At 39.0% G+C, this 71,667-nt stretch overlaps 4 protein-coding genes across 5 annotated transcripts in view; 1 reads left to right on the top strand and 3 right to left on the bottom strand.

Moving 5' to 3' along the window:
* LOC136686349 (butyrophilin subfamily 3 member A3-like) overlaps positions 1-10,705 on the bottom strand; it is an 11,068-nt gene extending 363 nt beyond the window's left edge. The window contains exons 1-13 of one of the 2 annotated variants that reach the window (XM_066660061.1): positions 10,510-10,705; positions 9,922-9,959; positions 9,178-9,225; positions 6,621-6,965; positions 6,027-6,179; positions 3,475-3,624; positions 2,920-3,003; positions 2,793-2,831; positions 2,559-2,591; positions 1,156-1,212; positions 791-823; positions 679-705; positions 1-482 (exon numbers count right to left, since the gene is read on the bottom strand). The exon at positions 1-482 is cut by the window's left edge and continues 363 nt beyond it. In XM_066660061.1, the coding sequence (XP_066516158.1) occupies positions 1-482; positions 679-705; positions 791-823; positions 1,156-1,212; positions 2,559-2,591; positions 2,793-2,831; positions 2,920-3,003; positions 3,475-3,624; positions 6,027-6,179; positions 6,621-6,965; positions 9,178-9,225; positions 9,922-9,931 (1,461 nt within the window). In that variant the 5' untranslated portion in view covers positions 9,932-9,959; positions 10,510-10,705. The remainder of the gene's footprint in view (positions 483-678; positions 706-790; positions 824-1,155; positions 1,213-2,558; positions 2,592-2,792; positions 2,832-2,919; positions 3,004-3,474; positions 3,625-6,026; positions 6,180-6,620; positions 6,966-9,177; positions 9,226-9,921; positions 9,960-10,509) is intronic. The other variant, XM_066660062.1, reaches the window with a different exon arrangement.
* Positions 10,706-15,681: 4,976 nt separating this feature from the next.
* LOC136686350 (butyrophilin subfamily 2 member A2-like) lies at positions 15,682-25,039 on the bottom strand. The gene is made up of 10 exons (XM_066660063.1): positions 24,968-25,039; positions 24,354-24,401; positions 22,699-23,046; positions 22,346-22,498; positions 19,584-19,709; positions 18,755-18,844; positions 18,625-18,669; positions 18,424-18,468; positions 17,038-17,118; positions 15,682-16,952 (listed from the first exon to the last, which is right to left on the bottom strand). Exons 2-10 carry the CDS (start codon positions 24,397-24,399, stop codon positions 16,456-16,458), a joined length of 1,431 nt encoding a protein of 476 aa, XP_066516160.1. The 5' UTR covers positions 24,400-24,401; positions 24,968-25,039; the 3' UTR covers positions 15,682-16,455.
* Positions 25,040-26,821: 1,782 nt separating this feature from the next.
* LOC136687571 (butyrophilin subfamily 1 member A1-like) lies at positions 26,822-32,899 on the bottom strand. Its single transcript, XM_066662062.1, has 10 exons — positions 32,802-32,899; positions 31,755-31,802; positions 31,331-31,672; positions 31,084-31,236; positions 30,863-30,988; positions 29,879-29,965; positions 29,726-29,785; positions 29,382-29,426; positions 27,643-27,723; positions 26,822-27,553 (listed from the first exon to the last, which is right to left on the bottom strand). The coding sequence occupies exons 2-10, from the start codon at positions 31,798-31,800 to the stop codon at positions 27,060-27,062; spliced, it is 1,434 nt and encodes a 477-aa protein (XP_066518159.1). The 5' UTR covers positions 31,801-31,802; positions 32,802-32,899; the 3' UTR covers positions 26,822-27,059.
* A 1,100-nt stretch (positions 32,900-33,999) lies between these two features.
* Positions 34,000-44,697, top strand: asah1b (N-acylsphingosine amidohydrolase (acid ceramidase) 1b). The gene is made up of 14 exons (XM_066659009.1): positions 34,000-34,123; positions 34,498-34,544; positions 35,137-35,227; positions 35,555-35,641; positions 36,306-36,384; positions 36,747-36,821; positions 36,989-37,034; positions 37,237-37,381; positions 38,437-38,491; positions 39,482-39,563; positions 39,748-39,879; positions 40,590-40,713; positions 42,857-42,913; positions 43,010-44,697. Exons 1-14 carry the CDS (start codon positions 34,055-34,057, stop codon positions 43,097-43,099), a joined length of 1,179 nt encoding a protein of 392 aa, XP_066515106.1. The 5' UTR covers positions 34,000-34,054; the 3' UTR covers positions 43,100-44,697.
* The last annotated feature ends 26,970 nt before the right edge of the window (positions 44,698-71,667 follow it).

Raw genomic sequence — 71,667 nt, 5'->3', positions numbered from 1 at the left:
TGGAATCAGTGGCTGTGTTGACTCCAGGTTATAGAAAGTGTAGAGATGCGATTTTTCAGTACAGTTGTAAAAAGACAGTTTGTGTTTGTCACAGTCTAAAAACACTCCCAGCTTTGAAAAGCATTCTCTCTCTAGAACAGGAGTCAGACAGGGGTCATTAACAAAGTAACCTTTCTCTTTCTCGTAGTGAAGAACCCAGTAGCCGTTCCCTGGAGTTAAAGCAACTTTTCCCTTCTCTGCTGTTTTATTGGTTACTCCGACATACCAGGATGTCGGACATAAATATTTTTTGTTTTTTGTATTACTTTTTGGTGGTTCTGTCAGTGCTGTGATCTCCCAGTAATACTGTCCTGAGCGGATTCTCTCTTTACACAGAACATGAGCAGGTTCATTATCATCAGCATTTGATTTACATGTTATTTTTGACCCTTTCTTTTCAAATTCCACAAAACGTGTTGTTGATTCATCTGGCATGATGGCCACTGGGGGGAAAGAAAAGCAACAGAAAAACACAATGTTTCAAATGGATATCAACTAATATTTATATATTATTATATTATCTTTATTATTATTCATGCCCTTATTAATTTCCTGTCTTTATATTTATTTTTCTTAATATTTTTTTAGAATTATTAGAGACAGTAAGCAGAACTTGGAGCTGTTACAGTAGTGTTTTACCTTTGTGTGTTAGCATCATTCCCCAATCTTAAAAAAGAAAGAAACTGAATTTGAACAAACACACTTTCTCTACAACCAATGTGTTCTATTAACAAAACAGTTGGAGATTTACCTGCAAATTCTGTATTTGTTGCTTTTTCTGAGGCTGTTTAAAGAAAAAATGTGTTAGTGTTTTCTTATCTCCCCACACTGAAAGACACTCAAAAGAAAAACAAATATATATAGTGCACACTAAAACCTCATAAATGATTTAACACACTGTGAGAAGAGAAGAATTTGTTTAAGAAATTGAATTATTATGTTATTATTCATTGAGGGCATTTTCATTTGAATTAGTCTACAATTATTTCTGAATGTAATTCAAATATTATTTTTAATTATGAATAACCATTCAATTTAGAATCATTACATAGGGAACAATTTTGCAGATCTTAGTTCTGACTACCGTGAAACACTAATGTAGTTTGGTGATTTTACCTGAAGTAGGAGTGAATTTATCAGCTGTGCTCAAATTCGTCTGAGCAGAAACTTGTCCTGATGGAAAAATTTAAATTAAAATGTTGGGTCTTGTTTTCTTTCTTACTGTGCACACACACACACACACACACACTTTTGTGAGTACACCCCTCACATTTTTGTAAATATTTTAGTATTTATTATATTTTGATACAATATAATCAGTCTACAGCTTGTTTAACAGTGTAAATTTGCTGTGCCCTCAAAATAACACACAGCCATTAATGTCTAAAACGCTGGCAACTAAAGTGAATACTAAGTTGGAGAAATACTTAGACAGTCCATCACCTTTACTTTCATTCATCTAGGAGGTGTTTTGGAGTCGTTATGTTGGAAAACTGCCATGCGCTCATATTTCCAAAGGGAGTGGGTCATGCTCAGCTCCAGAATGTCACAGTATGTGTTGGAATTCATGTTTCCTCTCAATTAACCACAACTCTAGAGTGTCGGCAGCACTCATGCAGCCCCAGACCATGATTCTACCACCACCGTGCTTGACTGTAGGCAAGACACATTTTGTCTTTGTACTACTCATCTGGTTGTCACCATACACGCTTGATACCATCTGAACCAAATACGTTTATCTTGGTCTCATCAGACCACAGGACATGGTTCCAGTAATCCACCAACACTAACAAGTCACATGATACCAGGGAGGGAGACTGGCTAATTGGGCACCATTTGGCCATTTTCACTTAGGGGTGTACTCACTTTACTTGATAGCAGTTTAGACATTTAATTTTAGACAAGTTATTTTAAGGGCACAGCAAATTTACATAGTTATACAAGCTGTAGACTGACTACTTTAAATTGCATCGAAGTGTCATATCTTCAGTGTTATCCCATGAAAAGGTATAATAACATATTTACAAAAATATGAGGGGTGTACTCAATTTTGTGAGATACTGTTTGTGACAGAAAATACACTACATTCTGCTTTATAAGTAGTCTATAAGTAGTTGTCTCTGCTTTAGCGATCTTGCATCTCAAAGAGCTGCTACATTTCTTTAGGTTACTCAGCCCTTTTCTGTAATGGCTTTCAAGATGCTGACTGAGATAATGAGGGAATGATGCCAACTCTACAAACATGAGTTCACCGCAAAGACCTCCATGATGGTATGTGTAATAACATCATTTTTTCTCTGTCTTGTTTGTGACAATTTTGTCAACATAGTGTTATCTGAAGATTTGCACTTATTTTATTCCTAGTTTTAATATTCCATGTATCATTCAGAAAATATTTTTTCCTGTTCCAATGGCAGTGACTCTTAGAAAATCTCCCCAAAAAGTTCAGTCATGCTACAAATTAAACTAATATATGAACACAAAGCATGTGTAATTATTTGCTTTTTAATTCTTCTCACCTATAAGAGGAGCTGCTAAGAGAGAGTGGTGTCCTAAGAGAGAAGATAAAACACTGTTTAAACCTAAAATGATCAGACAAAACTTGCTAGATCCATTAAAAACATTCATCTTGCATTAAATGCTTGATATGTTACTTTAAATACAGAAAAAAATCAAAAGTTTGTAAACATTGGAAAACACGGAAATCACATTGGAAATTACATTGGAACTCATAACAAGATAATGAATCGTACCTTGTTCTGCAAACGTTGGACCTTTAGGGGAAATTGTGCCTATATTGAAGACATTAAAAATATATATTTTTTAATGTGATCAAACTCAAACTTAATTTAAATTTAGTAATAAAAGAATATTTCCCACCTCTGATTTTAAAGATGATGAAGATTCCTAATATAGTGAAAACCAGTAAAGTGATTACCAGTAAGACGATGAAGGCTTTCCATCCTGAAAATAACAAACAAATATATAGATTCCTAATTTATGTATGAGCATTTTCAAGTATTAGTGTTTTTATTGCATTCATTGTTTTGTGTAACATAAAAATGTAATTAAGTCCAAACATTTTCCCGCTCTTTTTTCATTTAATGGTAACTGTTGTGTAGTATTAAAAATGATAAATGTCATTTTATTAAACAGAATTAACCCAAAAATGGAGTAATGTGAATGTGACAAGTGAAGAATTTATTGGGCACTGCATTTGTTATGAGCTCAATCAGGAAAAAGCAGTTAGGCAATTCGAAGTTGGTGATTTTGATGTTAGTGATTGTATATAAATGGAGATTCTTTTTTCTTTAATGAAATAACAAGTGTTATTTTTAATACAGCAAAACAGTTACCATTAAATGACAAAAGAGCAGGGGAATGTTTAATTATAATTTTATGTGTTGCAAAATCACATTTGATTATGGAACTTACCACTTTCAGGTGTTGTGCAGGACGTTTTGAGTGTTAATATTCTTCCCTCTTTTATTTCTTTATCAGATAAACCAACAGAACAGGAGACCCACTCTGAGTTGGAGGGGGAGGAAACCAGCCAAGAACTCACACTCACCAACCCTTCAGAGTCTGAGAGAGAGAATTAAGAACATCACATAGATCGTCAGTGAAGGCATACCTTTTAATTCTGATGTCTTACAGTGATATTTGTTTATTTCTTTCATTAGTGTGACCAGACGTCTTTTTTTTGCCGGAAATGTCCTTTTTTCAGGACCTAAAATATGCATCCGGTTGGGATTCCAAAACTGTTCTTCGTATTTGGAAGTGATTCTGTGTCACAAGAGCCTTTCACTTTCTGCTCAATATTTTACAAAACTGAAAGTCATCACTTCTGTCCCTATAACAACACAAATACATGGAAACATCTGACCGTTACTGTCTTTCTGACAAGTTAATCTGCGCAGGTAACATTAACAGTTAAAAAGTAAACTCGTCAGTTTCTGTGATGATCATGAGTTTTCTGGTGTAAACAAGTCGCTTTAATACAGGGCTTCAATTTTGAAGTTTGGTATGAACAGAAAATATCAGCTTTCAATGGTAATAGACTGTCAAAAATGACAAAAATATTATTTTATTATTTTTGCTTAGGGCCAAATGTCGAATGGAAAGGAATCTGTCCAAAAAGGCATTTTTTTTTTTTATCTTGTTAACGAGTATCTGTTTATGTATTAGGGCGGCATGGATTTGTCACAGTGTCAACAAATCCCAAATAAGTTGGAACAAGTAGCAATAAGTGGCTGGAAAACGGAAATTGAGCATATAACGAACAGCTGGAAGACCAATTAACACTAATTAGGTCAATTGACAACATGATTGGGTACAAAAAGAGCTTCTCAGAGTGTCAGTGTCTCTCTGAAGCCAAGATGGTAAGAGGATCACCAATTCCACCATTGTTGTGCAGAAAGATAGTGCAGCAATACCAGAATGGTGTTACCCAGCGTAAAATAGCAAAGACTTTTAAGTTATCATCATCAACCGTGCATAACATCATCAAAAGATTCAGAGAATCTGGAACAATTGCTGTGCGTAAAGGTCAAGGCCGTAAAACTCTACTGGATGCTCGTGAACTCCGGGCCCTTAAACATCACTGCACCTCAAACAGGAATGCCACTGTCAAGGAAATAACAGAATGGGCTCAGGAATACTTCCAGAAAGCATTGTCAGTGAACACAATCCACCTTGACATCCACCGTTGCCAGCTGAAACTCTACAGTGCAAAGAGGAAGCCATTTCTAAGCAAGCTCCACAAGCTCAGACATTTGCACTGGGCCAGGGGTCTTTTAAAATGGAGTGTGGCAAAATGGAAGACTGTTCTGTGGTCAGATGAGTCACGATTTGAAGCTCTTTATGGAACACTGGGACGCCATGTCATCCGGACCAGAGAGGACAAGGATAACCCAAGTTGTTATCAACGCTCCGTTCAGTGCTTGTGGCATGGGCAGCTTGCATGTCTGGAAAGGCACCATTTATGCAGAGAACTATGTTCAGGTTCTAGAACAACATATGCTCCCATCTAGACGTCATCTCTTTCAGGGAAGACCCTGCATTTTTCAACAAGATAATGCCAGACCACATTCTGCAGCAATCACAACATCATGGCTACGTAGGAGAAGGATCCGGGTACTGAAATGGCCAGCCTGCAGTCCAGATCTTTCACCTATAGAGAACATTTGGCGCATCATAAAGAGGAAGGTGCGACAAAGAAGGCCCAAGACGATTGAACAGTTAGAGGCCTGTATTAGACATGAATGGGAGAGCATTCCTATTTCTAAACTTGAGAAACTGGTCTCCTCTGTCCCCAGACGTCTGTTGAGTGTTGTAAGAAGAAGGGGGGATGCCACACAGTGGTAAAAAGTGGCCTTGTCCCAACTTTTTTGGGATTTGTTGACGCCATGAAATTTTGAAACAACATATTTTTCCCTTAAATTGATACATTCACTCAGTTTAAACTTTTGATCTGTGATTTGAGTTTTATTCTGAATAAAATATTAGATGTTAGTTGTTTAGTGTCCCAACTTTTTTGGAATCCAGTTTGTATTTTCTTGTTTGTTTTTAAGACAATCTCGCTTTTAATTGTGTTTTTTACAGTGATATTTGTTCATATCTTAAATACTGAGGCATAACTGAAATTCATAACTTGGTTTCATTCGGCAGCATGTATAATTCCTGCCATACACAATATGCTATAAACTACAGAGCTGTTTTTGGATCAAATAATACATTATATATTATTCCACCTTCACTTCATGAAATTGGAATTCCCATGTAGCAAAATTTAAACTTAGAAACACTGTAGATGATTAGCAATAGACTAATGCCAAATCAAATGCTGAACCCTTCTGTAGAAATGCAGTCTAACTGGCTTTACAAGCCTATAACTTTAATCCCATACAAAGTTTCTGTTGTTCTATGAAAAAAAACCTAAGAATTGAAAAATAATTGCAGATTTTAACTGTGTTTCGTTTACAAACCTGTTCTATAGTAATCAACACTGTTTTCAAGTTGTTTTCCTTCTTTGTTTCTCCAGGTGAGGGTGGGCTGTGGTGACCATCCAGCTGATCTGCAGCTAACATTAAACTTATCTCCAGCTGCAGCCAATGAGAGAAGAAGAGGAGATCCTACCACTAGAATAAAGGTTACAGTATAAAATGAGGTGGGTATCATTATGTTGATTACAACAATTGAGAATAGTCTACATCAGTAGATATATTTTTTTATTGTATTTTACCAGTTACTTTATTAGGTACACCTACCTTGTTTATACGATCATTGTCAATTTTATCAGTTTCACTTACCATATAGCAGCTCTAAGAATGATCTACCATTCAAACCATACCTGTGGAGGTCCTGACCATTGAGGAATAGAGTGAAATGGGGCTAAAAAGTATGCAGAGCAACAGATGGATTGCAGCCTTTAATTATCGAACTACAGAGTGTTCCTGTGTATTAAATGGAACTGATAAAACGGACAATGAGTGTAGACACATGGCAGGTGTTCCTAATAAGTGACTATGTGTGTATGTTTATTATTATAGAAGTTTTTAATAACTTAATTTATCGCTAACCTGTTATGGTCAGGGTCACCTTAGCTGTATCATACCAATCCTCACTCTTAACATAGCACACATACTCTCCGCTGTCTTTGAGTGTGAGGTTCTCCAGTTTCAGAGAGGCGTTCCCTTTCTGCAGTTCTCCAATTAGAGATGCTCTTCCTCTGTACTGAGGGTCTCCAGCGTCCTCCTGTACCTGTTGGCCTTTGTACAGCAGAACTGTTTTCTCATCTTTCATTTTTTGATACCAGCGTATTTCATAGGTCCCAATGTCCAAAGCTTTGGAGCTCTCACAGGGCAGGAGAACAGAGGATCCTACTTTAGCAGAGATAACTCCAACAGGAACCCTCAAAGTGAACTCTGAAAGAGACTTATTTTTATTCTGTATGAATGTGAAATGTAAATATGTCTGTGTAATGTTAGAACTGTAAAGTATGGAGAGGAATTAGTGCCAAAATGAAAAGCAAAACCGCTATTACATTGTTTTCACATCACTTAAACTCTTTACTTAAAAACAATACACGAGGATATGCATTATACAAGTTAAATGTTGAATTAGTCCAAATATCAAATACAGTCCACCTTGAAATGTAATCACTGCACACTTCAAATTGTGTTGTACTTCAAAAATAAACGTTTCACTAACACATGCGGACATGAGGAGAACACACTAAACTCCTCACAGACAGTCACCTGGAGCATGGCTTGAACCCACAACCCCAGGACCCTGGAGCTGGGTGACTGTGACACTACCTGCTGCGGTTGTTGTTGTTATATATATTATTAATATCAGTAGGTCGATAGACCCAGTGCTGGTATTGCATGGTCTATGCTGGTATTGCATGGTCAAATCTAATATGAAAAAGCTAATTAGGAAAAGAATATTCAAATACCACTTTGGCTTTGCTTTTTCTTCATGAACTGGATTAAAGACTCAGAATTAAACTGAAAATAAAAATTGTATTTAGCTTTTACCTATAGGGAAACGAAAAACATGTGAAACTCCTTAATCCAGGTTCCTACACTGAAGTTCTCACGGACTACTAACTATTATCACCAGTAGATTGACCAGAGGAGGATGGGTCACCCCTTGTGAGCCTTGGTTCCTCCCAAGGTTTCTTCCTCAGCTGGGGGAGTTTTTCCTTGCCACTGTCGCCCCTGGCTTGCTCACTTGAGGGTTTTACATTTTGTTTTTACATTTCATGTCAAATCTTGTCTTACTGGAATCACATCAGTTGTGAAAAGCGTTATATAAATAAATTTGATTTGATTTGATTTGAGTCCTGTCTGTCAAATGCGGCGATTCACTCGAAAGAACCAAGGTTCCAAGAATCAGGAACGGAACCGGTTCAAGAACCAGAATTATTTTGGTGGAAAAGCACTATGGATGACAGCAACAAATCAATGTTCCGATTGGTTAAACAAACCTCGCAATGTGATTGGTCAAGCTAAAGCTTTCCTAATGGTCCATCAATTGGCCGTCAAAACAGGGTCTTAAATCCACAACTACAAAAAGAGATTCACACACGCAGCAGAGAAGGTGAATGTAATGGATTTTTTCCACCTCATTCAAAAACTCTCACTGTCACATTTGGAACCTTAAAAAGATCTGCTCTTGCACATTTTAAGCCGTTTGAGAAGGTACTGATTCACACATTCACGACATTTGATTTACAAATGCAAGTCTTTTTTTCATATTTGTGAATTGTAATTATTACTATTGTTGTTGTTTACATTTGTGGATTTTGGTTTTACGTGTATGTAATTAACGCAGTTACAAAGTCCGTTACATTTATGAGTATTGTTTTACAAACTCAAAATATTTTTGAAGTCTGGGGCCAGAACTTTCGGCCCATTCTACGGCCATACATCACAGCCGAGACAATGCAGACTCCGCGTGCCGGCATTGGGCCGAGTGTTTTTGTTCTGGTGTATGTGATTCGCTGATACAATTTTGCCAGCTGGGTTTGTTCCGTATTTTTGAGGTTACACTGTTAAAATAGATTATTAGTTTGAGAAACACTTCTCTCCCTCAGTTGGAGGGAGGGTCAGGTTCTTCACAGCTCCCAAACAGAGAGTGCTTCTTATTGGTTGTTGGTCATTACACATTTCTAGTTATTGATGTCAGTCACTTTTATTAAGCCTATGAGCAGCCATAGTTACCTGTCTATCATTCAGTGTGGCAGCCAATGGAGGCACAGTCCCTCCTAAAGGGGGTTGTTTTGCAGCAGGTCAGAGCTGAAACACTGGGAATTTACAGCTCTGCTTTCAGATAGAACTAATGTTAGCACCATGTTCTGGTATGCTTATTTCTCCAAAATTGTATATGTTCTCATATATGTATAACCTTTAGATGATGTTTTAAAATCTCATATGTTGTTTTTCATTAAAGAGGTCAAGGGACATAAAAAAATGTGATAGCTGTATATGCGATAGGCTTTTCATTTGCAAAAAGCAAAGACTTGTGTTGAGTGCATTTCACACTGTCCTATTGTGTCCCAGTGATTACTTTTAAATTTGGCACTAATTCCTCTCCATAGTAGAGTGTGTGGTGGTGCTGAAAATGATTTACCTCCATATGAGCACCTGAGAATGTCAAACATCAATAGAGCAAGCGTAACTGTTAACAGAAACAAGATTGATATTAATATCAAGTATATTTGTCTTGTGTTTTCTAAAACTATCACTGATCCTATAAAATACATTTTGAAGGACAGACTAAAACAAACTACTGAATACACTCCAGTGTTGTAAAATTATCCTAAGCATGTGTCCCCTATGTAGATTCAACATTCATTCATTCATTCATTATCTGTAACCACTTTTCCAGTTCAGGGTCGCGGTGGGTCCAGAGACTACCTGGAATCATTGGGCACAAGACGGGAATACACCATGGAGGGGGCGCCAGACCGTCACAGGGCAACACACACACACACTCACACCTACAGACACTTTTGAATCACCAATCCACCTACCAACTCCTCACAGACAGTCACCCAGAGTTGGATTGGAACCCACACCCTCCAGGTCCCTTGAGCCATCGTGCCGCCCAGCTTCAACATTTAAAAAATATTAATATAGGACTGTGGCTGTTGGTAAATCTGTGGTAAAATCCCCTCCTAATCCTTCATATTAATGGCAACTTTCTGGTTTCATTCATTACAACTGTGAGCAGTTCTATTAATTCTCATTTGGCAAGTTTCTCTAGAGTAGAGTAAAACCACTCTCAGAATATCTTCATCTGAAGCATAACTGTAATTCTCTTTCAAACTTTGAACTCATACTGAAGCCAAAGAATTGTAGCTGTAGCACTCACCTGTTTTCATGGTGCTTGTTACTGCAGGGCTCTTTTCACTGGAAATTAAATGAAAAACAGTCCCATTGTATCTAATTACCATTAGAAGTACAACCAAACCATTAGAAGTAACAATGCACATTTCCACACAAACATGAGCACTGAGTCAAAAGTCATAAGTTTGGGCAGCATGTATTATAGATTTAAAGTGAAAAATATACGTATTGTTTTTTGCTTGATTTTGTATGCTGGGGTGGAAAATGTGGATTCAGCAAAGTTTATGGGACTTTTAATGTCCTTTTTCATTTTTTTTTAAATATGATAAATTCAGTAACTAAAGTGTGTTAACATATGTTCATCTCAATCAACAAAGCCTGCCATTTGAACAGTGGTGGTATTGTACACATTCCAAACAATGCAGTTCATACTTTTGACTTTTGACTCACTGAATCAGTTCCACATTGTAATCTAAAAAAATAAAAACAACAAAAAACTGAAAATATAAAAAAATGTAATCCAAAACAATAAAATATGAATTTTGCTTTCTGCCTAGAAGACTTAGCATTAGAAAACCTTAGACAGCATCCATAGATTAAACACTTAGCCTACCTTAGCTTAGACTTATCCTGTAGAGCCAGTGAGAATAACCTTAGGGGAAAAATTATATTTAAGCCAGTCAGGATGAGTCTAAATCACCTGATCACTCAGCACCATTAACAGCTGTTGAAATATGGAGTTGGAGTGTAATTTTAAGCAGGAGATCCAAAGCTGTGGTGTCCTGTTTTTTAGCCGCTGTCACAACTGGAACAGCCAAGGTATAGAATGGAGATTCGGGTGAGTGAAGTGTTTCAGCTTCCTGTACCCTGCTGACACCTGAACAGACCAGTCAGGGCACAAAACCAGTCATGGCACATGAAAATCTAGAAAACCTCAAAGGAAAAGTGAAACATTAAAACATGCTCTTCATTTGTTTAACAGTGAAGCTTTAACTGAGGAAAATATAATTATCCTGGATATCTTATGCCAAAAAGTTATGTTGTTTTTCTACGTTAAACTTAGTGAACACTTCTAAAGAGAAGTGAATATTTCCATTACTTTCATACAACCTTATTTTTTATATATTTTCAATAAAAATGTATTAAGCTGTGTGTGTGTGTGTGTGTGTGTGTGTGTGTGTGTGTGTGTGTGTGTGTACACAAAGGAAACCTTGATCACTTTTAGGACACAAAATAAAAAGTCTTGCTGCTATTCCATAAACACTGAGATGTTTTAACAAGACTGGAATATAAAGGAAAGAATTTGGAGCTGAAGGGAATGTGTGGGGGGAATGCTGCAGAGCTGGTTTAACTGTTGAACTCGGTATGTTAGAGATTGTTGTCTCATTAACGAAAGAAAAAAATACAGAGAAATTGTTGGAACTGAAACTGTGTATAAGTGTGAAGGTAATTATGATGTATGCAAGTTATTACAATATAAGAGCAAATTAAGGAAACCCAAACTATGAAAATAAGGCTGTAGGGCTCTGTTTGGGCACCTCTCGTCTGAATTCTAGATGAGATACAGTTGGACATGGAGTTGTACAGGTTTTGTAGGGCATCCTGCAGCACATTTCCAAATGTTGTTCCAAATGCATGTTATATTTTCAACTGATATTCGTGTTCAGGTAGTCTTCTGTTTAAACAAAACATGGCGAATAACAATGTGGGACACATGACGTTCAACCAAAAACAGGCAGTGTCTCGTCCCAATTATACTCGAAAAGAAATTAGTAATATATCAGAGCTATCAGTAGTGTGCACAAGCATGGTGCTCTGAGCAGGCGCCGTCCAAATCAGGCAGCGACGCAAATCGAGTAGCGACGGAAGGTTCTGGCAACATGTTAGCAATGGCAGGAAGTGCGACATCTCATCAGTCAGCTCTCACCAGAAGAGGTACAGAAGTATTTTTCTCAAAGGCATGGAAATTTGTTGGTAAATATGTATGAACCCTAAAAATTTGTCTCATGTCTGCAATCACGTTCTTCCTGTCATTATCCGAAGCTTGTGATCATAGGAGAGGGTAGGGACATAGATTGATCAGTAAATTAAGAGCTCTGCTTCATGGCTCAGCTCCTACTTTACCACGATGGTAAGCGTTGAAGCAAACTGGAGTCTGTGCAATTGGAATCCAAGATTTTTTTTCATTTTCTCAGAGTTTATTAAACAAAAACCTGACCTAAATATACATACATTAGTCGTTAACAAGATCTAGAGACACTTGAACTCCTTCGCTTGGGGCAGGTTCTCAAGCCCTACCTGAAGGAAGCATGATTTAATGAGTGAAATATACAGATTTCATCCAGCACTTGCTTTCACACGAAATATTTCAGTGTGAACTTTCATCATGTAATCTGTCCAGAGGTTTATTTTTACTACTTTCAGTGGTTTGTATTACTGGCAGAATGCTGGAGACACTTGTGCAGGTGAGTATAGACACAGGAGTTAGGGCTACAATATTTGAGATGAATTCACAAACTGTTGACTTTCTGAATCAAAAAAGCACCACTGAAAAGTGCGCTGGACCTCTTTAGTTACCAGTATGTAATAATCGTCTGACGTACGCAATTCCTAAACTGTACAGCGTAAGAATTTAGCATAATGAAGTGATGGTTTAAAAAAACAAAAAAACAAAACAAACAAACAGTAAAACAAAGGCTCGTTTGAGATTATATTGGGTGTACAAATGAGATTAAATGAGATTTAAAGCATTTTTGTGTAACGTGAAATTCAAAATCCAAACTTTCTCCTGCTCTTTTGTCATTTTATGGTGACAGTTGCGTAGTATTAAAAATGACATTTGTCTTTTTTAGATATATTTAAAAAAAAACAAAACTTAAAATATGACATATTTGTAAGCTAGTTCCGCCATCGCAAACATCGAAATCACCATTAGTTGTTGTGCTTTTCATTAGTTTTCCATGCTCCTTTGTGTGTTAACTCTCCCCCTTCTAGGTTCTCCCTCCCATGGATCCCCCAGAACGAATCAGGAACATGAAATGTCAGTCCTTCATCTCAAACTGCGGCATGTTAGACATCCATACATACATATATAGTGTTCCAATCTTTAGTGTGCTGTCCTCCTCCCTAGTGGGAATGCTTAAACATAGATTACCTGGGAAGCATTCGTTTGCGGTGCCATAGTGCTACACATCACCACGGTTTTAGGACACCGGTTCTGAACCAGCAGTTGTCGAACATTCGCTATTTGAGTTTTGCAGCCAAATTGATGTCTGCAGTTTGTAATTGCGCGACGTGTTCCGACACCACTACTCACCCTAATACTAACCCAGCTACTAACCCCAACACTAACAGTAGACGACAACTCACTGTCCTGAAACTGTTGTTCCAGAGCTGTTGGACTGTTCTTAACTTGTGGTGATGTATGGTGCTGAAAATGTATGATATTGTATTACTGAACCAACGAACTCACTCGCTGGTACCCAGTCGGCAGCTGTACTGTTGGAGTTTGTAATTTGAGAGATTATAAAAGACAGAGACAACATGTCACAGTGAGAGCATGGAACAAGGCATGGGATTAAGTGCAGAGATGCCAGACTTTATTTAAAAGAAAAAAAAACATAGATAGATGGTGATCTAACCAGGAACAAATACACCATGAGCAATGACCGACAAACACTCAATGACTCAATGTTTCCATAGTTTTTAGGGCCAAGGGGAAGGATCAGCCCCCTGTAGAGATCCATCTGAATTTAGGGATAGAAAGAAGGCCAGCATCAGACGGCCTAAGTATACAGGGAGTTCTGGCTGAGGTTTTAAGGGTCATATGGACAGATTTAGAAGCAAGGGAAGCATTAATAAGGTGACAGATAGGAGAAGATAGCAGAAGAACACTTCTTTAGGAGAGACGTGGGAGCAGGATCAAGCAGGCAGGTATTGAATAACTGGATTTAGTAATTAACTCAGAAATTAGAGAGGGCTGAGTGAGAGAGAAAACAGAAAGCTATTCAGCAGGTGGGGGAAAAAATAGGTGTCACAGATCAGGTGTATGGAGAGCAAAGGGAAAGTGTTGATCGTTTTTGCTAATTTTATCTTTAAAAACTAAGAAAATGTCACACTGTTCCACATTGCTATAGGAGGGGCAGTCAATGGGGCTGAAGAAGTCTGTTAATAGTTTTGAGTTTGGGTTTGTGTCCAGAATCACTGATGACAGAAGGAATATACTGTGCTCGTGCAGCATTTAGAGCTCTCCTATAATTACACATGTATTCTGAGTATGCTTCTGCATGTACAATAAGACCAGTTTCCTTATGAAGGTGCTCAAGCCACTGACCTGTGGCGTTCATAGCATGCAACTCTGGAGTAAACCATGGCGATGAATGGAACAAGGGAACCAGTCTAGTCATTTTTGCAAAAGTACCAGAGATGGAATCATAAAAAAGACAGAATGTCGCCAGGGCAAGAACGTTTGGAAATGGACAACAAGACGATCAGTGAAATTGAGATTATCAACAGCTTTGATATTACAAAAAGAGATGAGAGATTTTATGTGTTGCTGAGATTCTAGCAGTAGCTTGAATGCACTTGTGACCAGAAATACCAACTAGAAATCCAGAGACAGAGGTGATATCTAGAGCAGATTAGATCCAATGTGTGGCCATGTGAGTGAGTGGTGAAAATTTACATTCTGCTTCAGAACAAAAAAAAAAAAAGAAAAGAAAAGAAAGAAAAAAAAGCCTCAGCAGTTAATGAACCGTCAGTATTAACATGGATACTAAAGTCTCCTAGCACAAGCATTGCTGGACATACAGAATAAGCCAGAGTGAGAAGTTCTGACAAAAGGAAATCTGAGGAAGTGTTGGGTAGTCCCAGAAAATTCAAGTCTCCCGGAAGCGCCAGGAGTCTCCCGCATATTAATTCAGCTCCCTGATTGCCGCAAGTCAGATTAAATCTCTCGGAATCTAGAACGAGTGGCTAAGACCGCACACATGCAGGTATGGCATGCATTTGGGGCCAAAATTGTCTTAACGTCTGTACACGGAAAAAATATACCTCAGCAGACAAAAAAACATGCCATCTGTCTCAATACATCAAAACATGTATACTTAACAGGGGCTAGAATTAAGACGATTTTGGCCTTAAATGCATGCCATACGCAGGCTACAAATGAGAGAAAGTCCGTACTTGCTGTGTCAGCTCCCCTCGTGTGCACAGTCATGAAGTGCATGCAAAACAGGGAGGGTCATGGTTGGCCTGTCCTCTGCAAAGAGTCTGTCAGTCAGCCAATCTGTTTTTAGTGTGGGCGGTTCACTGAGTGAGAGTAAAACCTTGATATGCACAGTCCTGTACCAAAAAGTATGATTGTTTTTTTTTTTTTTGTGGTGGTGCTGGTGGTAGTGGTGTCTTGGAGGATTGTATTCGAGGTCCGGGTCCGGGGGTACCTCCCTGAAATGAGTTTTTGCACTTGGAATGTTTTTAATCGATAAATCAACATAAACATTAGTGGCATGGGACTAGCCAGTTTTAGTGCCAAATATTCAAATGAAGTTACATCATGACACATGCAGAGACTAATATTAAAAGTATTTTTATATACAATAGACCACCATCTTTCCCCTTGGCCTGGGCTTTGCCACATAATTATAACCACCAGGTTTCATTAAGTTGATATGGAAGTAGTCCCCAGGTAGCTGCCAAGTTTCTGTAAGAAAAACATGCTAAAATTGTTCTGACAATGATGTCGTTACATATAGAGACTTTATTCATGAGAGAGCCAAACAAGGCAGTGGGTGAAAAACATCCCAAAGTTAATTGGTCAGGTACAGGAGAATGGGGCGATCTGATGAAACCGGCCATTTGTCCAGATGACTGGGATAGCAGTGAAACTTTTAATTAATTTCCCATATTTTCTCACCACATACAGTCCAATTTTCACAAAAGGAAGTATATTGCATTACACAGATGTGGTCACAGGGTGGCGGCAAATAAAGCCAAATCATTTGTGAAGGACAATTGGGGGATGTGCACGTAAGTCAAGACACTGGTATTTAATATTTAAGATACTATTCCAAGAAAAAAAACACATATCACTGAAAAGAACATGGTTTAGCTGGAATGTGAAAGTAAACCTTTACTTTTGGTCAGAATAACAAACCTTACCGGAGTAAGACCAGCAATATCAATAGTAATGGCGAGTTTAAAATAAAGCAAAAGTACAGAGTGTATATTCACAGTGGTCAGTGAGGTATATTATTCTATTACACTTTTATTACATTCTAAATTTAGCTTTCCATATTAGTACTACACCTACAGAATGAAGTGTGGAGTGGAGCCATCCCGCTGCTTCTGTTTTGTGTGTCTTCACTGCCCATAGTGTTTGTGAAGAATTGCTCACTAATGTGTGTTTGTATGTTCACTACCACAGATGGCTCAAATGCAAAGAGGCAATTTCCATAAGAGGATCAATAAAGGTGTTTCTTATTCTTCTTCTTCTTCTCAGTGAATAGAAACCGTAGAGAACTGTTGCCTGAGTTGATATTCAAGCCGTGCCACACAATCATCAATTAAAACTTACAGGTAATGTATCTTTTATCCCTGGACTGATTAGAGCATAGTAATTCTTGTTCTCCATGTTGTTGATTGTGAACGTGTGAAGGTGAGACTCTTCCTCCACATTAAAGAAGGACAGAGTATGTTCACTGAAGTTTAGAAGCAGACCCAGTTTGATGAAGTGACCCTTAGCAGGTATTTGAGTGTGAGGCTTAGAACTGCTGTAAATACCACGGTGATCTTCATAACACAGAGCTATGAGGGTCTCTTTCGTGGGGGGCTTCTGGGTCACTCCCACACACCATGACAGTTTATCTTTATTCTTAGAGTTCACTGTTACCTCCCAGTATTTTAGTCCTGAGGAGAACTCCTCTCTACTCAGAACGTGAGGAAATGTGTCCCTAGTGTTTGTCCCTGTTTGTCTCTGTTGTCCACAGAACACACCAGTTCCTCCTTTTTTTATTGTTAGAGAAACTGATCGTGTGTCAGGATCTACAGTGAGTTTCTCTGTGAATAAAAAAAAAACATTTCAACAAGAACCATAGTCACAATACACACATCTGAAGGATCATGAAATATCACGTAAAGTTACCTTTATTGTTTTTCACCTTCTTCCACCTTTGTAATATTTTATCAGTTGACTGTGGAGGGGCACATGACTCTGAAATTACACCTGTGGGAATATAATTATTTAAATGTATTTATTTATTTATTTATTTTATGTAAAAATTTGCATATTTAAATATGCAAATCTGTGAAGATGGCAGCTTAAGCTAAATCCAGATCAATGCCTTTGCCTAGGGAGGAAATTAAGAAGCCAACTCACCCCTAAAGCACCTAAAGAATTCTCTGTATCTTTAATTGGAATTCAAAATAATTGATAGTAAATAGAACAAAATTAGAATTTTTAAGGAATGCAGTGTTTGATGGACATAAAATGCTTGAAACAATCATTCATTTATTAACTGTAACATTATCCAGTCCAAGGTCACAGTGGGTCCAGAGCCTACCTGGAATCATTGGGAGCAAGGCGGGAACACAGACACTTTTGAGTCGTCAATCCACCTACCAACATGTGGTTTTTTTTGGACTGTGAGAGGAAACCGGATATTTCAGTGACGAGTATTTTGCTCATCTGCTCCAGTATTAAAGCTGGAATATTTTTCTAATGTTGCTGGGAGCTTGTTCTTCTCATTTTCTGAGCACAGTTTATATTTAGCATGTGATTGCGCTTTGGTCGCTGAAACTGTTTTTTTCTCAGTGTTTACAAATAACTTCTTTTTTTTTAGTGTTGTCTTAATTCTAGTCAAAACAGAGCACGTCCAAATCACAGATGCTGTGCTTCTCTTTGGTATGCTTCTGACTTTAGGTTCTCCACCATGTTGCAGATAGGGGCAGAATCATGTGACTACAGTGTGGTAGTGTGATATGAAAGAGACAGTACATGAACACACAGTGGAGACAGAATTAAATTTAAAAAAAGGAAAAAAATTGATATAATCGATGTAGACAAGGGGTGGCACGGTGGTGCAGCAGGTAGTGTCGCAGTCACACAGCTCCAGGGGCCTGGAGGTTGTGGGATCGATTCCCGCTCCGGGTGACTGTCTGTGAGGAGTTGGTGTGTTCTCCCCGTGTCCGTGTAGGTTTCCTCCAGGTGCTCCGGTTTCCTCCCACAGTCCAAAAGCACACGTTAGTAAGTGAATTGGCGACTCAAAAGTGTCTGTAGGCGTGAGTGTGTGAGTGAATGTGTGTGTGTCTGTGTTGCCCAGTGAAGGACTGGCGCCCCCTCCAGGGTGTATTCCCGCCTTGCGCCCAATGATTCCAGGTAGGCTCTGGACCCACCAAGACCCTGAATTGGATAAGCGGTTAGAGATAATGGATGGATGGATAGACAAGATTATGTCGATTAGCTGTTCTGAATGTCAGTTTTGATTAATTTTCAATTAATTGCCCAGTCCTAGTTGTAAAACATGTTTACCTTTAAGAGGCTGTGTTTCAGCTGGAATAGACTCATGAGAATCAGCTGTAGAGCAAAACAATATTAAATTAACGTTAGTTAGGTGGTACTCTATTTAGTTGCATGTTTTATTAATAGTTGTACACAATTTTAATTACAGTGTCTACAGATACACTGACAGTGAAACAGACTGAGAGAAAACTTCAAAAAGCTGAGTCTTACCTGCTGCTTTTGCATTTTTATGAGATGAGCAATGTGGAAATAAACCTATCATGAAACAAACACTAATTGTATAATTTCCACTGTATTTTGAAAGGTTTGTAGAGAATATTTGGAAGATTTTAACAAGTACCTTTTCTTATTAAAAGAAGAAGAAAACTGAAGATGATGATGATAATTAACGAAAGCACTAGAGTTGAGATGAATGCTTCCTTCCAGATCCCTACACATACATAGCCATGGGTCAATACAATTTGTGTCTCAACAAAGTTGATATAAGTCCATAGATGAACACAATGTATTTTGGGACCACTCCCCAATGGTATTTTGTGGTATTGTAATGTTTCCTTACACCAAAAAAAATTTGGGCTCAAGACTTAAAGTGGACATATTATGAAAAATAACTTTTGAGTGCATTAACACATTATTTTGGGGGATCTAGAGCACCTACCAACCCACACACTGTGAAATAAAACATCCAAGCCAATCCAGTATTTATCTGATCTAAGTCTGGAATAATTACGATAAAATTTGTCATTTTGATGTGTCCAACCTCCTGCGTTTATGTGAGAGCCCAAAGACAAGGTTATATGTAGCAAAACAGCATGGAGAAATCAGAGCACTGAGTAAAAATGCTTGGGTCGCACTCAGGCTGGGGTGAACAGCAAGCGGCTCATTATCATTTAAAGCAACAGGCGCTGAAAACTCCCATTCTGAACAGGGCTGTTTAGACAAGGTGAGAACGCTGCTATGGGGCTTGTGGAGTTTTGACCAAAGCAGGTCACAGACATTTGACAAGAACTGTGTTTTCCTATGTGGAAAAAAGAGTATAATATGTCCACATTAAATAAGAGTGTGAGGCAAAATGTAATTTCAGTGTAATTTCAAGCCAATTTAATATTATTTGATTTGATATTTTGGAAAACTCATAGTAGTGTAAACTGAATAGGGAGATTCTTTACCTTTTTGTGGCAGCACACGTCCCTCTTTTATGTTCTGATCAGATAAACCCACAGAACAGGAGATCCACTCTAAGTCTGAGTAAGGGGAAAGCAGCCAAGAGCTCACACTCACCAACCCTTCAGAGTCTATGAACAGGGACAGAAAAGGGAAGTCATATGTTGGAAAATACCAAACATCAAGAAAGTATCATCAAGTTCTTGAATGGTACATAGCCAAAAGTATAAGAACCATGACACCAGAAATTCACTTTCATTCATTGGTGAATGTTAGTGAGGTTGAACACTGGAGATTCCCAAAGGTATCTGATGAAATTTAGAACCATTAATTCTCAGTTTCTCTAATACTCTATACTGTTCTCCTGACCTCTATAAAATCTGCCATTGCAGATGTTTATTTTAGACTTATGTGACACTGCTGGGTCATGGAATAACAATCCATAAACTTGCTGATCAACAGTTGTTGTGTCCCGAGAAAGTTATGAGCTTGGTACTAATTATTTAAGCCAGGGTTACATGACACAACTTTTAGTGCAAGATTGAGCCCGTTATCTACATGACTTTCTCTCTGTTTGAAAACTGTGACAGCACCAAAGTCAGCAGACTAGCCAACTAGCACAGAATCAGACTCTGGTGCAGTCGTGTAGTGTATGAGCAGCTCAGTCTCTGATCTTAAACTTTCAAATCAGGTTTCAGACCAGTCTCAGCACATCAAACATGTTTGTTTGGTTTGGTCTTATTTTTCTTTTTTTTTTAACCTGACATTCAAGTTTCAAATAATGTCTAAACCGGTCCTGTCAACAGCCAGTCAAAACTACACTTATACAGCTACATTTATAAAGGTTTATAAATCTGTTTATTACATGGTTACTAATTTGGTTGTAAACACATTAAAGGTCATTAATAATCATTTGAAATGTGTATAATCTGCTTCAACTTTAAAAATCATGTAGTATATCCAAGATTCAACCATATTTTTCATACTTCAACTCTTCTGATCAGACATGGCAGAAATTTGTTGTAAATGTGTCATCTTATGACAGTGCTACAATGAACCTCTTGGTAACACTGGGTAATTACTGGGTAAGTACAGAGTATGTAACTGTTAAGTAAGCCGTACGATAAAATCATTACTGAATAAGTAAAGGGCATGATATTAGAAATATGTGGTATCTTACTGGGTATCTTACAAACATTTTACAAATAAGGTGTGCTGTAAGTACAGAGTAAGTACCTCTTGAGTAAGGTGTAATAGAATGTAAGTACAGAGTAAGTTTCTAAGATACTAGAAATACATGGCTATTATTTGTTATATCTCACAAACACTTCTAAATGTACTTCTAAACATTATTACAGATTACAAAATTGAATTAAAAGTATGTGTCATGTATAGCCCTGTCTAGTGTTTTCTTGCTGTCTGTGTATCATTGTTTCCTTTGTCGTGTATTAATAAGCACATGGCTATTTGTTTGGTTCCTGTCTTCCTTTTCTCTGCCTTGGCTCCTCCCTCTTGTGTCTTCTTTGTGATACTGCCCCTTCATTATCTGTCCCAGGTGATTCTTGTTTGTGTTGTCTTTTTATTGTCCAGGTCAGTGTTTCCTGTTGGTGGGTCATTGTGGTTGTACGTATGTTTGCTGTCTGTGCTTCATGTCTCTGTCTTGCCACGTTATATCTGGTTTTATGTTTAAAGCCTTGTGTTTAGTCTTCTCATTAACATTCTGTGTTTAGCCCCTTTGTTCTGTATGATGCTTGTTTAATATTTAAAAGCCTTGTTTAATGTTTAGCCTTGTTTAGGGTTTATCCTTGTTTAGCATTTATCGTTTAGCCTTGATTAGTGTTTAGCATGTAACCTTGTTTAGTGTTTAGTGTTAGCCCCTACTTTCTGTTTGGTTCTTGTTTAGCCTCCTAGTCCTTGTGTTTAGCTTCCCTCTGTCTAGATTCCTTTTGGTTATTGTTAATAAAGTCTCCTGTACTTACCTCCTTCCCTCACTCCTTGACCACTCCTACACACCCCATTGTTACAGTATGACAGTTTATGCGAGCTACTATTAATGTAATTTTTATTTTCTGAATGTAATTATAGATCTTTTAAAATTAATTCAGAGAATCAGCTACTTTCATTACAGGCACTTGCAGAGTTTCATGGTGCTTTGTACTCATTAGGTCACAACATGTGATTATATACTTACTATATACTGTATACTTACATTTTACACTTACGTCTATGTATTGAGGCATTATATGTACATAGCTGACTCATGAGGAAAATATTCAATGAATTGTAAGATGCCCAGCAAGAATATTTCTAGTATCATGCCTTTGCTTTCTCAGTACTTATTTTATATTACAGTGCACTTAACAGGTACATACTCTGTAATTACCCAGTAATTAGTGGGTTCTAATTTAATCATAGGTGTATTCTTGCTTTTGAAATGGGTGTGCACTCTAAGGAATAAATGTGTGACACAAGGTTCTTTGAGCACTGCCATAGAAAAACTACTTTTGGTTCCATAAAGAAACATTTTTGCTAATATGTTTAAATGGGTCGAGAACCTTAATATTGAGTGACAGATTTTTAAACCTTTAAAAGTTCATTCACATACCCATTTCTTAAACAAAAACCAAAAGTGGTTCTTCTATGGCATCACTCAAATAACCTTTTGTAGCACCTTCATATTTAAGCGTGTGTTTGAAAAAGCTAATTCCATCAATGAGAGGCATGTCCACTTTTTCATGTGCAATATATAGTGCAAATGATCAGGTACCAGTTTTGTAATAAGTATGGAAGTGTCTGAGTTTTCCCCCTTCTTTGTCTCTCCAGGTGAGAGTGGGCTTTGGAGACCATCTGTCTGATGAACAGGTTACATTCATCTGATCTCCAGCCTCATTCAGTGAAAAGAGAGGTGAAGATCCCATTACTGTGAAGGACAGAGAGGATGTTTTTTAATGGGTAAACAGTGTCAGTGTGTGTATGTTGTAAACACTGATAAAGCTTGAGTTTAAAAAGGTTCATACTTTGGTTATGAATCTACGGGTAACTTGAACACACATGCTTACATTTATCTTAACATATTTTAGGACCCTGCTATGCATTAGGTTTTCTCCCTGAAGCCCTTACCTTTTATTATCAGGTTAAGGTTAGCTGACTCATACCAAGTGACGGTCTTAACTAAACACACATAATGTCCTCGGTCTGCGATTGTGAGTTTCTCCAGTTTCAGAGAAACGTTCCCTTTTGCCAGTTGTCCAATCAGAGACACGCGTCCTCTGTATTGAGGGTCTCCACTGTCATCCTGGACTTTTAAATCTCTGTACAGCAGAACGGGCTTGTTGTAATCACTCTTGTACCATCGAACCTCAAATGATTCAGTGTTTAAAGAAGGAGAAATAGCACAAGGCAGGATGATTGAAGACCCCAAATACTCTGAGACCGAAGCATTAGGAACTAGTAGAGAGAAATCTGATGCTGGAAAGGAAGGGAAAAATGATGGGACATTGATTAAAATACAATGAACATGACCATTTTTGATGCAAGTTTTGCTTTTGAAATGACAAAAGAACAAAGAAAAGATTTCCAAACATAAACTAATTTGATAGTATTTTGTAAATATAAACACATTTTATATTTAAAACCTGCAGCAAAATCCAAATGCTTTGAGACGGGCCTATTTCATCCAGTGTTACATCACCGTCCCTATTAAAGACACTTTTTAAGCATTTGGGAACTGAGGAACTAATCTTTAAGTTCTCGCTCAGTACAAGATTTCAGCTGCTCAACAGGCTGTGCCCACCATCGTCTGATTATCCTCTTCAGGATTTCAGAGGGAATCAATCTGTACGGAGGGAGATTAGAGGTATTCTCAAAATACCTGACAAATGCATAAATGTAAATCACCCAATTAAACACAAGTCACAAATATGTTTCACATGTCTCAAAATCCAAAAACCCACGAGAGGACTTGAACAAATATATGTCAGTGGCACAAATGCAGATTCAACCCTTCATAATATATTTTAAATTTGAGATTGTGACTTTTAAAATATTTGTAATTAATTTACATATTTTGCCCTGTGAAGGACTGGCGCCCCCTCCAGGGTGTGTTCCCGCCTTGCGCCCAATGATTCCAGGTAGGCTCTGGACCCACCGCGACCCTGAACTGGATAAGCAGTTACAGATAATGAATGAATTAATTAATTACATATTTAAACAAATTTATTCATGTTCACAAAGAATTATAATTATATCCATGAAAACAAAATAAAATAAATAATTCATGTATTTGTATTGTATTTGTACAAATTGCAGACCATGAGATACATATTAGGATATATTTATTTGTAAATATTTGTGACTTAATCTCTCTCCGTAAATGTGGACTGCAGGACATTCAAGCACACACACACACTGTGTTTACAAAGTCTGCAAAGAATTATTTTTTTTTTTTGCTGAAATAACTATGGACTTCCCAGAACAGCTCCATGATGACAATATAGGTCTCTCTAATATACATCTCCTCATCAGCTGTACCTTCACACATTTGCAGGTCAATAAATCTTCAACACATTACTCTGCTTTTTACAGAGTAAACTGGTTTTAGTAACAAGGCCGTCCACACAAAGGTTGTGTATCAATATTATTGCTCAATTTAAGCTAATAATGCAATCTAATGTCCCAAGAACACAGACATGTTATATTTAAATTACATTTCTGATATTATGTGAGTATGTTTTTACTATGAGTAGTGTTGGTTGCTTGTTAGGTTCTGTGTTTACCTGTAGCAGAACATGCAACAACAGAGGCAATAAATAGCAGTAGCATAGCTGTAAAATAGAAACAAACAGAAAACAACAACAACAACATTACTCTTGTAAATATTTATGTAGGAAAGTTCAAGGTTTTGATAATCAAGGTATTGTTTCATTTAATAAATTCCTCAATTTTCCAGGTCCACTGAGACTATTGAAGCAGGTTTTACATATACACTGCCTGAATTACTGTTGAAGAAAGTATCAATGCTTGTTATGGTGTCTGAACGGTTCATTGGCCTCAACGCGACTGCACTGTATCAGAAAGTTGAACTTTAGCACTCAAACATAGCCACAGGCTCCTGTTCTTCATTTAGTTCAAAACACTTAAAAAATAACAACAATAAACTAGGTTTAATTAACTATTATATTAAAAACTAAAGCAAAGGAACATTTCCGCAGCTCAGCAACAGTGGTTAGAAAGTGAAGGTGAAGAATATAAACTGTACACAGGTAGTTTATTTATTAACTCATCTACAGCCAAACACACTTTAGACACGGCAGCTGTGTATTTCCTCATTTCTGCATTAGTTTTTACTTTCCTCTACAGGAACTAAAATTGTAAACAGTGTCAAGCTTACTTGCTTTTTGTTTAATTCCGTGGTAATTTTCTCTTTCCTTTGTCCTCTCCTCCTGCTGTTCTCTGCTCAGTGGGAGGGTGTTTATGGTCAGTTAATGACAGGGAAGGAGACTTTTAGAACACACAACACTTTCAAAAAAGAGTACCTTAACCTTCAGTGTTATTAAAGGAACAAGGTTTTGGAGCAGTCCATAAAATTGATAGAAACATTATCCACGTGTTGAAAAGGCGAGAATGAAACAAATAATTAAATAAATAAACAAAACACAGCTATTTGTATAGCAGTCTAAATATTAATTTATTTATTAGGGACTAAAAGTTAACAAAGTGAGAAAATATAATTACAGCAAATGTTATATAATATTTTGTTCAAAGTAAATATCCTTAAGTAGTGAAATCACACTGTTTTCTTGCCTTGTCCCAGCCACAGATTCAGCCACATAAAGTCTTTAGAATCAGTTTTTCCAGAGGAGGGTGTTCCCATATGACCAAAGACAGCGCTTAGCATTTAGGGTCTGGTTGAGCCTGTAATGAACAACAAAAGTTTAAAATTTTCTGGGTTGATACATTTTGAATCACAAGAGATATTGCAAATCTGCAGCAATCAATTTTGAGACAATTCTGGTCTTCTTTGTTATGCTACATGACCACTTTCCTATTGGAAAAACTTGCCCATGATCCATTATGGCGGCTTTCAAAATGGTGTCCACGTTCTGCACATAGCCTTAAAAATAGGCCCCTCTCACCCATTACTTGCTGGACTATTCAAATATGTCATTTTCCCTCTCGTCTCTTAAATAAAAGGGTGTTCTGCGACTTTTGACACACCCTGTATGATAAAAAGGTCCAATAATGTGGCCGTTTGTGGACTCTGAACATTCAGATTTAATCTCTCCTTGGTTTATTATTTTGGGCTGTTTAGTAAGATTTTAGACTTGTTGTAACATGTATTTCTACCCACCGTGTGGATTTTCTGGGTTTGCTGTAATGTGGGACCCTCCCTCAGGATCCCCAAGTGAAGTGCCCTTGAGCAAGGCATATGTGTTGAACACTACCACCGGAGCAACCTCTTACGGTTCCTCAGTGTGGCCTCAGAGTGGTGCTAGTATTTAACAAAAAGTAAAGGTAATGACTGTGACTGTGCTTGTATTTCTTAATTGGCCAGTGTGTGTGTCTGTCCATTTTTTAAATTTACATTCCTTAGAACTAGGCATGGTACAGCAGAAGGTAGTGTCGTGGTCACACAGCTCCAGGGACCTGGAGATTGTGGATTCAATTCCCGCTCCGGGTGACTGTGAGGAGTTTGGTGTGTTCTCCCCATGTCCGAGTGGGTTTCCTCCGGGTGCTCCGGTTTCCTCCCACAGTCCAAAATAAAAACACACGTTGGTAGGTGGATTGGCAACTCAAAAGTGTCTGTGTGTGTGAGTGAATGTGTGTGTGTGTGTGTGTGTGTTGCTCTGTGAAAGACTGGCGCCCCCTCCAGGGTGTATTCCCGCCTTGCGCCCAATGATTCCAGGTAGGCTCTGGACCCACCGCGACCCTGAACTGTTAACCTGATAATGTTACAGATAATGAATGAATGAATGAATGAATGAATGAATGAATGCTTAGAACTAGAGCTCATGATTCTCCACCAGGAAGTCTGTCCCAATACACAGTTCACTCTGTATTCCACAGTTTGCCTGCATTTTGCAAACAGATGACCAAGTAGTAACATATGTGTACTATTCTCACTGAACTGAAATCAGAGTGTACAATGAAAACAAGATAGCTATCTATGTATGACTAGCAGTAAAGGCTATCAGAACAATAACTCACTAATAAACTCACTGTTCAACACACAATTGCTGTGTCAAAGGTACATTTTATTATGTCTATGTAATTGTATATGTATTAAAAACACAATCAAATAGAACCATTTTAAATAAAAAAAATAAACTCACATAAAATAATCCCCTCGGAGGGCTCATGCAAACATAATCAAATCAATATGTACAGGTTATACCCAACCAAAATAAAAACACTACTATACTGCTCTTCAGCACAAAACTAGAGCTCTCAAAGTCTGTCTTTAGTTCTCATTGCATTACTGTTCATAAAAATTTTACAGGGAATGAATCTTTTATCCCTGGACTGATTAGAGCATAGTAATTATTGTTCTCCATGTTGTTGATTGTGAACGTGTGAAGGTGAGACTCTTCCTCCACATTAAAGAAGGACAGAGTGTGTTCACTGAAGTTCAGAAGCAGACCTAGGTTGGTGACATGACCCTCAGCAGGTATTTGAGTGTGAGGCTTAGAACTGCTGTAAATACCACAGTGATCTTCATAACACAGAGCTGTGAGGGTCTCTTTCGTGGGGGGCTTCTGGGTCACTCCCACACACCATGACAGTTTATCTTTATCCTTAGAGTTCACTGTTACCTCCCAGTATTTCAGGCCTGAGGAGAACTCCTCTCTACTCAGAACGTGAGGAAATGAGTCTATAAGGTTGGAGTTGTCCAGATTTCCACAGTACACACCAGTGCCACCTTGTGTTATGTTCAGAGGTTTGTTTGTACTTGTAACAGGATCTATAGTGAGTTTCTCTGAGAAAGAAAGGACAGCATAGTTTGTCCAGAAATGCAGTAGTTCATGCAAATAAATTAATATCTAAGACAAGTGAGATTTCATTTACCTTTATGTTTTTTCAACCTCTTCCACGTCTTTAACTGTTCTTTTGCCAACACTTCAGGCACAGATGACTCTGACCTTAAACCTGTGTAAATGTGAATATGATCATTTTAGCATGGTTCTTATTGAAATATTCAAGCAGGAACATTCAGATCTTCATCTTAAGTTTGCAGTTGTACTCTTCTGTATTTATCTGTAAAAGATGAAAAAGTAAAGAATGCCACTCTGTCACTGATTTGACTGCTGGAGCAAAACCTTTTGGAGCTGCTCTTTATATTATTTGATCATTTCAAGATGAATGCACTAATAAATGTATCCAAAATGGCATGGAATAAATTTCTTTGTTTACTTCGATAAAAATTATGAAGAAGAGAAGGATTTGTTCTGACATGAGACAATTTGCAATATATCAAGTTCTTTCCAACATAAAATGCTTTACCCTGCACATCCTAAGGGATACATCTTTTGAAAATAATAATGGTTACCTGTAGCTGAAAGTATTTCTTTTAAATTGGATACTTATTTTTTCTTTATTATCGACCCTTGGCTTACTCACCTGGGGATATTTACATATTTACATTCTTTACAGTTTTACATGTCATGTCATTTATCTTACCGGAATTCTGTGAAACAGCTTTGTGACAAAATCAGTTGTTAAAAGCGCTATACAAATACATTTGATTTGATTTGATATGATATTATCTGCAGCTTGACCAAAAAAAAAAAAAACAGAAAAGTACGACGGAGTTTTAGGGCCACAGCGTTGAAAAAAAAAACAAGATTCCGAGATTAAAGTCAGAATTCCGAGAAAAAACTCGGAATAATTCTGAGAAAAAAAGTCGGAATAATTCTGAGAAAAAATCTCGGAATAATTCTGAGAAAAAATCTCATAATAATTCGCTGCGTATAATCGTATAATGGAGCAGACACAGTGTAACTGTGGAATGCAGTGTGTTGCTTAAGTCATGCTATGGTATAGATTTCAGGAATAAACACTCAGTTCTCTTCCACATCAGGGCCACAGTGTGATTAGTGTTTAAACCCTGAATCAGTGCACGAACCCAGGGCATGTAGTTTCAAATGATACAATTAATGATCACGAAAATGATGGATCCAGATCGAATAGAATTCCGGCGCCCACGAGGCTCCATCGCGTTACGGCTCGGACTCGTACAAAAAACTAAAGCCTTATGCATGAATTATTTATTAAACGCATTCACACGTCATGACGCAGCCCCTGACTGAGATGCATAAAGGCTTTTGTTTTTTGTACGAGTCCGAACCGTAACACGATGGAGCCTCGTGGACGCCAGAGTTCTACACTTTTACACTGTGTCTGCTCCATTATACGCAGCGAATTATTCTGACTTTTTTTCTCAGAATTATTCCGAGATTTTTTCTCAGAATTATTCCGAGTTTTTTCTCAGAATTATTCCAAATTTTTTCTCGGAATTCTGACTTTAATCTCGGAATCTTGTTTTTTTTTTTTTTTTTTTTACGCTGTGGCCCTAAAACTCCGTCTTAGTAAAGAGACCACAAATATGCAAACATTAATGTTGATGATGGAACATTCCCAGTGACTGTTCTTGTTTGCCTACAAAATCTGTCAAAGATTTGTAAGAATGGCTTCCATAATAAACTTAAATATTTGGGTATTAAAATAATACATGCATATTAGCATTAAGTTTAATTTATTTATTTTACATTTACCCAAAAATGTCTCATCAAATGAAATATGATTACCTGTCAGGGAACATGTTTCTTCTGTGGTGGACTCTTGAGAAGTGTCTGTGTCCAAAAATGTGATTAAATATAATTGAAAAGGTTAACAGGCCGCATTTACCATTGTAAATATCAGAGTGGGCGTGTGTTATGGGTTATCCCTGCTATTTATAGGGTAGAAATATGAATTCTACAATCATATCTATGAGTTCTATACCACACATTAAGCCACAGTAAATAAGCATCTTCATCCACGTTTAGTCTCTGTGCTGACAGATTCTTGAGGACCTCTACTTTAAAAGATGGACACTCCCTTCCCTCAAAAGTCCCATAATAAATTACGACCCGGAAAATTAATCACAAACCATTATGTTTCTGAGGAACTTCCTTTGCATCTTTCACGGGTGTGCAGTGTGGGATTAAACCTTTTAGGGAAAAGAAAGAAATGATAATAATAATGTTAAAGGCAGTGGTAGTGCTAGTATGAGTCAAAATCTAGAACGTCTGTAATCCCTAACCTTGGCTTTTTAAAAGAATAGCAGTGAGGAAGAGTACGATAATCAGTGAAAGTGCCAGAGTTGAGATGAATGCCTCCCTCCAGACCCCTATAGGAACAGAAACATGGGTTCAGACACTGGGATTAACCCCTCTGGACCCTAGAGGAGTTAACATGGAAATAAAGCAGTCAAGGATCATAAACTGTTTGAACAATAAATTAGTCACCTGTGACTGAAACATACTTAATAATGTGTAATGCTTCCGCAAGTAAGAATAGGAGCTTTCATTCAATTTGGCATGACAAGCTCCTGGATATAGACGACTTCAACGTTCAGCCACTTGTGCATCAAAAAATTGCACAGTTTCTCCAGATTTTCTGGATGCCTTCTTTAGCAATTTATGGGCTAGGGATTTTGCAAGCCAGTCCAGATGTGTGAATGCTCCTGAATATTCATTATACTAATCAGTCATATCTGCAACCCCAAGAATTTTCATATTGGAATAAAAGGATAGGAATGTTCTTTTCCTTGATAAGATGACAAGCAAAAGGCAAAACCTATTTTCAGCAGCTCTGTGTAGGCACTGTGGTTTAAATTTACAGTCACTCAGCTAAAAGGACCCATTTCTGCATAATTAAAATACCCCCAGAACATCACAGTGCCTCCTCCGCCCGTGTGAACCACACTTTGAATGTAGTCCTGAGGTCTACAATGAACACCTAGCATCATTCAAATACAGATAGAAATTAGATTCATCTGACCAGATTACAGGATTTCACTCATGAAGAGTCCAATTTTTGTTTAACTCTACACCCCACAATCAGATGAATCAGTGAGCATAAGTAAGTGAAGGCCTCTTGCATGCCACTCTACACATATGCTCATGGTGTGTAGTTTCCTGCTGAGAGTTATTTCAGAAAAACAAGGTGACAAATTTTTTGTCTGGGGAGCATATTTCTTTTAAAATACAGATCAAGATTGGATTGTAGAGTTGGAGATATTTGCCTTTTACTGGTAGAACCCTGCTGTTCTTTATCTCCTGATCAGATAAACCCACAGAACAAGAGATCCACTCTGATACAGAGGGAGAGAGAAGCAGCCAAGAGCTCACACTCACCAACCCTTCAGAGTCTAGTCAACAAAGAGACAGAAAGTACAGGGTTTGTAATTCTTTAGTTAGAAAAACACAGAGGTTGAGTTTTCATCTCTAATAAAAAATTAAATACCAGTTCTGTAATAAACATATCTGCTTCTGAGTTCTCTTCCTTCTTTGTCTCTCCAGATGAGGATGGGCTTTGGTGACCAACCTCCTGAGGCACAGGTAACATTCACTTGATCTCCAGCTTCAGCCAATGAAAACATAGGAGAGCTGCCCAGGACTGTGGAATTGTAAACATTGGTTATTAATGGAAAACATAGGATAACCTTATGATATGAAAAAGCGTAGACCACGGATATAACTCACAGTCATACCTTTCACTGTAAGATTAACATTCGCCTTGTCATACCAAGTATTACTCTTAACAAAGCACACATATTCTCCACTGTCTGTGAGTTTGAGGTTCTCCAGCTTCAGAGAGATGTTCCCTTTCTCCAGTTCTCCAATCAGAGACACGCGTCCTCTGTACTGAGGGTCTCCAGAGTTGTCCTGGACTTTGAGGTCTTTGTACAGCAGAACTGGGTTGTCATTTTGGTTCTTGTACCATCGAACTTCAATTGTTTCCAGCTTTAAAGAAGGAGAAAGTGCACAAGACAGGACAGCTGAAGACCCCAGATTTTCTGAGACTGAGCCCTCAGGAACCAATATAGAGAACTCTACAGAAAGAGAGAGAGAAAGAGAATATAAAAATGATGGATGGATGCAAAGGCTAAGGATATGATGGTGTTAAGTGCTTACCTTCCGCAGAGCAGGAGAGAACAGTTGCGAGGAATATCAGGATCATTACTGTGAACCATAAAGGAACTCATTAACAAAAGCACACACACCAATCAGCCACATTATTACAGTATCATTGTTTCCACACTCACTGTCCATTCTCCCAGCCCCACTGACCACACAGGAACATTGTGCAGTTCATCAACTGGATATTTAAAGGGTGGACAAATGAGGTAGAAATGTCGAGCAGAGTGGACAGTGAGTGTTCAGGATCACCACTGTTTCTGAACCACTTGTACCAGCTCAAAACACACTAACACACCACTCCCACATCAGTGTCACTGCAGCATTGAGAATGATTCACCATGAAAATCATACGTGCTCTATGGGGGTCCACACCATTGAAGAACAGGGTGAAAGGGGGCTTTCACCTCAAAGTATGCAGAGCCGCAGACTACAGTCTGTTATTGTAGAACTACAGCATGACCTGTGATCCTCTCAGGTCATAAAAATGCAATGTATTCAGTTGTAGATGAGTCTAATGGTTTTGTAAAGTGATGCATAGCATATAATATCAATATACAGCACCTTTAAAATGTCATTAAATACACTTTAATGTCTATACTGTACTTTTTACCATTGACTAAAACATAAAACTCTTAAGCCAACAGCTATTAGCAGTTTGTAAGCTACAGCTCATGAAGGTGAACTTTGGAACTCTTACATAGCCACAATTTCTGTTCTTCTACTTCAAAGTAGCTAAAACATAACTATAATAATAGTGGTATTTATTTTACACACTAAGAAATAAAGGTACGGTTGAGGTGTATTATTGTCACTAAAGGTACAGCAGTAGTTTTAAAGTCCAGTTACATTCTCTTCTCCAGAAGAAGCAGTGGGGAATATTTGTATGCTTTTATTACAGAACTGTGTAAAATAAAATATAAGTTCTGGAAATTAAATGGGGATATAAAATCAACTTGTCCCACCGGTGTGTTTTATATTTATTCATAGAGCCATAAAAATAATCCATTGTTAATAAACAGTGAAAGGGTGATATTAATTTACCGATCCTGAGCTGACCCCAGGTCTGTCACAGGTTTGCAGTTATATTCCCCGCATTGGTTTTCTGTTACTGCTGGATGTCAGGAAAGAGACGTGTAGGCTGTGTCTGTGTTTGCTTGGTCTCAAATTATTTTGTCTGAAATTATTGATCCTACCTGACAGTGGTGTGACCGTCTGCTTGACTTTGTACTCTCTTGATGTGGTGTGTGTAGAGGGAGTGTTTTGTCTGATCACAGAGCTAGAGAGTGATAAATGGATTTATAGCCTGCACTTCTTCTATACCAAACACACTCACAACAGCTGTTCTGAACATGGTTAAATATGTTTACCAGTTAAATGCATTATTCTAAAGGCTCTTTATAAAAAGGGAGCTCTGAAATATTCTTAATAGAGGTGAATAGAGATTGGGTGTTTTTTAGTCGTTTTTGATCTTTTCCCTTGGTCTTCTCATTAGCAGTCTGCCCAGGCTGTTGTGTATTTTAACTAAATAATAATAATACACAAATATTTGTACACTGCATATTAAATATTATTAACTTTTTTATTATCATTATTATTGAATCCAGCTGCAATTCTAAAAGCTGACCACGGGATGGCGCCAAATGCGTGTCAAAGGTATAAAACCGTTTCAAACTTGTCTACAACTCTATCTGTTGCTGCAGTTTGTGTTTGGAGAGTCCTCTAGTCCTTCATCAGTGTACACAGGACAGCACCCAAATTATACCTGCTCTGTGGGGGTGCTGGCCATAGAAGAACAAGTTGAACGTGGCTGACCGGCGGACTACAGTCCGTAATTAAAGGACTACTTCAGATGTGTTTAACCTGTATATCTATCAATATGTCTATCTGCGTATCTGAATGTTTACTAATAGGATACCCTATCCATAAGACCGTCTATTTATAAATATATATTCATGCACGAATATCAATCTACTCTCAATATGTGCATCTTCTCTCTATCTATGTATGTATGCCTATTTAAATCTGTATTTCATATTGTAGATTTATTCATTCCCTGTTGCAGTTCTCCCTCAGTGGTGAAATGGTTTGATCCACTGTCACGAGAATCCCTACTGTATTTATTTCCCACCCGTTTCCATAGAAAACCGCAGCTCCTGCGCGGTGATTGGCTCATGTATTCACCTTGACCAATCCTGACGCAGAAGAGGCGGGGCTTTTCGGAAAACGGGTGTGAAATGTAATAGACTTCCTTGTTTGTGTGAGACAGTTCGGCTGAGTAAGGTCTGGTCGCGGCGATGGTCGGAGCGGCTCTCTGTGTCTTTCTGTGCGCCTTCTGCCTCGGGGCGGCGCAGTATGTCCCCCCGGTGAGTCTGGACGTGCTTTTGCTGGGGCTCTTACTCTTAGACTGATTGTGTGTGGGGGGAATCCAGTGATGCGTAGGTAAGGACTGAGATATTTAAAGGGCAAGTGTCTTAACACCCCTGTAACAGGTAAGTCACAAAGCGGTTATAACAGGTTATGGCGTGTAGAAACCAGGTATAACATCGTTTCTCTAAAGCTAAACTCAGACTTTATGTTAATTAATCACACTGGCTTTTGATTTCAAGCTATTTTGGAGCATTTCCATTGGTCAGTTATTCAAAAGTGACCACAGCTGAGGTCAGTCATTGTATGGTGTTTCTGTAAAGGACTGTAACTGAGCACTGTGTAACACTGACTCTTTCTTAATTTGCCCCAGTACACCGAGGACTGTCGGACAGGCATGTATCCACCCAGTGGACCAACGTATGTATTTCTTATTGATTGATTTATTGATTTATCATCACAAAATAGTTATATTACTGCTGCATATTGTGCTAAAAGTTTAAGCATTGAACAACTACACTTCGTAGTCCACACATGGCTCTACATACTTTGTTAGACCCTGTTCTCCAATGGTCAGAACCCTGACGGAGCAAGTATGATTTGGGGAATGGATCATTACTGTTGCTGCAGTGACACTGACATAGTGGTGTTGTGTTAGAGTGTTTCACGCTGGTACGAGTGGATCAGACACAGTAGTGCTGCTGGAGTTTTTGAACACCGTGTCCACTAACTGTCCACTCTGTAAGACATGCCTACCTTGTTGGTGTAAAGTTAGGGTTTGTATTGGTCATCCTCTTGTCCTTAATCAGGGGATAGAAGGCAGCACCCTGCTCTGTGGGGTTCCTGACCATAGAAGAACAGGGTGAAAGGGGGCTAACAAAATATGCTGAACAACAGACAGACTACAGTCTGTAATTGTAGTCCTCTCCTGAAGTTCCTCTGTGGTCAGTCGGCTGACTGTGACTCAGCTTCTGTCACATGTGATGACAATAAAACTGTTGTTTTCCTGCAGGTTTAAAGGTGCGATCCCCTGGTACACTGTAAACCTGGACCTGCACCCGAGCGAGAGATGGAGGGATATAATGACGAGCAAAAAGAATGAAGTGAGTTGGTCCTGGATCACTGTACGCATTTGAGAGAAAAGATTCAACTGGGGGTGAACAGGTTCAGTTAAACTGCAGTGAGCTTTGGTTGTTTGCTTGGGTGCTTTAGAGCAGCTGCACATGAGACTATTCCCACCATGCCCAATGTCAAGCATAGACTAGAATAGTATTATAGCAGTATTATAATAGTAGCTTTGAGATGGATTTGACTAGTGTAACTGAAACTCCAACATCTATACCTGATCCCAATGGCTGTGTACCATCAAATCCTGAAAGAAATCTGAACCTTTCCAGAGTCCTTAAGCTTGTCTTCTCTTTCCTGCATAGCTGCTGAGCATGATCCAGGCCATCAAGGACCTCGCAGATGCCTTTGTTCCCAGCGGGCGCCTTGTCGATTTTGTGGACAGGGATCTGGTTAGTGAAAGAAATACATTCTGTATTTCCAATTCTGTGCACATTTGCTGTGTCCGAAACAGTGCCATATTCATTATTTAGTGCACTACCATTCTGTAGTAGTGTTTGAAACATCAAACAACCCACAATCCACTGCATAGTTTCGTGAAAACAACATGGGGTCATGACTGAAATCATTCACTACCCTCCTGAATTCAATTCACTATAATAGTGCACTATATAGTGAGCACTGTGGGGAGTAGTGAATAGGGAGCCATTTTGGAAACAGGATGATTTTGGAAGCCAGTATAAAATGGTGGAACCACAAAACAGGGTACTACTGTATATAATGAATAGGGAACAGTTTCAGACTCAGCACTAGTCTTGGAAGCATTCAAGGCTCGAAAAACAAACTACAAATACACTACAACTAAACTACAAATACACATAGGACTCTGCTTTATTAGCTTTGTAGTTAATATGAATTAAATTATATATAGCGACGATACAAGTAGCTTTTAACCTGGATTAAGTGTAGGTGACAGCATTAGTAGCATCCATCTTCAGGCCTGAGATTTGTCTGGACATCTGCATTGCCTGTTTAACCATGTATTGTGGTTAGGAGGGAGTTTTGTACCTCTCTATGTCATAACTCATTTTGTACTAATTGTGTGTTTATCCCCAGCCCCTGATGGTTGATACGCTCCCTTATCCTTTCAATGAGGAAATGAAGGGAATCGCCACAGCATCTGGGGTTCCTTTAGGTAGGAGCTTAAACTTCATATAGTCATTAATAAACTTAATATTTAAAGAAACACTATGTGGTAGTTTACCTTTAAATTACAGCTTCAAAATCATTTTGATGCTCCATTGAGCTGTAATAGGGAAAGTAGAGTCTCTGTCATTGCTACTCCGTGCTCAGCACTACAGAAACTGTACTTTAAGTGGAGTGTAAGAAACCCTTACACACTTAGAAACTACCTTCCCTCTTGATTTCAAGACAGTGCTGTAAAAGTTAATTGAATTCTACCACTGAAGGGGAGCTTAAGAGCAAAAAAAGAGAAATGAAACCTTACCTTATTGCTTTGATAAATTAAGGCCTGTTTTTTCTTCTCCACCTGAATAGGGGAGGTCGTGCTTTTCAACATTTTCTATGAGATTTTCACAGTGTGCACATCCCTTATCGCAGAAGACCCTAATGGTGAGTGAACGTTCAGATAAATACACCACATTTCATAAAAGGGGAGGACTCCTAACACTGTGAGATGTAAGACCTGGCAACCTGATGCCATCAATGGGAATGTAAGTGTGAATGAAGGTGGTTGGGTTTTTAAATTAAATTTCTAATATATTGGCTTTCTGTTGCAGGTAATCTGATCCACGCCAGGAACATGGACTTTGGTCTTTTCCTGGGGTAATTTTGAGTTTTGTCCACTGTCTGACTGAACCACATTGTGTCCTATAATCAGATTAACAGTTTACTAAACACATCAGCTCCTTTTTGTCAATGCACCAGTGTTGTGTCTGTGGTCAGCATTGTTTTCTAAACCAAGTTTTACTGTGTCTTTTTTCTACTTTCCGCGTTATAACTTTACCCTTTCTGTGTTTGGACGTAGCTGGGATCTGAAGAACCGGTCATGGGTCATCACAGAGAAATTGAAGCCTCTCTTGGTCAATGTGGACTTTACACGCAACAACCGCACCGTCTTCCAGTCCACCAACTTCGCCGGATATGTGGGCATGCTGACTGGCATCAGGCCTGTACGTTTATAGTAAAATGAAACTTTTCCACTGCATGGTTCCTACTCAACTCGACTCTAATTATCTTTTCTGCTTTTTCATTTTTATTAGGTAAATTTGGTCCTGGTCTCTGGAACTGAGTTCTTTTTAGTCCCTGCTCTCTCTTGGTTCCAAGCGAGCTGAGTAGTGACTAAGCCATGACATGTAACCCTTGCAGAGTGCTGATTGTTTGGAGAGAGTTGTCACTCTACTCCACGTAGTGCAGATGGCCAGCACAAACTTGCCATCTGTAAAATTTCCAGCTTCAGCAGAGATTACGTTGGTTTTAATCTGACTCTCAACAGCAGCTCGTGAAATTATAGCATAGCCTTTTGAAGAGGTTGAAAATGGATTTGTGTTCAGTCCCAAGCAACAACATGCGAATACATGATGAGTTAACAATTCCTAATGTTACCACTGCCGTTGTTGTGGTTCCCAAAACCCACTGTTCCCGTCAGAAATGGTATTTTGAGACAACACGGATGCTTTTCAGTGGAGAGATTTGGCAGTGGAAGACGAACCAGGCAACAATCAAAGAGTAGAGTCGAGTAAAATCAGTACCGAGTAAAATGCAGTGGAAATGTGTCCCCCCTGTAAAATGCTAAAAATCTCAAGCGTTCTTAAGAATGAACTTCCAAGAAATTGATTACAATAATTTAACTGTAGGTAACAAAGACCATTACCTGTCCCAGCAGCTTCCACCATGCTCCATGGTTAAGGACAGATACGGACAGTGTGGCTATGGACAGATATAAAGAGAAAAGCTTTTACAATAAAGACCATTTTCTTCATTGTCACAAGAAAATACCAGATATATTTTACATAATTGTGGCCTCTTAAAATTATTTCTTTTGGAAGACCTCACAGAGAGTTTAGAAAAGTTTTGCTTGTGACTTTCACTTCTGCATTTGCTTTATAAAAGAGGAATCTAACCCAGAGATCTCCTGTTCTGTAATCATAGCATGTCGCCATAAGATTGTTACAAACTTGAAACTTGACCTCTCTCTCTCTCTCTCTCTCTCTCTCTCTCTGTAAAGCATGCATTTACTCTAACCATGAATGAGCGATTCAGTCTGGATGGAGGTTACATTGGTGAGTGCACACTTCCTTACTCTTTCACACTCTTTTCTCACTCTGTTAAAACAAACATATGTCCACAGTTGATCTTTTACAGCTGAAGGCAAATGTGTTCAAACTATGGAAGTTCACCCAATGGTGGCGCTATAGGGAGTGTCACTGCAGCACAGGTCCAGCTCCTCGGGGTCCTGGGTTTACTCCTCATGAGTGTGACTAAATGTGTCAGTGACTGGGTGAGTGAGTAGGCTCCAGATCCACCTCAACCCTTAAGCTGGTGAAGCACTTACAGAGAGTGAATGAACGAATGAATACATAGTTTTTGTGTGACAGCAGTGATAAGTATCGTTATGTGCAAATGTTTGGACACTCCAGTTCAAATGATCTCTGTAAAAACAGTTCTGCACATGTTAATGCCTCGTTACTTTCATAATCGGCAAAACGTTGCCTGATGTAGTGTTGATTTTATAATGAGTCTTGAATTTATTATTATGGATATCAGACTGCGTGATGTGTGGAAGAGGTGGAGCTATTTTTATTCTTATATAAAGAATAAGAGTAAACTAAATAAAAGAACAGTTTAATGTCAGCGATTAGTTATAAGAGGTTTTTAATTCCTCTGTGCTGTGTGTAAACGGACTTTCCAGTTTGTTACAGTGAAACCATCTTCCAAACAATCTAAACTTGTTACAGAGACTACAACTAGTTAAAGCCCAGAGCTCCAGCACTGAGGGATAGTTTCAGCTGCTGGATCTGGGGAAAAGCACAAACCGGTCAGACAAAAGAGTCTGGAAAAGAAACTGACTTGATGAACACTCAGTTTTGAGTTAAGGTCTCTACAGGACACAGACACTCAACACTCCACACACACAGTGACCCAAGGTGGGGATTGAACCCTGGAGCTGTGTGACAAAGACACTCCCTGCAGCGCCATCATGTGGCCCACGTTATGGGACTCATTTTAATGTTTAATATACTGAGAGTTACTATTTGACTTGTCTTGTGCAGGTATTCTGGAGTGGATTTTGGGGAAGAGAGATGGTATGTGGATGAGCTTCCTCACTCGCTCTGTCCTGGAGAATGCCACCAGGTGAACATGAAGAGAATTACCCTCAGCTTACCATGCAGCACAGGTGTAGGGTTAACTCACTCAAGGAAGACCTGCTCCATGTGTAGTTATAGAGAAGAAGCTGCTGGACGGTGATGATTATGGATGTGATAGAGATGATGGTGATGAAGACCGGCTCTTTGTGTGTGTGTGTGTGTGTGTGTAGTTATACAGAAGCCCAGAAGCTCCTGTCAGACACTAAGCTGTTAGCTCCTGCATATTTCATCCTTGGAGGAAACAAAACCGGAGAAGGATGCATCATCACCAGATCCAGAACACACAGTATCAAGCCTTTAGAGTGAGTACGCACACACACACACACACACACACACACACACACACACACACACACTGAGAATAAGGCTTTTAAAGTGAGTGGACATGCACACACATCATCAGGTCTTTACAAGGCGCACACATAGAGCATCAGGCCTTTACAGTGAGTATACACACACAAACACACACGCAGTGTCAGGCCTTTACAGTGAATATATAAACACACACAGTATCAGGCCTTTACAGTGAGTACACTCACACTCACACACACACACACACACACACAGTGTCAGGCCTTTAGAGTGACTATAGATGTTTTGTTATAGGACTACTGTAGGACATCTGGTTCTCACAAATATATAAAAATATGCACATGCATATACACACAGTATCTGGTCTTTAGTGTGACTACATATAAACACACACACGTCATCAGGCCTTTAGAGTGAGTACAAACACACACACACACACATACATAAACACACACACACACAGCTTTGGGCCTTTATAGTGAGTATACACACACACACACACACACACACACAAACACAGAACCCCAGGCCTTTAGAGTGAGTATAGATGTTTTGTTATACATAAGGATTACTGTAGAACATGTGGTCTTCACAAATATATAAAAATATGCACATGCATACACACACAGAGAGAATCAGGTCTTTAGTGTGAGTATATAAACACATGGAGGTCTGTATCTAAAGTCGTGTGTGTTTGCAGGCTGGACCTAAAGCAGGGCCGCTGGTACGTTTTGGAGACAAACTACGATCACTGGAAGGAGCCTCTGTTCCTGGACGACCGTAGAACTCCTGCTATGAAGTGTATGAACCAGATCACACAGTCTGTGAGTTTTTCTAATCTCTCTTCCTCCACAACTCTGTGACTGTCCTTTACAGTGTCAGAGCTGAGACAGGGGCCTTTAAACACACTAATGTCACTTTTCCAATGCATGGGTCCCGCTTTAATTGACTTGACTCTACATGGCTCGGCATGCTTAAAGCTTGCTGCTTTCCTCTGGCAGAGCTCCCCCACGAATTTGACCCGGCATACGTTGCAAAGCCTTGTCTCTAACAAGAATTGCTGGCTTTTCAAAAACCACAAAACAGCACTTTTTTTTTTGGAAAAGTTAGGCTGTTTACTCAACAACTCACGTGTTGTTTTTGTTTTTTGGACCTAACACGGCTCCACGCTCAGTTCTCATAGAAATTTTTGCTGGCCACTAACCAAAGGAGCATATAAACTTCTTCAAAACACCTTGAGGTAAAGTTACGTGCTGCCATGGTGAGTCTGATAAAATAAATGTGAAAGCTGCTGTAATTTAAGAGATGTTACAAGCAGCGAGTTTGTGCTGGATTTGAATGGGCTATGCATTTCGTATTGATTGACATGGCTCTGGCCAGTCAGCTCTCTGCAGGGTTAACACTACACTATTTATTACCTACTCCACACAATTGGAACCCGGAGTAAGCTGGGACTGAAAACCTACCCAGTTCCAGGTACCAGGTACCAGATTTGGCCAGTGGAAAAGCAAACGAGCAGTGCTGAGTCAAGTAGAGTTGTGTAGGTTTTATGCAGTGGAAAAGTGCCACCAATTCTGCATCATACCAGCACTTTGCTGTATACAGTAAAAAAAGTGTACAAAGCAACAGATGGACTACAGTCAGTAATTGTAGAATTACAAAGTGCTCCTGTGTGGTCAGAGGAGCTGAGAGAATGGACAGTGGAGAAATAAGTAGTTGGGTTTTAATGTTTTGGCTGATCTGTGTGTGCAGAGATGCAGATTTTGCAAGTTTTCCCACCTACAAAGAATGGAGAGCAATCTGCAATTTTCTACCCTAGGTACACTTCAGGTAACTGTGAGAGACAGAATTGAAAAATAAATCCAGAAAATCATACTGTATGATTTTTAAACAATTAATTTGCATTTTAATGCATGAAATACATATTTGATCACCTTCTAACCAGCAAAAATTCTGGCTCTAACAGACCTGTTAGGTGTTTTTTTTAAAACCTATCCATTCTTTGTAGGTGGGAAAATCAGCAGTCTAACAAACACTTATTTTCCCACCTGTATATGCATGTTGCAGTGTGTGGTATGAACTGTAAAGCCTCCCTTGCTCCTAACCTCAGTCCTGTGGACTCTACGATCTGCAAATATTTGCTTTTCTCTTATACGCCGTCTAATCAGATAATTATACAGGTCCATTATGAAGTGGGTCAGAGGTCAGAACAGAACAAACACAGTGACCACAAAAGCCAGGGAGGACCGGATACCAAATGAGAGCCACAGTCTGTCCTCTCACTTCCAAGAACAATGGGCCCAATCCCATTTCAAATTTTCTCCCCTTATTTTTGAGTGTTCTCTCATCCCTTGGAGCTGAGTTACAGGGTGTAGTGTTAAAAATACATACTTCCCTTGAACATACCGATACATCATCAGAACACAAATTTTAAAAAGCAGCACTTCATTCCCAGGTGACTAGCAGTGCTCTGTAGCAGCTCTGCCAGTCTGCAGAGATATCAGAGCTAGACATTAGTTAATCTTCAGAAGAGTTCCACGATCATATATTATAACCCTCTTCTCACACTTCTGTGGCATGAAGCTGAATTCAGATTCTTGTTCTGCAGATTTTTGTTTGAAACTTCCAATTCCCCCTTAAATGTTTGGTTGCTAACTACCGAAACTTCAGCTACTTCTAGTGATGTTTTCTGGTAAAGTAAAGGGCTAATAATGAAATTACATTAGACGAAGATAAAATACTAGTGAACATCATTTTTATTGGAGAAAATACTGACATTTGTGGGTTTCATTCCAAGGGGAAACAGAGGGGTAGTTGTAGGGGTGAGTGAAATTGGATTCAACCTAAGTGTCTGCCAGAGTATGTGCACATAACATGCACTAGGGGGCAGTGTCACCATGCACAATGTAAGCTTCTGAGCAAGGAGTATGTGAGATGTAATAACAATAGTATGGGTTTCTCTTTTAGAACATCTCCCTCAAGACAGTATACGATGTTCTCTCCACCAAACCCGTCCTGAACAAAGTAAGTGTAACTATTTCTGATTGTTTAAAGAAAGGTGATTCTCAGGGAAGGTGCTCATTTTCTTTTATGTCATTCTTTTCCTCTTCCTATCCGTAGTTGACCACATACACTACGCTGATGGAGGTGTCCAAGGGGAAGCTGGAGTCCTTCATTCGCGACTGTCCAAACCCCTGTATGCCCTGGTAACTGGACACTGGATACCATCTTAATATATCAACTCATCTAAGATCATCTGCAGAGACTTCGTAACTCAGCAGTCATTATATAACGACTGAGCAAGCATTCATTTCAAACACAGTCACTGTCCACAGACAGGAATGGAAAAAGAAGAAAAATAATAATAGTAGACAACTGTTTCATGAAGCACGTTGTTCAAACAATTCTGCAAACAGCTACCAAGGGATATAACTAATTAAAACACTCAGGCCCTCATTCAACAAAGCTGTGTACTGTCAGATCTGATTGTAAAATGACCACTCACAGATTTCCCAACCATTCACATTTATCTTCACCTTTTGTTCAGTTTGACAGTGTGAACAATGATTGATTTGCAGTAAATGGTCAAAACTAACAACATCAATAACAGCCATAACAACAATAATAATAAGAAGACAATAGCACTGACACTGATGATCTGTGCACATGGCTCTCCAGTCCAAAGTGGGTGGAGGTATTTTTCCATGTGAACTGATATAAACACACACTGCACCTCCTTCATGTTCAGTTTAAAGACATATTACACTTTGCTTTTATATGACTGACTCTGCCCCAACAACACAGTGGGTGTGGCAACAGCCTCTAATCCACTGCAGTAACACACTGTTTATAGCTGTTATTTAACACATTCTTCTATGGTTTGCAACCAATCAACATGCTCTGATTATTTTTTATACTCAGCGTCATTCTAACACTATAGTTTGGACAGTAAGTGCGCGACAGTACTCAGCACACACTGCTCCATGTAAAGCTCAGCCTATGAGCGCAACCAGTGGAATCTGACTCACTGAATCATCTGCAGAAATTAAGTTGTGCTTTATGTAAATAAAATGTTAATTAGGCACTGATGGACAGAGTATCACACTGAAGCTGATTCATTTTAACTTGTTTCCATGCTGTACAGAATGTTTAGGAATCAATAAATGAAGAGTTTGTAGATCATTTGGCCCTGTCAGAATCTACACTTGTATTTATACAACTTTGTTGAATGAGGGCCTTACTGTATGATTCGAAGCACTGAACACCTCCCCCTTTAGGAGCAGTTACTAAACGCGAGTGAATGAGTTATACAAGCCAGTTTCATGAGAGGTATCATGTCAAAAAAGACATATCGCAGCCAACAGATATTGAGAAGAAATTCACTTAGGAGGAAAAAAAACAGAAATGAATTTATAAACTGGAAAATAAATTGAACAGAGTAATATAAGTCTTAGTATACTTTGTTTAAATAAATGCAACATTTATTATAAATGAAATATAATATTTAAGTTTTACCAGTTGTGAAGTTACTAATATTAAGTTTTGATCTGTGGTGAAGATGACACATTTCTCTGTATACTTAATGTATACTTGAAAACAATGTGGGGAAATAAAAATTTTACTTTATAAAGTCTTTTTTTTTATATAACAGTTTAAAACATGTTTTGAATGTACCGCAACCCTGAAATTGATTAGCGGAAAAGATGATGATGATGATGATGTTCGGAATGTGCACTGAATATATGGAAATATCTGTTTAATTCTGTGTTAAAAGCATTTGTGTGTTTGTTTGTGTGTGTGTGTGTTTGGCGACTTTGGTTAATAAAACTTTAAATCATAAAATAAACATTAATCTTTTTTTTTCATTACATTCTGAGGGAAGGTAGCAAACTAATGTGCAACTACGACCCCTTGTGGACAAAAAAAACTGCTAATATATAAATTAAGTATATAACTCCTTTCAGCACTGATCATACACCATGCTTTAATACTACTACTACTCACTCTGGAAAGCCCACAGCCTCTTAGACACTGCAGAGACACACAGGAGAAGAGCCTTAAGAGAGACAACAGAGGCAGCCTCAGTAGCCACAAGATGGCAGGCTGAATGGGCACAGGATTCTGGTCAGCCCTGGTCTTTGCCACAGCTCCAGAGTCCAGGGTTTGGTTTCTTCATGTCTGCATCCAGGGATTCCAGGTGGGGTCTGAACCCAGTGTAACCCTGATCAGGATGAAGCAGTTACAAAAGAAAGAATACATTTATCACTGAATATTGTAAGTATCTTGCAGTTAACCAATATGATCCGATCAGCAACCAAATGCTCTATAAAACTTTGGGCCTGTCCATGAGTACCCAACACAAATGCCTCACTAGCTCTTCACAGAGGTCTTATGACACCTCCCCTCATGAGTGTTTCACTGAAATAAGCACACGGCATCTCTGGAAGGGTCAAGAGTGAAGTCTGCCGTGCCAGACTCACCCACTTTCAAGCTCACTTTTCAGTCCTCTACCATACTCTTAACTGTAAATCCACAAAGGCCTCCAAGGTGACTCAGGTTGTACCTAGCCCCACTGGCACTGTTAATGCATGTTCATGGTAAACCACCAGCAAGCACAATAACATATATGTAGTGGTATACCTCAGCCATTTCACATTTACAGTGTATTTTCCCATTATTTCTGTGCTTTCCTTATCCATAACCACTGAGTAGTCCTTTCAGCTAATTCTGACAGCTCCATCATAGCTGCCATTAGTTTCAATCCCTTAATGTAGAACTGCATAAGCAGGGATGTGGCAGACATGGCTACAAATCCCCTAACACTTATTATCACCGGTCTTATATGCACCGGCCACCCACGTTCCCTCACCTCCACCAAGTCTGCATAATTCAGCTTCCTCAACTACATCATCAAATGGAATTTTTAACTCTATAAAATAAATGATGTGTTTACTTTACAGCACTATGCCTGGCCTCAGTATATACACTGTCATTCCTTACCTACATCCACCAGCAAGTTCTAATCTCATGCGCCACAGATATTGATAGCCTTCACTTGCTCTCCTTTTTGTTCCACCTCTTGTACAAATCTAACCTCTTTACTATTACCCCCACTCGGCAATGCATTAACTTCTAGGCATATGATGTTGAATAAAATAATACTCTAAGCACTTGGATGTGTCTCCATATATACCAACTCTGTGACAAGCTAACCTTACATGCTGATAGAATATGCTTCAAAGTGCCAATCCCTCCCTTCAACAGTTAGGTTCAAGTGGGAACAAGAGCTTAGGTTTGAGATTGCTGAAGATTTCTGGAGCTAAGTATTAAAAAATATACATTCTTCATCTTCTTGTTCTTGATAGAATTTAATTCAGTTCAGACTTGTTCATGGGACTGGCAAAGATTTACCCAGAGGTAAATCCTTAATGCCTTCGCTATAGTAAAGCGAAGTAAAGTACTCTACTATATGTTTCGGACCTGATCTAAGTTTTTACCTCTTTAAATAAAGTCTTTGATAGAGATGTCAACACCTGCCCATTGTTTGTAGTGCAGTTGTCCATTTTAAGTGAGTAAAAGCAGAATAGTAAAAGGTCTTATTTTCGCCTTTAAACTGTTACAGGTTTTTTATTGTTGTATGCATATGATTTTTTTTATTATTATTCAGTATTATTGTTATGCTTATTATTATTATTAATATTGATGTACTATTTTACTTAATTGTTTACATATACATTTACAGGTTGAAGGCCAAGAGTGTTGGGTGGGCTGAAGAGGAGGGTAGGGGTGCCTGGCAAAAGTGGGAAAGGGAATGTATGCTATTGTAATATTGAAAATGTTCAATAAAAAAGCATTACAAATTGAGTGCCAATCCCTATACAAACTAGTGACTTCAAACTTCCAGACTTACTAGGTTTAACCTTCAGCTTGGCACAGCTAAGGTTATCATTTGACTTCTCCAGCACCCATTGGGTGCATGGCAAAGTAATTGTCAGTGTCTCTGTATGCCCTAATTGGAGGTAGCCTTGAACCATTATGCAACCTCTATCTGCCTTTGACCTACACTGCTCTAATTGCAAATATCTCCATTCCCATCCTAAATGTTAAAACCATTTTCGCCACCACAGCCAAATTCTCCTGTACTAACACAGAACTGAAAGTCAAAACAAGCTTTAAGCAGCTTAGCTAGGATGACCAGATCTGAGATGATGAAAAAGAGGATACGTCTTGGTAGTTATGAGCTCTCGCCTCTTGCTGCCGTTTTATGCTTAGCTGAACCTGTGTGCATTTTAGGTCCTTTACACATTTATTTGCTACACAAAACATGGGAATTTCTTTTTTAATTAATCCGAGAACTTTTACATTTACATTTCGGCATAGCTGCTCGAGATGAGGATAGGTACATGAGCTTTGCCTGACGTAAACAAGGACTACTGACGTGAAGACTAACCAGTTAAATGTTTACAGAGAAGGTTATCGACCAACAACGGTAGATCTACAGTCAACTGTCCAATCAGAAGATTTTAGGCTACTTCACCACGCCCCCTTCTCACTCAAGCGAACCAAACAGAGTAGGGGAGGGCGGGACTAGTTTGTGAATGAAATGCTTCTCAAAATCCCGGACGTTTGTGAAATTCCGCCCGGACATTTTTTTAAGTCTAAAAAAGAGGACATGTCCGTGTAAAAGAGGATGTCTGGTCAACCTAGCTTAGCAATCCTACCTGGCAAAATGAAGAAATCAAATGCTTTCCATATAATGTTATGCAGCACTGGGCCAAATGCGTGTTGAGGTCCACTGTTGCTGTAATAACAGCAGTTTGAAAAGAAAATGCACAGCTTCTCCTATCTCAGAGGAAGCGTGTTCCATATGATTTGAGCAGATGTAGCTAATGTGTGGCATTTATGAATCATATTTAGTTCATGTTACTTTGATATTCATTTAAATTATTTTATTATTACTGTTACCACATATACTAGAATGTGATGTTTTGGAGCAGCTGCAAATGGGCTTAAGATCACCATGTTCAATGCCAAGCATTGACTAAATTAATACAAGTACATTTTTGTTAAACAAGAGTTTTGTTTTGAGACTGCATTTTCCTTTGTGGACAATAAAGATTATTTCTACAGCTTCATGATCTGATCGTTGTGTTTTCCTATTTTCGGTGTTGTGTGAAATGACTGTTCAGTGTTGTTTTTTTTTTTTTTCATTTTGATTGACTTGAGGCCTGATTTGACAATATTGTTTGGTTTTGTTTGTGTGAATTGGGTTTTGTGTTTACAGTTTGGAGAAATGGATGCATGGTTTCAGGAAACGTGTCTTGGCAATTGAGACAATCTTTCCTGTCCTAATGTAATGCTGTTGTCCTGTTTTGTAATTGATCACACAGCCTTTAGGCCATGATTATCAAGTCACTTCAGTCTAAGATCATCATCGATCAAACCTAGAATTATACAGGATGAGTCAAAAGTTGCAGGACACTCTTTTATTTCAGAAACACAAGGGAAAATTGCATATCTGTATACACCAGCAAGTAAAGGGTAAGAGGGCCTATATTTTAGGTTATATCCGGAACATCTTGAAAGCTGCCATTTTGGATCAAGGGCAATTTTTTCCAATGGAAAATGGTCATGTAGCATATCAAAGAAAACCAGAATTGTCTCAGAAATCAGACTTGCAAAATCTCTTGTGGTTCGTAAGTTATCATCCCAAAATTGTCAAAACTTTTGTTCTTTGTTACAGACTCGTTACAGACTTGACCAGACGCTAACTGCTCTGTGCTACCTTACAATGCTACAAAAAAGTGTTCCCATCCATTCTGACTGAAGATGGCCCTGAACATTTATGAACCTGTAATGAGCAGCAAATGCTTTGAACTTTCTGGGTTGATAACTTTTGAGCAACAAGAGATATTGTAAATCGGACAGAAGCATTCAGTTCCTGATACAATAGGCCCTCTCACCTATTGCTTGCTAGGGTATGTACAGTTAGGTCCGTAAATATTTTCAACAATAATATTTACAACAAATTTTGAACAATACAATTGTAATACAAAAAATACAAAAAATTGTACAACAGTTGAAGTTCAGACTTTCAGCTTTAATTCAGTGGGTTTTGCATGATTGCATAAAACTGTGATGGACAAAAGGATTATTAAACACAATCCCTTCTTTTCAGGGGCTCAAAAGTAATTGGACATTAAATAATTGTAAATAAAATGTTAATTTCTAATACTTGGTTGTAAACTCTTTGTTGGCAGTGGTAGTCTTGAACTCATGGACATCACCAGATGGTGAGTTTCCTTCTTTTTAATGCTCTGTCAGGCCTTTACTGCAGCTGTTTTCAGATGCTGTGAGTTTGTGGTCCTTTTTGTCTGAAATTTAGTCTTTAACAAGTGAAATGCGTGCTCAGTTGGGTTGAGATCAGGTGACTGACTTGGACATGCAAGAATATTCCACTTTTTTGCTTTAATTAACTCCTGGGTTGCTTTGGCTGAATGTTTTGGGTCATTGTCCATCTGTATTATGAAACTCCGACCAATCAGTTTGGCAGCATTTGGCTGGATGTGAGCACACAGTATTCTGAATACCTCAGAATTCATCTGGCTGTTTCTGTCCTGTGTCGCATCATCAATAAACACTAATGATCCAGTGCCACTGGCAGCCATGCATGCCCAAGCCATCACACTGCCTCCGCTGTGTTTTACCGATGATATGGTATGCTTTGGATCATGAGCTGTACCACACCTTCACCATACATTTTTCTTTGCATCATTCTGGTAGAGGTTGATCATCTGTCCAAAGAAAGTTCTTCCAGAACTGTGCTGGCTTTTTTAGATGTTTTTTAGCAAAGTCCAATCTAGCCTTTTTATACTTGATGCTTATGGGCGGCTTGCACTGAGCAGTGAACCCTCTGTATTTACTTTCATACAGTCTTCTCTTTATGGTCGATTTGGATATGATGCAATCATCCACCACTGTTGTGTTCCATGGGTGTCCAGGTCTTTTTGCATTGATGAATTCACCAGTGCTTTTTTTTCCAAATTGTACCAAACTGTAAGTTTTGCCACTCCTAATATTGTAGCAATTTCTTTGATGTTTTTTTCTTTATTTGCAGCTTAAGGAAGGCTTGTTTCACCTGCATGGAGAGCTCCTTTGACCTCATGTTAACTTAATTAAGCATGTTAGCTTAATTGAGACTGACATAATGAAGGAATTGCCCACACCTGCCCATGAAATAGCCTTTTAGTCAATTGTCCAATTACATTCAGTCCCTTTAAAAACAGGGTGGCACATGTTAAGGGGCTGAAGCTCTTAAACCTTTCATTCAATTTTAATCTGGATACCCTCAAATGAAAGCTGAAAGTCTGGACTTCATGTCCATAACCATTATATAACAATAACTTTAACATGTTTCAGTAAACTGGTAAAAATGTCCAAATATATATGGACCCAACTGTAAATGTGTCATTTAACCTTTAGTTTCTAAAACAAAAGGGTATCCTGTGACCTTTGACTCCTAGAGAATCATGCAGGACTCCGCTCCGAAGCCACTGTCTGTTCTCACCACTGCCTAGGGTGACCACCTGTCCTGATTTATGTTGTACTGTTGTACTGTACAGCAATTTTACCCTTTGTCACTGTCAACAATCTCAAACTTGAGAGCACGCTGTTCGGTCAGGCAAGGCAGCAATGGCCAGTGTGGTCATGGAAAATAGAAGATGCGGTTTCAGTAGCGAATGGACGGCAACATACTCTTGGTTAAGATCAGTGGATGGCAAAGCAGAGAGCTTTTTGCCCTTTATGTAAAAGCTGTTTTCTGTTGGGGCGGCACGGTGACGCAGCAGGTAGTGTCGCAGTCACACAGCTCCAGGGGCCTGGAGGTTGTGGGTTCGATTCCCGCTCCAGGTGACTGTCTGTGAGGAGTTGGTGTGTTCTCCCCGTGTCCGCGTGGGTTTCCTCCGGGTGCTCCGGTTTCCTCCCACAGTACAAAAACACACGTTGGTAGTGGATTGGCGACTCAAAAGTGTCCGTAGGTGTGAATGTGTGTGTGTCTGTGTTGCCCTGTGAAGGACTGGCGCTCCCTCCAGGGTGTATTCCCGCCTTGCGCCCGATGATTCCAGGTAGGCTCTGGACCCACCGCGACCCTGAATTGGATAAGCGGTTACAGATAATGAATGAATGAATGAATGAATGAATGTTTTCTGTTGGGCATGGTGCAGAATGTGTGAAGTGACATGGTGCATGTGAGTCTCACAGGAAAAGAGCACAAGAAGAAACATGCTGTTACGTCTCAGTCTAGGAGATGATTATTGGTTAATGAAAATCCCCCCAAAAAAGTAGAGAGATAAAAAAAGAAACTCACACAGTTAAGAATAAATGAGAAAATGTGTATTTACAAAGAAAATATGGATATTAGACAAAACCAAACAATCAAACCATATAACAACAACAAACAAAACTTAAGGCCATATCTCCAGGGGTAAGCCACGGCCAAAATAACAAACATAACCCAACACTGACTCCAACCCCAACACTAACTTTGCTATTCAAACAAATAAATGACATTGAATATCTGACTCCCTAGCTATCCAGGAACCAGGAGAAAACAGGCAAACTCAAAATGCACTTACCCCCTTCCAGCACAGGTGATCAAGAAAAGTAATAAACAGAGCACAACTAACAAACACAAGGACTAAGGTATAGAAACACACAGTCTCCAGATCTACAAGGTTCTCACACAGAGACAGAATAAAAACACCCAGCTTCACCACATGGCAAAAGAGGGCATTACCATCTTCAGCTTCCTGCTTCTTTTTAGCCAGACACAGGAAACACCTTCTCAGCACCCAGCAATACTGGAGATCTCCACCTAAAGACAGGGAGGGAGAGCAAGAACAAGAAAAAAAAAAAAAGAAAAACACAGACATACAAAACCCATAACACATGCAAACGGATGCAATCGTTTTTCATTAACGCAAATGACCCCCAGATTGAAGTGATGAGCATCATGCAGAAAAACATTCATAACTCTCTACCATCTGCAATAACAAATAAGCCTCAGCCAGTTTTCCAGACTCTGAGATAGCAAAGAAAATGTTGACTAATTTGATAGCCCCAATAACGAAAGATGTTGCAAAATTAGTGTTTTGTCTTGTATAGGCCTATGAATAACACTATAGCAACTTTGGGCTATCTTTTGGGTCAGGTAGTGTCTTAATCTTTTGGTCGGTGGGGTTGAAAGGCAAGAATAAATGTTTCTTGGTAAATGTCACACCTTGCTCACTGGTGAGGGTAGTGTGTCCCAACAATGTTATGGGTTAAGAAAATAAATAACTATAAATTAATTAAATGATGGCAAACCACAATAGCACCTTCAGTGCAAGGGTGCTTTATTTAATGAAATATAAAAAGTAAAAAAAAAAACTAGTTACAAATTACATACAGGAGATAAAAGGGATCAATCTTTTCCCTTCCAATATAAAGATAATTTCTCGGCACAACTATTCAGCCAACTCTCCAACCTTCTCTGTTTTTGTAAAACAGGTGTGATTCACCTGTGTGACAGGTGTTTGCCCAGGTGATTTGCCCAGTGTGCATAGTAGGACAATTAACTTTAGAATTTTGAATAACAGTGTGTTCCTTGTGAAAACAAGAGATTTTCTTCATGAAAATTATTCCAAATGCAGAAAATTGTGTGTAGTGTTATGAAAAATGTGTGTTTTATAACTGCAATTTAAGTGTAAAGTTGTAGTTCAGGGGTTTGGTGCATGAGTTACATGTCGTCATTATTGTGTCACAAGTACTAGTATTTGTGTGTAAACAAATGGGAAAAACTGTCACTTGCTATTTGTCCCACATTTTGTCTGTCTGGAGGTGCCACTCTACTGCTGCCATGTGGCAGGAGGTACAGAAGCATGTAATCCAGTACCAGCCGGTTCTGAAACGGCTTTTTTCCCCAGGCCATCAGGATGCTGAACAGCCAGTAGCACAGTGATCTGGTCCAGTCATTACAATCCATCCATCTTACAAACACAATCTGCACCTGCATTTTGTGACTGGAACTGCAATTAATGTACTCTCCGGGTCTTTTTGTCATAATACTTTTCAGACTCTTTCTAAACTATACCCATAATACCCACATGTAAATTGTTATGCAATATTTTTTGCATAGGATTTGTACAGTGTACTTTAATGTATAAAAATATTTAATAAGCTAAGTACATACAGTACTTTGTTTTGTCTTCTATTTTGTACTGTTCAATTTTGTAAAATAAATTGGCTTTGTTACACTTTGTGTCGGTGGATAATCAGGTGTTGAGAATCAGGTTTTTGAGAGTTACTGATTAACGAGGGCGAGTGGTAGTGTCTGCACACTTTATACCATTGGATATCAATTCTAGTAATAAGCGCTTTCCTGTCATGGTTATTACGTCCACCAAATTTACACTTTATGGTTGTAATAACATGGTCCAGTCTGTATTAGGAGCATTATATGAATTTTATCATGTAGCCAACATAATTTTATTCAATCACACACTTTCACCAGCTCAATATCAGTTAAAGCCTGTTTGCAAATTTTGTAAACATCACTCTGTGGGAAATATGAGACAGAGACATAGAAGTGTTCATGTTTTTTTTTGTTTTTGTTTTTGTTTTGTTTTTTGTCTGAGAGAGAGAGAGGGAGAGTGTGTTAGCAGAAGCCCAGAAAGCCGGCCGTGTTTATGCGAGTGAGAGAAAAAGAGATAAAACTTGATTTCATGACAGTACTGTAAACTTGAATTACACTCAGCAGCAGGTGGGAGGTGCTCGGGACACACACAAAAAAAACTATTTTTATATTGTATTCTTTTAATATGTGACTGTGGATGCTAATAAATTAATGTAGATAATTTTGATCTAGTTGATTCTTTGTCTGTACATTAAACATAGTAAAGTTTCTTCTAAAAACAATACATGTTTCAAATGGTGAGTTCTAGACTCTTATTTTTAAATGTTCACAAGTTCATCATTTTTGACTGAAACAGGTTCAAAAATAGACTCAGAATGAAACACTGTACTGAAATGACATGTTTTTGGTTTTTGTAGTAGATATGTAATTAAAAAAATAAAACACTGTTCTAAGCACTGGTATTAACTGTTTATCACCTTTATATATAAAAACCTTTATGTTTATAATCACAAACATAAGAATTGGAAGCAAAATATTGTTTTTGTTTTTGTGATTTTGGAGACTTCATTTTTTGGAAACGTTTGCTGAGTTTTATTGCACGATTAATATATCGTAAATATATGTGTTTTCATTTCAGAGGTATAGTTTATACAAAATATTGTTTTATTTGTTTCCTGCTTTTGCCAACATAGTTTACACTCTGACTTAAAATGTTTTACTAACTTATTTCAGAGCATTTTTAGTTGGCAAATGCAACATGAAATCAGCTTTCCTTCATATATCAAGTTCTGTCAACTTAAAATATTAAGTTATGATTATTTATTGCGCGAAAATTAGTTGAGATGAAATAGCAATTCAAGTTTACCTAACCTTGAAAAAGTCCGACTCATGCAGCCGGACAGTACACCCCCACCACCACAGTAATAGCATATTTGTGTGGTTGTGCCCCTACATTTTTGACTGTGGCCCTAAAAACTATAAGCATGTGGTACATATGGCCCAGATAAAGACACCAACACAGAGCCTTGGGGAAACAAACACTTATGTTGTTAATCAGAGGTGAAGTAAAAATTACATATTTTACACTGAAGTTCTTGAATAAGAAAAAAACAATTAGTAATTACCCTTTTAGTCCTTTTTCGCTCTATGCTGTGCAGTAAAGGCATAAACACAAATCCTGTATAGGGAAGACAAGACACCTGACAAGTTATTTCATCAACTTCAAGGAGCCTGTGGTTTCTGTACTCTCTCCACATTTCTGTGGAACACAATTTTAATAAGATTGAAGTCACAAGGCACCATAAAAAAGCTTTCGAGTCACTTTTGTGAAATTATGTCACATAACAAGCTGCCATCATCACATTTTTCTTTTACAAATGCAAAGTCTTCATTGTGCAAGAGGAAACACCCATTTCTCTTCTCTACTTAAACAAAATGGCAACATTTTTTGTCATCTTCTCTGTGTGGCTTTCTGCCATCTCATGTTCAGAAAGTCTCTTTGCAACTTGACTGATATGATTCTTGGCATTGCCCACTAATATTTTCAGACTTTGGAGGTAATTTTCAAAAGGAAAAGCAGATATGTTATTGAGAGAGCACTGGAAATGTCTTGTGTCATCTGACAGATGTTTCAAGCTATAAACGTTATACATCAAAAACATTGCTGTGAATATATGCTTGCAGTTATCTACAAAATAGTGTAGAATTTGTTCAGCATAGTCCATGTAAGCAGTACATCTTATGCTCTGCTGATTTCCACCAATCCAGTTCTGTTGAGAAGGGTATCTCTGCAGGCCAGAGGCAGCTCCAAGTGGGAGGTACAGCTCCAAGTGGGTGGTACAGCTCAAAGTGGGCCGTACAGCTCCAAGTGGGTGGTACAGCTCCAATTGGGCCTTACAGCTCCAAGTGGGTGGTACAACTCCAAGTGGGCCGTACAGCTCCAAGTAAGCGCGGAAGAACATTTTAAGCACGACTCAAGCACGTCGCTGGCTTCGAGATATGTAGCTGTTGTAAAGGCTCTGGAGATGACCCAGAGGCTAAAGAACCTTTTTATTTGTTTTTAAAAACAGGGCTGATATGGAGCTGTTTCTAAAAGCTTGTGTTGATGAGCAGGGTCTCAGGGTCAATGCGATGATTGTGGTTACGCCATGCCCCTCACCCCAGAATTTTTAAGGCATGTAAACTGGACTGTAGGGCCCTCACCTCAATTCTTAAGGCACAGATACTAGACTGCAGGGCACCTTATACACCACAGTTCAGACTGTGTGTATAGTTTGATACTTTTAGAAACCTAGGCTGTCTGGTTCACTTTGATGTCCTGCTTTGCGTAAAATGCCCTGCACAAAATAGGTATCCTAGTTATTTTCTTTCTTCTAACAAAGTTCTATAACTAATGCAGCTCAAATTGCTCTGTTTGAGCATTGTTTGGAAGTTTAAGAGAATGTCAGTGAGTTCTTTGGGATGTTGTGTTAGATTATTGTGTATTTTTTAGTACAGCTCTATGCCTGATGACCATGTAATAACTGTTTTGTTTTCAGTGTTAATATTGTACCTTGCAAACATTGAGTACATTATATGGAGTACATTTTCAGCATCATGTGATTTACAGACTTGTTTGTGGTTGGATTAAAATGTGAAATTCTTGCAATAAATAAAGAGAATATCCATTTAACTGAGACCACATGTACTGAGAATGATAATGTTTGCTTACATATAGGCTACTACTCACTTCTTAACAAGAGACATGACAGTAAATATGGGTTCATCAGCACAGCCCAGTGCTGGGGTGCTATATATTCCTCGCCTGGCATTAGGTTCATGTTTCTCTACTCCAGAGAATCCAATTCTATTGTCAGTATTTCTCTACAGGGATTAGAGAGGTAGTGTGTGCACATCTGTGTTAGTAATGGTTGCAACTTAATGTAGAATTCATTACAAATTTGTTCTCAAATATTTGTACATATGGTGTATTTCTGAAATAAATGAAACTGAATAAATGAACTATATCAAAATAAATTGATAGCCCTTCGGGCGGCACGGTGGTGCGGATAAGATAAGCAGTTTCAGACAATCAATGAATGAATGATAGTCCTTCTATAAATTCACATGCACAATCCAGGTAATAATAAAGGGAGGCTTTCTGACAGTCTAAGCCAGTGTTATCCAATTCTGATCCTATTCTACCTGTTCAAACAAACTTGATTCAACTAATTTTGTGAGTAGGGTGTTCCAGGACCTGGTTCTGATGCCAAATCAAAGCATGTGTGATCATCTGAACGCAAAGAGTAATACACAACACTCTACAACAAGGACATACTTCTATAAAGAATCATTTAAAACCACGCAAAGGAACTAAATGAAGTACAGTGAACTTCTCTGAATGTCTGTTTATATTCTTAATTGAGACAAATTTCCTGAAAGGTTGCACCACTATCTTGGAATTCATTAAACCATAACTACATTACAGTGAACTTCCATCTTATTAAGTTCACCTAACCTGTAGCCACATGCACTGACTCTAGTGTCATATACACCCACTTTGACTGAGTGCTCATGGTAGGTTTGCTGAATATTATGATTATTTATAAATCATTAGCACCATTTCTCCCATGTCCATTAATGGAAAGGAGCTGCTTTAAATATTTATTTGAATAGTGGGCCATTTTCTATAGTGTTCCTTAAGGGTTTACACATTTAAACTGATTATAATCCAATACTGTGCTGAGTACAAAACAAATAATACAGTCCTGTAATTCTGTAATCAAATTAAAGTAATGATTGTAGACATGAGAGACCTAATGGATTTCATAAGTTTGCAGTTCACCCCATAATCAGGTTACCAAAAATATATAATTAAAATATCAGGAGTGCTATGTATTTTGTTTTCACTGAAACACAACATTTTAAACTACAACTATTAGAGGGTACCTAGTTCTGTTGGAGATAAACTATGTCCTTTTTTCAAAACACAAAGGCTGCATTTCCTACATTCGCCTTCCCACAAAACATCTAGATCCCCCACTTGCTGGTTTCTACCCACTTGCTGCGTACGCCCCTCCCACTTGCTGGTTTCCGCCCACTTGCTGGTTTCTGCCCACTTGCGGGCCTCCGCCCTGCAGAGATATGTACTTGGTTCTGTTAGTGGTGTGGGTTGCCAACTAAATTCAGTTGGCAGCTTTCCGGATAAAGACACAAAAAGAGCTGAAATCTCACTTACTTGTCTAAGTGAGTAAGAAAGTCTACATTCAGGTGGTCCTTGTTTTAAAAGGCACAGCAGTGTTTTCACAACCCCAAAACATACTAAATTCATATAGTCCAGAGGAAAATCTATGATACATCTGACTCCTACATTAAGTAAAGGGGTTACTCCAACCTGATGATCAACATAAAGTGCATTAGAGAAAATTCTATCAGTTCTTAAAGGGTATTCTCTGAAGAAAACTTATACTTATAGAGTTCTTATACTCTCTCTTAATTGTACATCTTTCACAGCAGTAGTATCCAGTGTGTCCTTTTACACATTTTAAGAATGCTCGAGCAGGAGCATCACAAACAAATGCCTTGATGCGTACATGGATTTCTTTCTTATACACAGTGATTTAGGGGTGGCACGGTGGCGCAGCAGGTAGTGTCGCAGTCACACAGCTCCAGGGACCTGGAGGTTGTCGGTTCGATTCCCGCTCCGGGTGACTGTCTGTGAGGAGTTTGGTGTGTTCTCCCTGTGTCCGCATGGGTTTCCTCCGGGTGCTCTGGTTTCCTCCCACAGTCCAAAAACGCATGTTGATAGGTGGATTGGCAACTCAAAAGTGTCCGTAGGTGTGTGTGTGTTGCCCTGTGAAGGACTAGCGCCCCCTCCAGGGTGTATTCCTGCTTTGCGCCCAATGATTCCAGGTAGGCTCTGGACCCACCGCGACCCTGAATTGGATAAGCGGTTACAGATAATGAATGAACACAGTGATTTACTTTCACTGTAGTTCTGCATATTCAGCTCAGAGGTCTTCAAGAAAATCATCAACAGAGTTAGGTTTGGATCCACCACCAAAAAACTACCACTACAAATGGTTCAAAGTCACCAAAACAACAGAAGATTTGCCATAACTAAGCATTAGATGATTTGAAAAATGAAACTCCATCTATGTTCACTAATAGGTCCACAAAGTTTGAACTTTTCAAAAATGTTCCAGGCAAGAATTTTCACAACAGAGCATTCGATCGAGTAAATATTCTGTCCACCACATTTGTCCTTGGTCTGGATTCGACTAGGTGTTTTCAATATTGTCCTAGAATCCTTCTGTACGTCTAACCCTTCATCCTTCAAAATACCCAGCAATTCATCAATTTGGCTTCTTCCACATGTACATCTTGTAGCCCAAGAAGCAAGTTTTTTCTTGAAAGGTTACCTCATCTTCAATGGCAAGTTCTCCGTCTCTGTATGCAAAATCTGTATCTGCATCACCAAGTTCATTGAAGTGAACTCTCTCTCTCTCTCTCTCTCTCTCTCTCTCTCTCTCTCTCTCTCTCTCTCTCCTCTCTCTCTCTCTCTCTCTCTCTCTCTCTCTCTCTCACACACACACACACACACACACAATCTGTTTTGGAGACCCAAAGGTCATTTACTCTGTGAGGTGTAGGAGAAGGTCCCTACACTAAGAGCTCTGTACGCACGGTTTATGACAATCAGACCACCATTAGAGCAACAGATAGCTCTTTTAAATCAGTCAGGAGATCATGATAACTAATTTGTAAAGACATCAAATGATGAAGCCCAGGACTCCCCAGAAGCATTTGTCAAGCTAATGGTCAGACTTTTACCTAAGGAAAAATCAAGAGATGGCCCATGAATCCACACCCTTGCAAGTTTTCTGTAAAAGAAAACTATTGAGGCTAATTCTCCTTTCCTACTGATAAACTGTTTTCAACTGGAAACGTATATCAATGGACAGGATTTTGTGAGACAATCAAAACGGCATGTTTTAACTGAATGTGAAATTTTAAATCGAACATATATAATTCAAACCGGAAGAAACAGCATGGACCAACAGTGCCTCCAAGTGGACATTTGGGAAATCATATGTCCCAAAAGCATTTTTTTACAGTAAATATTTGAGTAATTTTAGTATGAAAATGTTTTTAGTATGAAAATGTTTTCTCATTTTCATTTATCCAAAGGGGGGGGGGGGGGGGTCCAGCTTCACACACATTAATAAACCACCCTGAACTCCTCCCCAAAGACTTCTGAGTTCACCTCCCTGTTTCAGCCTCTACGAGCATGGTCCGTACTAGCAAATGTACTATTTACTAAGACTAACAAAAAAAAAATCAGTAAATCAGTAAAAACCGATGGACCTCCACCTTGCAGACTGTGAACCAGCCGTGGGCTGCTGTTTACTTGCAATCAAGGGAGGGTTTAAAGCCGAGCACAAAATGTTTAGAATAGATCACGCAGCCGTGGTTCAATATTTATAGTGTTATATTATAAGTATAATGACTGTTTGATAGGTTGAAACCGCTAAGTTACCTTGACCACTATATACTACAAAGGGAATATATGGAAATTTGAGATGGATGCAGATTTAACATAGACCAAGCTGTATAAATACTCTTCGGGCAGAAGTAAGTTTATCTTGAGTTGCTAATTTAAAATATTTGCATTGTGGGTAGTTTTCTCTCTGCACGTGAAATTATTCATTCATTATCTGTAACCGCTTATTCAATTCAGGGTCACGGTGGGTACCTGAAATCATTGGGCGCAAGGCGGGAATACATCCTGGAGGGGGTGCCAGTCCTTCACAGGGCAACACAGACACACACACATTCACTCACACCTACGGACACTTTTGAGTCACCAATCCACCTACCAACGTGTGGTTTTTTTTTTTTTGACTGTGGGAGGAAATCAGAGCACCCCAAGGAAAACCACGTGGACACAGGGAGAACACACCAACTCCTCACAGACAGTCACCCGGAGCAGGAATCAAACCCACAACCTCCAGGCCCCGGAGCTGTGTGACTGCGACACTACCTGCTGCGCCACTGTGCCGCCCTATGTGAAATTATAATGAGTTATTATGCTGAGTGACAGTGAGTGGTGAGTGCAGTGCTGCGGTAAAAAAATAAAAAATAAAAAAAGAACAGTTGAGGAACTAATTTGGTGGAATTTGCAAATTTTATAATTTGACGCCATTTTCACAGCTTCCTTTATATATCTGGGGCTGTGGACAGCGAAGGTGAACAAAGGTAAGCAAAATATATACATTGATTTTGGCCATAACATTAAAAGTTTTATTTATTTATTTATTTATGGAACACAGGGAGCTCCTGTTTTTGTGTCGCCTTTTAGTTGAGCAATTACTTTTTGGTTAACTAGCACAATCAGGCTATACTTTGCTGTAAAGGCAAACTTAAGTTTTTGAAATACATACATAAGAATAATGTAAGTTTGACTGCAGAATGAAGGTTCCATATTATGCTGTGGTTAGTGCCATGTCATCAGTTCAAATATCTATTGAATGCAAATTGACAACGGTTAGCTGAGCGGGAAAAGTCAGCAAATGCAATGATGCTGTGATATTCAAATGACTAATTAGAAGTCAAAGTGATATCAGTCGGAAATACTATCAGGTGAGGAAGGTGAACTATATTAAGTTATTAAATTCTATATATGTTAACCCAGATATCGGTCCACTGGTATAAAAATGCTACCACACCACTGACTGTAGACCACTGCTCGTCCACCATTGGACCACTCAGATTACTGTTCTGTGTACAGGATATGACTAAGTTTTAATCTCCTCAAACATATTTTAAATTCACAGAGACTTTTATTCTGGAAAACAAACTAATACAAATATTACCAACAACTATGAGAGATATAATAATGAGTATAAGCCTGATATAAAAAGATTATCTTACTTATAAAGACTAACAAAAGAACCTAATAAAGGAAAAAAATGTAAACTGGGCTGTGAATGGAAAAGTGCTAAAATGTGGCATTTTGTCTAAAATTCTGTTTAATCACCAGCGATCCGCCCAGAAAATGCTGTGCAAAACAGCAGTGGACCTCCAACTTTGCCCTCAGTGGGTCAACAGTGGTCCGCCGTCTCTGCTATCAGGGAAATGATATGGTGGATAGTTTTCAGTTGTTAACTTTGCTAGTGAGAAGGCTCTCGGTTAAATTTGCTTTGCTTTCACACCAACGGCAAAAAAAAAAACGTTAATGAGATGCGCAGTGCAGACGTAATTTTGTGCATCGACCACGTCTTGGCGGACCCAATAGAAGAGTAGCGACCATGTTGGATTTTTTCTTCCAACATGTAGGAAATGCTAGTTTTCTAAGAAAGCTTTTAGCAGCAACTTAATTTTCAAGTGCCACGCATACTGCAAATTGTGATGAAGGCAGTTTGTGCGGATGTGAGCGACAAACACAGAACATCGTTCATGAAAGTGCGGCTGCACACTAAAAACCACGAATGAAAATCTATGAAAACCATATTTTTCTCACTTAATACTGGTCATGAGTACTCTCGAGTGTAATACAGCTTTTAGGTTTTCCATGATATGTAATATAAAGTGACTTAATCTTTATGGAATCTGTTTTTAAACAGTATTGTTACTTTTGTATTCATTGATTTGAGTACAAGTAAAAGCATTAATATTAGCATTTACTCAAGTAAGACTTAAAAAAGTAGTTTATGAGGTATTTTTTTGTGTCTGGAGTCAGCAAATATCTCTGATTTGTGTCAGGCACATCATTGGAAACATATCATATAAAGCTTCCTAGTTATTTAAGTAATTTATAATGTCTGAAAGGCTATACAGAATCTATTACTGTTTAATATATCAACTGTTTTAACTAGTCAGTCTGGCATCTCCTAAAGAGATCTAAATTTCTTTTAATCATTTTCAAATAAAAACAATGCAAAACAATTTATTACTGTTTTATAATGTGCATTTTTTTTTATTTCAACATTGCTTCCATTAAAAAGCTTTCAAACATTTCTTGGAAATTCAAAGTTAGCAGTCAGATGATATTTAATAATGTATTTATTTAGCATTTACAAGGACAATGAAGTAAAAAAAAAAATGAATTTTCCTCACTAATAATCAAAACATCATTCCAGAAACGTTATGGTCCCTCTTCCAGAATAGCTCTTGTTGGTTTCCTCTCATACATTGTGTTAGTGCCTGCACTGTGTACAAAACACCTTTTTGTTTAGGGCCAGTCTGAAATACTTCTATAGAAGTGGCGGATGCTGGTGTTTCAAGGAGGGGAAGCTCAATTTCGGCCTACATCATAAAATGTGTCGGTTTATTTATGCGTAAATTCTACCCTCCGTTCCTTTTTAAGGAAATGATCTGTGATCCTGTCGTACCAACAAGGCTTCTTTTCGAGGGACTTGACTAGTGTCCTCTCATGGGCCAGCAGACCTAGGCTGCTTAAATGGCCTTGGCCCATGTAAAGTGTGTCCGCCTGTGCTCCCACGGATCTTTACACCAAAGGATCGCTGATTCGCTCACTTCGCTGTCAATCAAAAAAGGATTCAGCCTCAGAAAGATCGTCCAATCATCATGCAGAAGCTGAGCGTCCGGGCTAGCCGAGGCCAGCCCACTGCCCCATAGACCCCCAGAGACGCTGAGCGTCCGATGGGCGGGACAAAGCCCAGCATTTATCCAATGACTCGTCTCGTTTCGCTGCACTTTGCTGCTTCGCTATTGAACTCTTAGGACACTCAGCGTCCACACTGTTTAAAGCACTGTGAAGCTGCGGGAATGATTGAGAGGAAAGCCGTGTCTTTACCAGTGATAAGAAGCTGATTCTGAACAAAAGTTGAGCACGTTGTAGTGCATATTTATTCAATGACATGTACACACAACAGTATATATTTGATCACTTTTTTTTTTGACGTTTTAGGGGAAGCTGAGCTTCCCTTGCAGTCTTAGAGCAATTGCCTCTGGTCTATAGACATGTTGGTCTTTAAAACCATTAGAAAGCTCTTCTTAAAATATCTCTGACTGCTGAAGTCACCATTTCTTAAGTTTTCCTGAAGAAGCACCACTGGGGTCCAAAATAACTGGGGACCAAATCAAGTGTTTAGGAGGGATTTCTGAAGGGGAGTAATATTTTGGCAATGCTATTGTTACACCTGCCGAAATAATACTCCCCTCTTATCTCTGGAATGTAAAGCCAGATACACTTCAAATTCCAAACTCCAGGTCCCTGGAGCTGCATGACAGAGAAACTACCTGCTGCGCCACCATACCTCCAAATTTACAAATAGTTTGAAGGAATTTAAGACTTGTTAGGTGTTGTACATAGGACAGCAATTTGAGTGGTCCTATGGTGGACCAGCAGTGGCCTACAGTCAGCAGTGTGCTGAACTTTTTGAGTCAATGGACTGCTGTCTGGGTCCTCCTAAGTGCTAAAGACAGTTACAGCAACTGCATCTTTGATGGGCTTTTTCTCCACTGCTATCTCTTTAATCTGCCTGTTCTTATTGATTGTTTTGTATTCTTAACCTGCTCAGACAGCAAGCATACATCTGTCCAATGGCTTCAAAATGTTGGTAACCCACTGATGGTAGGCCACTGCTGGTCCACCATTGGACCGCTCAGATTATTGCCCACTGGAGAACATCTCACTAGTTTTTGATCTCCCCAAACTAATTTTAAATTATTTTAATGATTTCTTATTCTACAATTTTACATTAAAATACACCCATTATATTATAATAACTCTTACTCTAACTTTAAGTTGGATGTGACATTTGGAAGATGTTGGATTTTGGTCATGGTATCTCACAACTGAATTTTGTTATGTCAATATGGCATCAAAATGATGTTTTGAAGACACTGCATTTTGGTTTCTTAACATTGCAGCTTGGGGCACCATGATGGTGTTGCAGGTACTGTCGCTGTCACACAGCTCTAGGGTCCTGGAGTTGTGGGTTCATCCCCACTCCAGATGACTGGGAGTAGTTTGGTGTGTTCTTCCTGTAGTATGATATGATAAATGTGTATTAATTCCTAATATGAACTTTGACTTTCTTAGAGTTTTACTTTAAATACCCAAACTTATCTCGTCTCAGAGACATCTCCTCCACACAAGCCAGATGGAAATTCAGATAACAGAGAGCAGATTATGTGTGTAGCTGGTTAATAATTATGTAAAATTTGGTGTGTCTGAATGATATTACTTTGTGTTAATAATCTTTAATATTGCAAAGTATGATTCAGAATCCTGGGATACTCACTCACCAGGGATGGTCAAGTCTTTGTCTTGTCAAGTGTCATAAATTCTATGTGATGCCACTCCCAAGGTACAGGAAACAGCCAATCAGAAGCAAGAAATGCTCCAATTCTCCCTCATTGAGGACGAATCAGGTATTTGGGGCAGGCTTTCTAAACTCTGGTAAGAGCCAGTCACACACCACACTTAGGGCTCACACTCACTCTTTTTAACACTCCTCTGAGAAACACTCTTAGAGAATTTTGGAGAGGAAGACATTTTTCTGAAGAACATCTCTCTCCTGCTTCCAGCAGACAATGCTTCTCAGATAGGGAAGTCAGAGAGCTCCCTCGCCCTGCAGACGTCTCTGCAGGTGCAGGCTCTCTCATGGCTCTCTTCAACACTCTTGGGCCCCTCATGGTCCAGAGAGAACCGATTTTCTATATTAATGTTGTCCAGATAAAAACTATAGATTAAGAAAAGCTATAGTTTAACCCTAGCGAAATTTCAACGCCACACCCAGAGCATGGAAAACTTAGACCTCTGACCCTAAAAAGGACGACAACGCCGCCAGACAAACAACGACGAAAGAAGGCTGCACGCACCCTCAGAATGACCTTCTGAGATGAGACCCGAGGAGAGACCTGCTTGGACTGTCTCTCACAAGGCAGCAGATCAGCGATGACGAAGAATCCCCACAGAGACCTTCAGAACGCCACCAGCTCCGACGGCTGCATCTGAAAGCCTCGGGAGAAAAGGAACGCCTGCGGCTGCAACCTACAAGGCCCTGCAATTAATAAGCTGCAATTCTCTAGGAAGTCGTGCCGGAATGCACCGTCAGCGACATGCTCCCTGTACATCTCCGGATACGTAAGGTCACGTGGTCTCATGTCTCTCATGGCTCCTGGGTTGTTACTGAAATCCTTGCTGGGATAAACAATAGCCTTTCTTAGAACTTAGAGTAATAAATATCATAGAGAAATTCCCTCATATATTAATCTCCCTGTTCCCTCATATATCCCTGTAATCCATTTCATTATATGAATGTCTAATTAATATTCATTATTTGATATAACAATTAATAAACCAGTTGTGTGATGAAACCAATCCTTGGTTATTTGTTTGTGTGTGCACCTTTCTTGTATGGAATTATAACTTCTAGTTCAGATTCAATTTCAGGTTCAAGAACCCACAGCGGGTCAATGAGCTTAATTCATTAATAATAGTTCATTCTAGCTAATTCTGCTGTATAATATGTGAAGATGGCCTTCTTGTCTAAGCTGAAAATTAGACAGGTAAAGACACTACATATTATGGCTTCCAAACATGGAGCTTAGCAAAATGAATTAAATAATTAATTATTAATAAAATAATTAATAATGATTGACTATGTAGTGTTAATGCCACCGCAACGTGTGCAATACTATTTCCACTACATTCCTGTGTCTACAGGGGTGTTCTCTGGGTGTTCCGGTTTCCTTCCAAGGTCCAAAAACACATGTTGTTAGGTGGATTGGCGACGCAAAGTGTCCATAGGTGTGAATGTATGAGTGTGTGTTACCCTGCAAAGGACTGGCGCCCCCTCCAGGGTGTGTTCCTGCCAGTATGGCATCAGAATGATGTTTGGAAGAAACTGGATTTTGGTTTCATAACATTCAACTTGGGACTGCAACAGTTAGTGTCACTGTCAGACAGCTCCAGGGTCCTGCAGTTTGGGTTCGAGCCGCGCTCCGCATGACTGTCTGTGACTAGATGGGTGTGTTTTCCCGGTGGTCATGTGGGTTTTCTCCGGGTGCTCCAATTTCCTCCCACGGTCCAAAAACACATATTGGTAGCCCAATTGCCTACTGTCCTAAGTGTGTTAGTGTGTGTCGCCCTATGAATGACAAGTGCCCCAGTGATTCCAGGTAGGCTCTGGACCCACTGCTGCCTTGAAATGGATAAGCAGGTACTTTCAATGAAAGAATGAATGAACATTGCAACTTAAAACAACAAAGTGTCTATATCCAATATTGTTAGAATGTCACATTGAGGTGACATTTAGATCATGATGTCTATCAGACACTGGGTTTTGGTTACAATACCATACCTAACAAATAAATGTAGGTATTTTACATCAAGATGATGTTAGGATGTGATGTGTGGGTCACGTTAAATTTTAATTACAAAATCTCATGACCTAAATCCAACGAAATATGTCTACTGACATTAATCTAACATTTACCAGGCTTTGGGGTTTGGTCACCATATTTTATAACTTAAGGTTGGCATTTTATATCAACTTGACATCAGGATGTGACGTAACTTAATACCAAAAAATTATCAATGTCTGTTGATGTTAGAATGGCAGGTTGAACTGACATTATAATTCAGGGTTTTTTTTTTTATTTGGTCACCATACCTTACAACTAAATGTTGATACTGTACGTCAATTTGACATCAGTGACATGTGACGTTTGGAAGATGTTGGATCTTGGTTACATGACATCATGCCTTAAAACCAACACATTTTCAACATCTATTGCTGTTAGAATGGCAGGTTGAACTGACGTCAGAAGTCTGATGTTTACCAGGTGTTGGGTTTTGGTAATCATACATTAAAACTATTTGTTGGTATTTTGGGTCAATTTGACATCAGGATGTGCCATTTGGAAGATGTTGGATTTTGGTTACATAACATCACAACTTAAAACCAACAAATTATCAATGTCTATTGATGTTAGAATGGCGAGTTGAACTGACGATAAAGTCTGACATTAACCACGTGTTGGGTTTTGGTCGCCATAATTTAAAACTCTATGTTGGTATTTGACATCAACTTGACATCAGGATGTGACGTTTGATTTTGGTTACATCTCGACTTAAAACCAACAAATTTTCTACTTCTGTTGATGTTAAAATGGCAGTTTGAACTGATGTTAAAATTCAGATGTTTGGGATGTGGTCACCATACCTTACAACTAAATGTTGGTATTTTACATCTATTTGACATGAGGATATGATATTTGTTAGATGTTGGATTGTGGTTACATAATATCATGACTTAAAAGTAACAAAATATCAGCGTCATATGTTGTCAGTTTCTCACATCATTTTGATGTCGGTATTACGTCGGGTTACCCTAACGTAATATTTCGATCATCCAACATCAAGACCAACATTCAACCAAATATCAACCAAATATCAATAGGTGGCCAGCTGGGCTCTCAAAAAGCCAGCTTCATCTGTTCTGCTATGGGCGTTCCTTGCCTAGTTTCACTGCATGTACTTGCCTTCAGTGCAATTCCTTGGATCCTCAGGAGGAAGAACTCAGGTCATGCAATATAACAGAGAGAACTGGTGATGAGTCCTCACCATAATATCATGGCCCATCAGGCATGCCGCATGCAGACAGGGTCCAAGCAAAGAAAAGTGAAACCTGTGAGGGGGAGGTTGTATCGACGAGGAACCCCTCCCCCCAGGAATTAGTTAAGCCTCACAAAAATGCCCGTGGTGTGAACCATCTGGGACACATTAAGGACACCTCATCCACTGTGTTCTGGAATATCCCATTCTGTGTCACATTAAAGCTTAAAAACCACATTGTGACACCAACCTTAGACACCAAGATTCGTTTTCTGCCATACAAGCAACATATTCAGAGAAAGATTCAAGTGGAAAGATCAAGTGTACACCATGGACAGCTGCTCCTTTACGACTGGCTCATTCAGCACATTGTGCTAAGGAGGTGTTCCCTCCAGGATGAACAGGCCGCTTCCGGCGTCCTTGGAGAGGAGTGACGTAAGTTGGGATTCCCTGAGGGAATCACTGATGCTGTTCTGGTTGGGAATTCCCCAAAAGGGGGCATCGAACGGGCTTCCTGGAGCACTGCAGACACAAGCCTGTAGGATTGCAGCAGCGTTCCTCTTCTCACTCTTGGCCAGAGATATGGCGAACACTCTGTCGGTGTTGGTGGCATTCTGAAGGTGTCTGTGGGATTTCTCTGTCATCATTGATCTGCCTTGTGGTGGGAGACATGTCCATGTAAGTCTTTCTTGGGCCTTTTGCTCAGAAAATAATTCTGAGGGAGCCGGTGGTCTTCTCCTCCGTCGGTAATCCTGAAGCTCTTGTCACCGCTTTGAGGGTGAGAGGTCTGAGGTCTCCTTCATGCTATGGGCGTGGCACTGAATTTTGCTGGAGTAAACTATAGGTCTTTTTCTATAGTTTTCTACTAGAAATAAAAATAAAACTTCTGGTTGGAAGTTCTGGGTTTGTTCTGTCTGCACCCTGCTTGAGAATCCCAAGACTGTTTAAGAGAGAGAGCCATAAGAGTGTCTGATCCCTGAGAGACGCCTCAAGAGAGCTGAAGAGCTCTAGAGAAAGACAGGGCTACTGTTATAAAACAAGTAAGACCGTTTTTAGGTCTAACCAGCTACTACAGGCGGTTCATAAGTGGTTATGCCAAGCAAGCTGTTTGAACCCATTTGCTCTGACCTGACAAGAATCTTTTTTTCTATGGGCAGCACTTATGCAGCAGGACAAGAATGGAAGAGAGGTGGTTGTGTCATTTGCCAGTCGGACCCTGCACAAATCCAAAAAATCCAACTCAAAAACCAAAAAGAATGTCTAGGGGTGATGTAGGCTCTCGAGCATTTCTGACCTTATATTGAAAGGCTTCCAGTTATGGTCTATGCAGACCACAGCAGCTTGAAGTGGCTCATCGTCCTGGCCAAACCCATCAGGGCGACTTGCAAGATGTTGCTTTAGGCTCCAAGATTTTGACATCTGAATCATTCACAAGCCGTGTGCCAGGAATCAGGTGTCGGATACATTGTCACGGAACCCTGTGCAGTCAGACCAGGGCCCCACTGACCTTCTTCCAGAGCATGCAGTCATAGCAGGCCTAATCTTCTGTGCCCAGCACATAGTAGGACTGACTGACAAAGAGCACTTAAGGCATCTTCAGCATGACAGCCCAGCTTTGGTGGATATTTTGCAGAAGTTTGAGAATCCCCAGTGTATTGAGCCTGAGGAGGACTGGGAAACCAAGTTCGTTGTGCATGAAGGATTCCTTTTTTACAGAGAAAGTAGATTTAGCTGAAGCCTACACCCTGTAGTGGAGGAAGGACAAGGTATGCTGATCATCTTCAAGATCATGGATTATCCAGATCAGGTGATTAAGAAATTAAACATCAGACTCTGACAGAGTGTTCGCCCTGGTTTTCCATTTTATGGTCAAGAGGAATTCTATGTTTCTCAGCTTGGGCTGTGATGACACCCTTGAACTACACCCATACACCCACGCTATGCACACTCAGACTCTGGAGGTCATGAAACCCCCTTTCCAGTTTGACCCTGGGATGTTCACAAGAAGGTTCGTTCCTACACTGAGTGGTCTGTTCCAAAGTTTATGACCACCAGACCACAATTAGACCAGCAGATAGCTCTTTTAAATCATTCAGAAAATCCTGGGAACTCTAAAGTCTTCACCTGATGAAACCCAGAACTCTCCCAAGAACATTTGTCAAGCGAATGATCGGAGTCAACACCTTTTGCCAATTTTCTCTAAAGATAAAATTATTGAGGCTTAATCTTCTTTTTTTACTGATAAACCTCCACTGGAAACTTATATCAATGGACAGGATTTTATGAGATAATTGGCATGACACCACACTCGACCACATGGAAGCTTTAACTGAATGTAAAATTTTAAATCGAACATTCATAGTTCAACCCAAAAAGAAACAGTATGGACCAAAAGGGCCTCCAAGTGGACATTTGGGAAAACATATGTCACCAAAAGCACCCTTTTGTTCCATGTCTCTCTCTCTCTCTCTCTCTCTCTCTCTCTCTCTCTCTCTCTCCCAAAAAGAGTTATCATGGACAATTATGCATTTCTTAATCCAGTTATGCATTATCCAACGTATTATTATTGTTTGATCATGTGATATCCTATGTTTTTCTCAGGTAAATGTATACTAACCGTGTCCGCATGAATTTATAAAAATTTCAGCAAACAAGAAGACCACTTCCTTTCTCAATTTAAAAGAATGTTAATTAATCTCTAATAACTAGAATAGTTTGTGTACCTACATCAATATACTCGATGTATTAACTCAAGAAAGTAATTAATATACACATATTATTAATATTATTAGTATTACACCTATTATTAATATTATTAATATTACACATGTTATTATATAATATACGCTCAAATATACACAATGTTTTATCCGCTGAAGCAGAGTTAAAAATATATCCCTTTTGAATTTGAGACGGTCACGTGTACTTCCCAAACCCAGTAGCCAATCAGAGAATGGCTACGTCTCAAGTAGGCTGAGTCGCTTTAGGGAGAAAAACAGAGTCGAAAGAAGGCTGAACAGAGTAGCCATGTCGGGTCAACGGAGGAAAAGAAACATCCAGAACTATGCTCCTATGCTGGCAGACCCAAACTCCCTCGGAGAAAGAAAAGAGCGCTGGCTCCCACTCACTCTGAGAAAGATGCTGAGAACAAGGACCCTTAGTCTTAGAACTGGAAAGGGGACGGTCAGGTTCAGCATTGAGTCACGGTCAGATATTTAAACCTTTAGAAATAACTCAGTCAGCACCAGCCTCACCTTAGTATTGTTTGTTTGTTGGTTTTCTTTTATTGCCTAGTCAAAGCGTTTTTACTTATGATTGATCAAAGGCTGATTTCACCTGTGAAACCTATTTTTGGCCAGAATAAGGAATCCCTGAGATTAGTAAAGTATAGTTAATATAGTAATTTTACAGATTTTCCAACGCCACCTCTGTACTTGACCAAAAACGAGGAAATTATGTCGGGGGTGCTCTGGGAGTATGGGGTACTGGGCTTTTTGCTACGAGCCATCCAGTCCCTGTATAAACAGAGCAGGAGTT

This window comes from Hoplias malabaricus, chromosome 2 (assembly GCF_029633855.1).
Source record: "Hoplias malabaricus isolate fHopMal1 chromosome 2, fHopMal1.hap1, whole genome shotgun sequence".
Lineage (NCBI taxonomy): Eukaryota > Metazoa > Chordata > Actinopteri > Characiformes > Erythrinidae > Hoplias > Hoplias malabaricus.
This window is presented reverse-complemented; position numbering and strand designations above follow the sequence as displayed.

Bases quoted from the DNA above. Each gene is read 5' to 3' on its own strand.
- asah1b (XM_066659009.1), top strand. From the start codon at position 34,055: ATGGTCGGAGCGGCTCTCTGTGTCTTTCTGTGCGCCTTCTGCCTCGGG. The intron at 34,124-34,497 runs GTGAGTCTGGAC...AATTTGCCCCAG, and splicing joins CGGCGCAGTATGTCCCCCCG to TACACCGAGGACTGTCGGAC. The intron at 39,564-39,747 runs GTGAACATGAAG...GTGTGTGTGTAG, and splicing joins GTCCTGGAGAATGCCACCAG to TTATACAGAAGCCCAGAAGC.
- LOC136687571 (XM_066662062.1), bottom strand. From the start codon at position 31,800: ATGATCCTGATATTCCTCGCAACTGTTCTCTCCTGCTCTGCGGAAG. The intron at 30,989-31,083 runs GTATTTAATTTT...TTTGTTGACTAG, and splicing joins ATATGTTTATTACAGAACTG to ACTCTGAAGGGTTGGTGAGT. The intron at 27,724-29,381 runs GTAATCATATTT...ACATTTACACAG, and splicing joins AGAAACATGTTCCCTGACAG to GTTTAAGGTCAGAGTCATCT.
- LOC136686350 (XM_066660063.1), bottom strand. From the start codon at position 24,399: ATGCTACTGCTATTTATTGCCTCTGTTGTTGCATGTTCTGCTACAG. The intron at 23,047-24,353 runs GTAAACACAGAA...CTTCCTTTCCAG, and splicing joins TGTTGCATGTTCTGCTACAG to CATCAGATTTCTCTCTACTA. The intron at 19,710-22,345 runs GTACCTGATCAT...CCCTGTTCATAG, and splicing joins CCATACTTATTACAAAACTG to ACTCTGAAGGGTTGGTGAGT.